General features: G+C 31.6%; 3 protein-coding genes across 5 annotated transcripts; 2 read left to right on the forward strand and 1 right to left on the reverse strand.

The window, feature by feature from the left end:
* Positions 1-241: 241 nt before the first annotated feature.
* Positions 242-29,043, reverse strand: LOC129920285 (cytochrome P450 4d1). Of its 3 annotated transcripts, none has more exons than XM_056001611.1 (5): positions 28,578-29,043; positions 28,334-28,519; positions 1,904-1,973; positions 851-1,401; positions 242-780 (listed from the first exon to the last, which is right to left on the reverse strand). In XM_056001611.1, the coding sequence occupies exons 1-5, from the start codon at positions 28,933-28,935 to the stop codon at positions 428-430; spliced, it is 1,518 nt and encodes a 505-aa protein (XP_055857586.1). In that variant the 5' UTR covers positions 28,936-29,043; the 3' UTR covers positions 242-427. The 3 variants fall into 3 exon arrangements, with proteins under 3 accessions (XP_055857586.1, XP_055857584.1, XP_055857587.1); XM_056001609.1 differs by lacking the exons at positions 28,334-28,519; positions 28,578-29,043 and adding exons at positions 11,200-11,385; positions 11,454-11,956; XM_056001612.1 differs by lacking the exons at positions 28,334-28,519; positions 28,578-29,043 and adding exons at positions 3,498-3,683; positions 3,740-4,112.
* On the forward strand, positions 17,755-18,591 carry LOC129920290 (uncharacterized). The gene has a single exon (XM_056001628.1). The coding sequence runs from the start codon at positions 17,969-17,971 to the stop codon at positions 18,542-18,544; it is 576 nt and encodes a 191-aa protein (XP_055857603.1). The 5' UTR covers positions 17,755-17,968; the 3' UTR covers positions 18,545-18,591.
* A 9,987-nt stretch (positions 29,044-39,030) lies between the features above and the next one.
* LOC129918227 (putative nuclease HARBI1) lies at positions 39,031-42,037 on the forward strand. Its single transcript, XM_055998632.1, has 3 exons — positions 39,031-40,583; positions 40,641-41,367; positions 42,027-42,037. Exons 1-3 carry the CDS (start codon positions 40,110-40,112, stop codon positions 42,035-42,037), a joined length of 1,212 nt encoding a protein of 403 aa, XP_055854607.1. The 5' UTR covers positions 39,031-40,109.
* The last annotated feature ends 30,052 nt before the right edge of the window (positions 42,038-72,089 follow it).

Below are 72,089 nucleotides of genomic sequence, written 5' to 3' on the forward strand. Positions count from 1 at the left end.
TTGAGCAAACGAACTGTATAGATGAAATAAAAAATTCAATAATTTTGTACTTGAACTCATAAACTTACATTAACTTATCCGAAAATTAAAAAAATAATAAATATCACATACAAAAAATGTTGTATGCATTTGAATTTTGAATAAACCACTTTTGGCTCCAAGATTTCTCAAAAGTCGGTTCGTTGTCTTTAAATGGTCTGCCAAGTAATTCACCTGAAAGTTCTTATTTTATTGAAAAATCTTTCTTCTATTTTGTTTAGTTAATTTATTAGATTTTCTGTTTAATATATACAAATGTATCCCAGCCTTAATTTAATGTCTAGGGACTTTATGACGTTTAATACTCAAATGGCAATCCGTAGCCCCAAGTATTTCATTTCCCTAGACATAGCCCCTAAATTAATACAACATTAACAAGAATCATTATTCAAATATAAATCCTTGGCTTTAATTTAAACATTAATGGATCACGAGTTCGTAGTATCAATTCTCCAACCAACAATGGTTCTCCTGAAGAACTTTTCACATATTCAATTTCAAAATTTCTCAAGACGTTAGTAACGACACTCTTAATTTCCAACATGGCAAACTTTTGGCCAATACAATTTCTTGGTCCTGCGGAGAATGGAATGTAAGCATAGGGATTCATTTTCTCCGCATTTGTTACAACATCAAAGCGTTCCGGGATGAATTCATTTGCATTTGGGAAAATTTCTTCTGTGCGACCCAAATGAAGTGGTGAAATACCAATATTGGCACCAGCCGGAACAATTTTCCCATCTAAGTAGATAAAATAACAAGTTATTACACATGCAAACAATATTTTGTAAAGGCGCAAACAGATACTTACTGATTTCGCATTCTTTTGTTACTCTTCGACCTAGCAAAGGTACAGAAGGAAATAGCCTCAGTGTTTCTTTTATGCACAACTCTGTGTAATGAAGATTGTTAAGATTTTCAAATGTGACAGGTTTATTTTTATCTTTTCCAAATATTTCCACAATTTCTTGGAAACATTTATTTTGAGCCTCTGGGTATCGAGCGATGTTATAAAATAAAAATGTTATTGCCGATGAAGTTGTATCGTGCCCTTCGAACATAAAAGTATCAACTTCTTCACGAATGTCAAGATTTGAAAGAGGTTTTCCATCAATTTCCGATTGCAAGAGAATATCGAGGAAGGCCATTTTACGTTTAGCACCCACATCATTGGCCTCTTTTTGAATTTTCTTCTCCTTTTCTCTAAGAATTTCTTCACGGCGTTGAATTATGATTTTTTCCGTGAAGCCGTGAAGAATTTTTAAAGCTTTCTTTTCTTCACGAGCAAGTTTTGTAAACCAGTAGGTTAAATCAAAACGGTAGAATATGTCAAACATTCGCTTATGCAGGACTGTTGAAATTCTGAAAAAAAAGATATAGAAGAAGTCTTAGTTTTCAGGAATTCAGAAACGGTTTTATTGAAGAGTTTCACGCGAACAAAATTTTCACCCAAAATGTTGTTCGGCCGAAATTAAAAAAAAAAGCAATGCCAGTAAAACAAGAGCTGCTGATTAATACGAGAAGAAAAGTGATATAAATTTTTCTGTGTAGAGTTTTGTTCGATCCCCAACGGCTGCCAATTTTTTGTTTTTTTTTTGTTTTAATAAATTGAAGATTTTTTCAAAGTTGAAACAACTTTGATTTAAAGATGTTTTATAACGGCAAACCACTTTAAACTAAAGATGTTCTACTTTGATTTTAAAATTTTCGTCTTCAACGCAAAATCATTCCGAAAAATAGTTGAATCAACGTGGTTTTCGTTGCTTTTAAGTTGTTTTTTCCCTCACTGTGAGTGAGTTATAAGTTCCCAAGCAACAAAAAAACAATGTTGATTGGTTTTGCTATTATCAGTAAAAATTCTTACGTTTTAACAGCCTTCACGTATTCCGAGTCGGTGTTTGTTTGAGCATTTACTGATACGCCCATTGCACTTTCTGGAAAAAAATACAAAATTAATTTCAGTAAAAAATGTATTTCTAAAATTTAATGTATGTATAATTTTGAATTTATGTTTAAAAAATGATTTTTTAATATTTGATTTTTTAGTTTTTGATCTGCATTGTTTAAATATTTTTTTTATTTTTGTTTATAATGTACGTAAGTCTTTGAAATATTACATTACATTACATTACATTACATTACATTACATTACATTACATATTAATCTAATCAGAAGATAAATCTTCCGGACTAGACACACTGCAGCTTCGGAAACTTAGTCCATTTGGCTGATACAGCACAAGACATTAATACAACAAAGAAAGACAAAGAAAGAAAGAACAACAGAAACACATATAACACATAACTACGTGGCACAGAGGGGAGACGATTTCTGCGGATTAGCTGCGGGTGAACTTCGGTTCAAGCATTGATGTGGCTATTTTTACATATGTGGACCTTGCACCGATGCTAAACCGGAACCTTACCACCGATTTCAGAAGATGAAAGTTGCTGAACCATGGATTAAATATTTGTATACAACTGGCCCTTAGAAAAAACTTCTGAGCCGACCGTTGGGCTCAACCACACGATGTCTGGCTCTGAAGTCATCTACGCATTCCCCTGTACCATGGCCACCTGCATTTGAAATATAAAATACTTCCTAACTGAACAATGTTAAAACTAATATAATAATTTGGGTCCGTCGGCTTTTTTGGTAAAAACTACGAAATAACGTGTTTAGAAAAAGAACATCTTTTCACCGTTATCTCAGGATTTTGAATATAAAATTAATTAAAATTCTATACCATTATAGTATATTTAATAACCTATCTACAGTTTAAATTTCATTTATCCATCTATTAAAACAAAAAGTTGTAATCAATTGGTTTTTCCAGTCGCTTTTTCGTTTCATCTTGTTTCAAATCACTACGATACTAAAGAAGTTTTCACTTCAAAAAATACGCACGTCAAACTCTCAGTTTCTGCTTAATTCACTTTAAAAAAATTTAGAAATTATATTCACCACAGAACTCTCAGTTTCTACACAGAGAAAAATATGACCCGCTAAAAACTAACAGATTGCCATATTGTTTTACCGTCCATACATTTCATAAGTAAATCTTATTAAAATCAACGATTAATAAGGTTTTTTTAAGGAGATTTCTTATTATTTTTATAGAGAAAATCTTATTAAAATTTGACTGAAAAGTTGATTTTTTTTGCAACTTAGCACTAGAACAAAAATCGCGATCAATATTTTCATGGCAGGTTGGTTCAGGTGGTAAGGTGGGCGACTAATGATTTGAAGTCTCCAGTTCGATTCCCAGTCTGGTCATCGTTTTTTTTATTTTTTTGCAGATTTTAAAACAATAAGGAAAACCCGATTGTTTTAATAAGGTTTCCTTCTTGGATGAAATCCATAGAGAAATCTTATTGTTTTTGTTCTATTTTATGTGGTCTATTTTTCTCTGTGTACTACTTCATTCACTTTAAAAAATTTTAGAAATTATATTTACCACAGATAATATCCAAAGTGCAGAGGGTCACAAAAATATATAAATCAAATGATTCCTTATCCATTTTTGATCTCAAATTTTCCACCAATTTGCTGCTGCCTTTGTTAAAAACTTCAATGTATTGTTCTAGTATTTTAAAATGAAAAGCTGGTGTGATAATCTTTCGTCGTTTAAACCATTTTGATCCTTAAGAAAATATTGAATAGAATTTTTGATTTACTAAAATGGAAGAATAAACAAACCTCGACTAATAAGTAAGCCCTCGTTTAGCCATGGCTCCATAGTTTTGTATTCTAAAGCTTTGTCATTAAATCTTGTTGTTCCCAACAAAACTTCTACATCTTTTAAATCACTTGTAAGTATATTTAATTCTGGACCCAACCATATTTTGAAAGTTTTGCCGTACGTTTTTATTAATTCTTCTATGATAATAAGATATTGATAAGGTGATTTGCCTATCAAACGATAGGCAAATCCAATAATTGGGTAAGTGGGTGGACCTTTAAATGCTTTCGCAAGATAAAGGGTTCGAGCATACTTTGAGTATAGAAAAGCACAAAAAATAACGGAGAACGAAATTAGAAATACCACCACGAGCATTTTAAACAAACTGTTTGTTAAAAACAAAATATGTTTTGGTAAAGATATTTTTTCACCTATCGCTCCGTTGGGGTTTTTAGTGGATATCTAATCTGGCATACTATATTCCATGATGTTGTAATCTTGAATTATAATGATTGACAAGTTGAAGGCCACAATGTGATAAAGTATTATCGATTTAAGTTTTCATTTCAAAATGTATTTTGTTTCTAGTCCTGAGTGCGCCGATTCTGTAACTTTTTCACTTAATTGTTGAAATGTTATAAAATCAGTGTCATTCAATAAATATAGTAAATTTTTGTTAAAATTCAGAATTTTAGAATTTAGAAATAAGAATTTAAAACCCAGTAAGAATAGGCGAAATAAGTCGAGGAAATAGATTTTTGGTATTCAGGTTGAAATTGTGGTGTTTTACAATCTGTAAGTTTCCTTGCTCGATTAAGTTTTGTTTCCTCACTCACCGTTTAGAAATTTTCACTTCGATTTCTGTTATTTAATATTTTTAAATTAGTTTGACCCTTATTTAGTTTTTGGTTTACTTTACACTACAACAGATTTCGCCTTATGTGCGTTGTCTTGATTTTTATTTGTTTCGTATTTTCATAATAAGTCCAATGAGTTATTCCGCTAAAATTCATTTCGCTTTTTGTTGACTTTGGCATCAGGTTATTTCGTCTTCAGTTTATGAATTGTTTTGGAATTTGAAGACTTTTGATTAATGGAAAGCAAATCGTCAAAATTTAAAAAGACTGCTATTTTAAAGTCTTAACAAAAATAGTATTCAATGCATTTTTTAAGCTTATTTTTCACAATTGTTGACTTTGAAATCGATTATTTCGAAAACAACTGATTAAAATAACTTGATTTAAGTGTAGGTACCTACAATTCTAGCTTTTGAAAAAGGTATCATTGATAACGTAACGTTGTTTTTAAATATTTTTTTTAATAGTTTTTTAGAATATTGCCCCTCCCGCCTAAAGGGGGGTTATAGACCCTCCCTCTCAAACAAAAAATTATTGTATTGAATACCTCCAAAAAAACCGTTTTTAATTCTCGCGCCTGAGTAATCGTACTCGAGCCTTGCGTTCATATGAATTTTTCACAAAAAAAAAACACGTCAAAAAAGAAGCTAATCCGATTTCGGTAAAAACGGATTGTTTTTATTATTGCTGAGGACTTCAGGTCAACCTTAAACTTGTTCAGGATCACTGTGTGCACTTCAGTTCTAAGGTGTTTTTGATTTGCTCAAAAACTAGAAGACATTTATAAAATATAGATTTTTTCCTCTCACGTCTCATGTCTCACGATAAGTCAACTGATGAGTCCAAGTGAGCTCCACCGGGACGAAACGCCAATTTTCGTATGGATTTTTTCCGTTGGTTTTTTTTATAAGAGAAAAAGAATCTTATTAACATTACAAAATATTAATAACCCAATTAAAATTTAACATTTCGAGTGGTTATCTGGTAATATAATGCATTTTGTACTATACAAGAGCAAATATGTGTGAGCCAGTATGCACCTTATTCTTACCTTTATGCCAAAATTTTGAAACATCAATTCATACATTATCTAAAAAAAAAACATTATTTACTTTAAATGCAATTGTTCATTTATTCCCTTGTTTACCGGCATATTCAGCAGCTGCTTCTCAATTTGCGAAAAACAATATGGTTTTTTTATTAAACAAAAATAAACAAATTCCATTAATGTTTCTGTTCGATTAAAAAAAATCGATAAGTCTTATCATTATTATAAATAGCAAATCTCGAATTCAAACAAAATTTAACAACTGTAAAAAGTACAACATGATTATCAACAACATGATTATCTCATAACAAAATCTCATGGTCAAATCAATTTTAAATAACATTGCAATAATATGTTTTCAGCAAATTATGTACAAAGTACACAAAATGTATAAATCAATTTATCGGCCAATGACCTTTGGTAAACATTTAACTTCGCTTTTTATCTATTTTACAAGATCAACTAGTCTAGTCACACTCTCACAAAATTAAAAATTGTAAAAAAGAGAGAAAAGTGAGAAACAAAAGTAAAGCTAAAATCAACAAAAAATATTTGAGACTTTGTCAATCAACTTACATACGATCTTTGACTTGTCGTTCCTTGTTTTTTGATAGCATAATTTAATCATTTCAAGTTAAGATAAGCTCACGAAGGCCGGTCTTAGCTGAATTAGCGCCCTGTTCCTTGTACAAGTTTAACTATATTAGCGTTCCTCTTTTAAAGTTTACCAAAGGATTTTACATTGCGTTCTATTTTAAGAAGGTAAGTAACATAAATATGACAAAGTTTTCAAAAAACGTTAATTTTTGAAAGAAAAAAAATGCATGCCATTTTTGGAATTTTTTTTTTTTGGTTTATCTTAAATTTTAACATGTTAATTATAAAATGCCCAAATAAACTCAAGAGAATTCGATTTTGCTCATGTGAAAAAAATCATTTGCAGCTACAAAAACAAAAGTTATCTCAAAAGTTAGATTCCTCACAACAGAAAAACTATTTGTAGAATAAATCTGAAAATTTCCAGATTTATTTCAGATACCTATGTACATATATGTAGGTGTACATCAATAACCTTAAAAATTAAGCCTCATTTTAATCTTATCGTCTATATTTATAAAACAGCGGTAAAGGTTAAAAAAAAACCTAACTAGGTCTATTTTGATGGCTTTTCTAAATTGATCTCAAATATAAGAAAACAACATTTTTTTATTTTCCCTATGATCCAGATCAGATCATTAGGGGAAGTGGGGGTAAGACTAAGACAGCCCCTTTAGTGTTTAGCTGCCTTAAAAACAATAAAACACATCATTTAATAAAATAAATCTTTGTTCATTAAGTTTATTGTTTTTTTGCAGGAACTAACATTATTATAATAAAAATAAAAAATTATGAACAAAAGATAATACGTTTTGAAAAAACATCTAACAAACAACGGTCTTGCCCCCACATGGGGGAAACACTGCCCTATTAAATTCTGTTGAACCTGTTTCTTTCTGTAAAAATGGATTTTTTTTCCAATAATCAGACACGTATGATATATCTTAATAGGTTCCCACCTTTTTTTGTTATAAAAAAAGAAGAAGTTAAGATATTTAACTATTCCACTTTCAAAAGTAAAAATTATTTTTCACGTAAAATTTAACGATTTCATGAAAAAACACAAAATTTACCGTAACTTTTTGTGGTTTCAACCAAACTTGCTCATACTTACAGACATGATTTATCATACCAGAAGCCACTTATTTTATATTACAAGTGTTGTCAATTTTAATGTTTTTCATACAACATAGTACAAAAATGGTCTTGCCCCCACTTCCCCTATATTTATTTGCGTTACAATAACAAAACGAAATCCAGCTTTTGTTGCAAAAGTAATAAAAACAATGATCTGATCTGGATCACGAGGATAATAAACCACAACTATTATTAAATAAAATGCACGACTGGGTCGCACGAACTTGCTCTCAGAGTTCAAGTTGCTTAAGTTTTTAAGACTTTTTATATAGAAACCTGGGAAATGTAGGTACCTATATAAAAAAAAAAAAACAAATAAAAAAAAAATTCATTTTTCAAAAAAATTAAAACAATATATGAAATCAAATCGCCCAACAAAACAAGTACGCAGTTTTATTTGATATATCAAGGTGCATTTTTAGAAAAAAATTTCAAAATAGTTAGAACCGTTTTTTTTTTTTAAACTAATTTCTTATAAATAATTTTTTGAAAAAAAGTTCTAAAATAAAATTGGTATGCCATTTTGTAGAAATCACTAATCAACATCTAAAACCAAAATTTCAAATTTTTTTTAAAAATCCAAAAATTATTTTTTTTTTAAATTTTATTTTTGGCTTATATTTAAATGCTTTTGTATAAAAAATTTCGTTGAAATACAATAAGCAGTTCTGCAGAAAATCCGATTTGAAAAAAGCGGTCCTATGGCAGGTACCGTTAATAATGATTTTCAAAAAATGTTTTTTCTTCTAAAGACAGACTTTGTTTAAAAACTAACATTTGAAAAAATTATTGAAGTGTCAAAGAAAAAGAAACTTGAAGCTTATAGTAATTTCGATTGGCAGTCCGGAATCGTTCTGAAAGCGTTTTATTCGCACAAAACTGACAGTTTTGTATGAATAAAATTTTTTCAGAATGATTCCGGACGCTTCCGGACTGCCAATCGAAAACGCCATTAATTTTTAATAAATGTTTTTTTTTTTGTATTTAAACTAATTTTTTTATATTTGTTTAAATGCTTACTTCAGTTGCTATGGTAAACACTTAAATTCGTGTGTTCTTTGAAGAGTTTCAAAAGTGGAGTTAAAAATGCTCCTTTGAAGCACGGATGTACGAGCATTTGTTAATTTGTACATACCCTATTATAGATCCGTCCCTGAGTTCATAATCTTTTCTCTAATGCTTATCCGTATAATTGACTTGTCATTATTAGAAATCTTGTGATAACCATTTTGATATTAATTGAGATTGCATGCATTTCATAAACGCCCACAAAATATTCCACTTTATATTTTTAATTAATGGTTTATTAAAAAGCTGGATTTGGTGACGATGTTTGTTAGTCTAGGTATTACCTCAATTACTAACCGATTTTTATTAAAAACTATTTGAGGATTATACATAATAAGTGATTACCTAAAGGGGTTGTTTATTTAACAACGAAAAAATAAACATTTCACATATTTAAGCCACAAACACAATGGCCTCTACAGCTAATTAAAATTTGTTGTAAGTTTCGAATTCGAGACAATAAACAAAATTAAAATTCTAAATAAGATCTCTGCATCAGCTAACATTTTAAATCGTAACTAAGTATGTCATAATGAGTCAAATTTTCTCAAGTGGGCCACCTAAAAACGACTTCTCGAATTTGATAGTTTTTTTTGCATATATTGGAAGATTTATATGTTAAAAATAATATTCCAAAGTTTTTTTGAAAAATTTCAATTTTGTTAAAAGTTATAAACAAATGAAATTTTTCAGGTCTTTTTGTTAAAATGGCTATATCTCGGTAATGAAATGATAAAAATAAATAAAACTTGGTACACATATTGCCAATTGTACACACAACAATTTACTTAAAAAAAATTTTCAAAAAAAATAAATTATTTATAAATAATTGATTTTGTTATAAACAATTGCATTTTTTACTAACTTCTGGAGTATGTAGGAAAACTATTTTTCTTATATTCGATTTGAAATTTTATAAGCTTTCATTATCTGAAAGAAAATTTTAGTGCAATTCATAAGAAAAAAAGGTATGCATGTTTAAACTTTGCCGCATATTTATTTTTAATAGCACTGGTCAACATAATTGAACTTTTTTTTTGCCACAAGAACCAAAATATACTTTTTTAGAGGTTTTTGGGGTGCTGAACTCGAATCCGAAGTCAGAAAAATTTGACTGGCCTCCGTTTTTGAAATATTACCGTTATAAAAAGCAAAAAAGCGTAATTTTGGCTGTTTTCGAGGTTATGTTTTTATGTATGATAATTCATTACAAACAAATTTGTTCACCGTGTCTATGAGAACATATTTTATTCTTCCAAAAACTGTTTAAATCTTTTCAATATCTCTTTTATTGGCCGAGATATCTTAAGTTTCAGTCAATAAGCCAAAGACAAACTTAACTTAATCTTAAGTTTAAGTTAATGGTCACAAAATATTTGCCAAAAGATCCAAAATATACTTTTCTGAAGGTTTAAAGACTGGTAAACTCGAATCCGAAGTCAGAAATATTCTATTAGCCTTCGTTTTTTTGTAATATATTCGTAGCTGTTATAAAAAAAAGCTTTTTTTGCATTTGATAAGGTAATATTTCAAGAACGGAGGCTCATAGATTTTTTTGGACCTCGTATTCAAATTCAGGACCCCAAAAATCTCTAGGAAAGTATATCTTAGTTCTTGTGGCAAAAAAAAAAGATAAATTTTGCTGACCAGTGCTTGTTTTGAGCTAAAGACTTACTTAATTAAAAATATCTCGGCAAATAAAAGATTTAAACAGTTTCTGGAAGAATAAAAATATGTTCTCATAGACACGGTAAACAAATTTGTTTGTAATGAATTATCATACATAAAAACATAACCTCGAAAACAGCCAAAATTACGCTTTTTTGCTTTTTATAACGGTAATATTTCAAAAACGGAGGCCAATCAAATTTTTCTGACTTCGGATTCGAGTTCAGCACCCCAAAAACCTCTAAAAAAGTATATTTTGGTTCTTGTGGTAAAAAAAAAGTTCAATTATGTTGACCAGTGCTATTAAAAATAAATATGCGGCAAAGTTTAAACATGCATAACTTTTTTTCTTATGAATTGCACCAAAATTTTCTTTCAGATAATGAAAGCTTATAAAATTTCAAATCGAATATAAGAAAAATAGTTTTCCTACATACTCCAGAAGTTAGTAAAAAATGCAATTGTTTATAACAAAATCAATTATTTATAAATAATTTATTTTTTTTGAAAAAATTTTTTAAGTAAATTGTTGTGTGTACAATTGGCAATATGTGTACCAAGTTTTATTTATTTTTATCATTTCATTACCGAGATATAGCCATTTTAACAAAAAGACCTGAAAAATTTCATTTGTTTATAACTTTTAACAAAATTGAAATTTTTCAAAAAAACTTTGGAATATTATTTTTAACATATAAATCTTCCAATATATGCAAAAAAAACTATCAAATTCGAGAAGTCGGTTTTAGGTGGCCCACTTGAGAAAATTTGACTCAATAGCAAAAGGGATATACGATACAACACAATATAAAATAAAAGACAGAAAAACCCGATCGATCTGATCTTTACGATGAGTACGTAACACCTTGGTCACTTTGGAATGTACAATTAGGCCTGAGTTTATTCAATGGCCAATCTCTATCAACATAAAAATTGAGAAATCTGTCGAAACCATACAATTAAAAATTTTTCGTTTTAAATGGCGAATTTAAATACCCACATAAAATTGAGAGTGCATAAATTCTAATTTAGCTTTTTTTGAGTCCGAAACACGTCGGATATTGTATAATACATATATTACATTTACAATTTCATGACCTACCAGAAATAACATCCATCGTGTATCTATTGACTGCCTGATACAATTCAAAAGATTCCAGCCTCATTAGATTTTTCAATACATCGCACAAAATTCTGCTTTGTCTTTCAAAAACTTCAAAATAATCTTCAAGAATAGTAAAGTGAAACGCTGGAGTAATTGCCTTTCTACGCGAGTACCACTTTTTTCCTGAAAAATAAAAATATTCTTTCTTTTATTCACAACCGAAATTTCACTACACATTCAAAAATAATCACCTTCGCTAACAAGTAGTCCTTCATTCAACCAAGGCTTCATTAAGTCATAAAGTAAAGACTTATTTATAAATTTACTGCCACTCATAATAACTTTTAAATCCTCAGTGTCATGAAAAAAGATGTTCAAATCTTTACCGATCCACACGCGATAGGTTGAACCATATTTCTTCAAAAACTCACCAAGGAGTCTAAGATTGTCCTCCACGGGAGTGTTAATAAAATAATGTGCGTTGCCAAGTAATGGCAAAGTCGGTGGCCCCGGAAAACGATTGCCAAACTTATTTAATTTGGAATATTTAAATTGAAAAATAATATACCCGAAAAAAATAATTCCAAGAGGGAAAATAATAAATAACATTTTCGCGATATGATGTGTTTAGTTCTGACAAACGATAACAAATGATAACCCAATGAATGCAATCAAAGTGGCTAGAATGCAAGCGAAATGTTGTTTTCCTTGGACTCCGGTCGTCTGTGACTTTCTTACATGGAGTTGAACATTTTACTATCTCAATCGCAATTTTAAGCAACAATGTTTATTATTCATTCACGAGGTTTGCCGGTATAAAGTTGCAATATAATAAAGTGCATGTATAATTGTATTGGAACATTAATCATTTATAGAAGGTACAAGTTTTGTATTCTTAAAAAAAAAAAAAAATAAGTAGGTACATACTCTTAAATGGCAAATCAGCATAAAATCATCGTTTTTGTTTATTCCACTGGAGGATTGTTAAAGTTAAGTCAATAAAATAAGTAAAATATAAAGACAACCTATAAAATCTAAAGGGTGTTCATATTTGTTCCATAACAGTTTCTTAACTACTTATCATTATTTGACAAATTAGATAACGTAAGAAGCATCTTGCCAAAGATCATATATCTAGTATATGATCTTTGATCTTGCTTTTCCCCTTGTTATAAGCTGTATACAGTTTAATTTATTAAATTTGGCGCCCTCTAGAGCCAAATATCCTTTATCATTTGGTTATAACCGCAAAAATAATTTAAATAAAAAGAAAGTTCAAAAACAAAACCCTGACTAAGCTCTTAAAAGTACGAAACTAGAAAATCTTCTAATCTGATATTAATATTATGCATATTATATTGTAATTTGATATTCATCGTTATATATCCCTTTGAACCTAACGAAACAATACATTCTAATAGCCTGTTTCAAATGCAAATGCAATAATTTCCATACCTATACAATTTTCGATAATTTGCAACACATTTCCACGAAATGAGTTTGAAAAATGATTTAACCGAAACGAAGAGACAATGAGGAATTGGGTTACTAGGACATTGGATATACATACATACGTACACACGTATTAGCTCATTTCGTGCAAATTAGGTCATTTTATTTCATTTTCAAATTTAAAATTTGTATGGGTTTCTTATTCATTTGTTCTAGTCGAAATAAGCTGTCTATCGGAGGAAAATCGCATAACAATTTCAGATAAGAATATATCACAACAAAAACATTACTGTTAAAAAAAAACAGCCAAGTTCTCCTATGTTAAAATTATGCAAGCACAAAAAGTACTGAAATGTAAAAGTGCACCATGTTCTAAAGCTTGGTTTTAAATTTGTATCAATTAAATTTTGACTGTTTACTTTACAATTTCTCTTTTATTTCCCGATTTTTAAAGCTATTTGAAAAATTGCCAAGTTAAAGCCAAGCTTTAGAACATGGTGCACTTTTACATTTCAGTACCTACTTTTTGTGCTTGCATAATTTTAACATAGGAGAACTTGGCTGTTTTTTTTAACAGTAATGTTTTTGTTATGAATTCACTACTTTTTGCAAGGTATTATTTTAGCACATTTCTCAAGTTTTCGTTATTTTTAAAGCAGTTAGGTGATAGTAGTAGGTACCAGTCTTTTTTATTTTTCGAATATGCAAGGATGGGGACCACGCCCTCTGCTTAGAGAATGTCTATTTTTTTTTATATTTATTTTGCATAAGATTCTACCAAGCCATAAAATTCTATCAGAAGTTTGATAAAAAATTAATGCAAAAATGGACGGTGCCCCCTACATAAATTCTCGAATTTTAAATTTTTTTCTTTGTATAACTTACCAGCTCTACCATTCTACCAAGTTTCAAGATTCTGCGACAATCAGAAGTGCTCTAAAATATTTGATGAAAATTCAGCCCCTGGCTAAAATTCTCAATTTTTAAGTTTTTTCTTTTGTATAAACTACCAGCTCTACCATTCTACCAAGTTTCAAGATTCTGCGGTAATCAGAAGTGCTCTAAAATATTTGATGAAAATTCAGCGAAAATTAGCGGTTACTACGCCCCCTGAATTGAAAATATCAAATTTTCGATTTTTTCCTTTGTATACACCACAAGGCCCATCATCGTGCCAAATTTTAGGTTTCTGCAATAGCGGGAAGTTCTCCATATATTTGACGATCTGTCAATGAGTCAATAAATCAGTGAGTCAGTTACGGTTTTTGAGATTTTTGAAGCCCTATATCTCAGAAACTACTCATCGTAAGTAGCTGAAATTTTGTGAGGAGTTTGGTTTTTACCAGCTTAACAAATGATATGGAAGTTAGAGGGGGGGTCCAAAATGGCCTGAGTTGTTTCCTGTAAATAAGGGTGTAGTGCCAAAGTTGCTAGGGAACTTGGCTGGGCACTACCATACCGGCCCTTTTATTCTTGTTTCGTACTTTTTTTTAATGAATTTAGAAGAAGTATGGTTTTAGTTTTTCATCGTATTATTTAAATCTCGAAAAAAAGTGCTATGACTTTTAAAACGACTAAGTTGTGGGTGCACTGCTTCTAAGTCGGTTCTATAAGTTTAGAAGCTAGATGTACGTTTTATTACCATTTATTTTTTCTGTTTTGGTATGGAACTTGTTTCTTTACTCGTAATTAAAAAAAAAAACATTTTCCCAATAGTAAATAATTCTCTAAAAAAAGTTATACATAAGTTCAATACATCAAAATTTTGTTTTTTTTGCGAGATATATTGAAAAAACCAAAAAGGTGGCTTTTGCACCCCTATCATCAATTCCTACCCTCTCATTTAATATAACTCCGCTTAGGGTGGTCCAAAAAAATTGTATTCGATATTTGGTCACCCGCTAAATTTGTTCGACTTATCTATAACATTAGCGTTGTGTAATTTCAATTCGCTATCTTAAGTGGAAGAGGGTGCTGAAAACAGTTCAATGTTTACTTGTTTAGGTTTTGTAAGTAATCTTGATTTTTTTTTCATTTTTTTTTAAATAAAATATTTTATTTACTTTATTTAGTTTTATTTGTCTTTTTAAAACATATTAAATAATTTTTTTTCGAAACAAATGTGAGAAATACTTAATAATAGTAATTAATAGGCCCAAAGTACAAATAAAAAATATATGCCCCAACTGTTGACGTAATTTAATTGGAAGAAGCTCCATTATTTCGATTATTTTTTCAGAGTAAGTACCTACAACAAAAACAACTTTCAAGCAATATCGATCAGCACCCCCTTCCCCTTCTATATAGATAGGAGGCTGAAAATTCAACAGTATGATACCAATAGGATGTGGATGTGAAACCTAACCACTTTTTGAAAATTTTATTTTTCCCGAAAAATCGTGGACAACCTTAATCCGCTGTTTTTTTAATCTTTTATATCCTATTCCTGCATAAAAACGCTTGAACGTCTTAGTTCTTTATTGCTATGTTTTTTAAGACATAATCAATAAAATATACCTAGAGAAAGATATTATTTCTTATTATTATTTATTGGAACTTGGAAGTAGGTAGGAACATATAAAAACTCAAAAAATAGTTTGAAAAAAATCGATAACGTTATATTTTTATCTTAAGAACTTTATTAATTTTTTTCCAGAACTTTATAAATAACTGAATCAAAAGCTAAAAGTTTTAACAAGTAAAAAAGGTATTTTGAGTTGCAAAAAGCAAATAGAGTCAGTTGAGGTAAGTGCGCGCACTTTTCACTTTAAGGCGAAATTGTGAAGATTCTGTAAGAGATATTAGCATAATGTTTTTTAGATTTGATACATCTATACTTTGGGAACAAGAAAACACAAAAAAAAGTTTTTTAGTTTAAATATTTCATATGATTAAAAACAAAAACCAAATGAAGTCAAAGTGCTCACTCTTGCCCCAAAGTCAGGGTAAGATCGCGCAAAATCTTGGGTAAGAGCACGCACATAATTTTAATAGGAATCTTGACAGTTTACGGCAACTAAAAACTAAATGTTATACTTAGTTAAACAAAATTTTATTTCAAAACTTTCAAGTTTTCACTAAAATGAATGAAAATGTAAAATGTTAATGAAAAAACAAATTAAGTTCAAATACAAAAACTTAAACTTTATTTATAAAACAAAACAAACAAAAAAATATTTCGAATTAAATTAGAAGATTACGGACTTTCTTTTTTGGAATTCATGAATAAAAGCCTTCGTTTTTCAAAATTTCGTGTTTCAAATGTTTCTGTCCTGTTGAAAAAAGAAAAGTTCAATATGGCGAGAAGTGCGCGTTCTTAACCACAAATGGAGATGGACTGCACGATTTTACCCACAAAGGTACTTTTTTTGCTATTTACCAAATTTATAATAAAATACAACAAAATCTAACAAATTTTGAACTTTAATCAAATATACATATGCACAATTCCAAAATATGTACTACTCTCGGTATATAATGCTCCCACGCTGACGCTACACACTTTTCCCGCACAACTTTTTTTTTTTGTTTTTTCAACCCGCTTTTAAAATAAAATGGAGCTAAGCACACAATCGCGAAGGTCATCACTTATTGACGTCTTACTAAGCGCTGATTTACTCATTTTTCGTTTTAGTTTTTTTTGGACACAACTTGAGAAATAAGCACTGGGCGCTCTTACCCACTGAGCGATCTACTTTGACGGAACGGACGCAACGGATTCTATGGGTTGGGCCCTTGACTCTACGTGCGATTCATGTATTTTATTTCGTATTCTCTATATTTTATTGTTATTTCAAGTAAATTTGTTTTACCTTGTTTCACTTCGAATTTTTTTTTTATAAATTCATTTTCATAAGCTGCTTGATCAGTTTGTTTGAAAACCTACATGTGCATTCGATATTTTTATGACTGCATTAAGTAGTTAGTAGCTACTCTTACCGGTATGACTAAATCGATAGTAGCTAAGGCTATTAAACCAATAAAACTACCTACAATGAATGAACACAAGCAAATTGAATGACCAGTGAATAGAGACAATCAAATTTGAACAAATTGTTCAACAAAATTAATAAATCAAATAATATTATTTAACCTTTATAGGGTCCTCGGGTCATTTTTGACCCATTTTGGCAAAAAAATCAAGTTTTCTCGAAAACTAAATTTTTTAGACATATAATATTTCATGACTTTTCCTAAAGTTGTGAGCTTAATATAATCAGGAAATAATTTTGTTAAAATATTTTTTATTTTGCTACGTACAGATATTTTTACGTTCGCGGACCTCGGGTCATAATTGACCATACCGTAAACCGAACGTCAGCTGTATTGTTATTTATTTTCAGATTACTCAGTTTTTGTTGTGTGGCTGCATTATTTTACTTACGGTGCTTTTATAAAAAAAATATTGACAGCTTGTGGCTAGCACATGCTTTTATTTGCAAGTTTGAAGTAGTTGGACTGTTTGAAAATGAGTGATAGTGAAAGTGATTTTTCTTTGAGATTTTCGGATGATGAAGAATCGTGTTCTGAGTTCGAAGATCATGTTGAGGAATCTAATTCATCTGATAACAGTTTTAGTGAGGGTGAGGATGCATCTGTTCCTGCCGAAACAATGATGTCAAAAAATGGCCTAATAACTTTTTCGAAAAAACCCCTTGAGAATAGTGCTGGAAGAGTCTCGAGGGAAAACGTTATAAACTTGATGCCAGGGTTGACACGTTATTCGTCCTCAAGAATCACTGCAGAAGAAATCTCCAGCTTTGAATTATTTTTCCCCCCTCCTTTAGTACGTACTATATTATCGTACACAAACATTGAGGGTAAACGCGTATTTGATGAAGAATGGGCTGATATTGAACTATTTGCTTTCATTGGAATTCTTTTATTGGCTGGTGTTTTTCGATCCAATAATGAAAGCTCTGAAAGTTTATGGGACTCACAAAAAGGAAGGCCAATATTTGCAGCAACTATGTCACTGAAGACTTTCAAGAAAATATCTAGAGTTATCAGGTTTGACAACAGAGATACTCGAAGTGAACGGCGTTTGTTAGACAAATTTGCTCCTATACGTGAATTGTGGAATCAGTGATTTGAGATTTTACCGAAGCTTTACAACCCATCCGAAAATGTAACAATAGATGAACAGCTGGTAGCATTCAGAGGAAGATGTCCTTTCCGACAGTACATACCATCAAAGCCCGCGAAGTATGGAATCAAGTTTTGGGTACTTTGTGATTCTGCAACAAGCTATGCTTGGAATATTCAACCTTATACTGGTAAGGAAATCGGAAATACACCTGAAAGAAATCAAGGTATGCGTGTAGTCCTTGCTTTGGTTGTAGGGCTAAAGGGGCATAATCTTACGACTGATAACTTTTTCACATCTTATCAACTGGGACAAAAACTACTAGAGAAACAGATCACACTAGTTGGAACTATACGCAAAAACAAGCCCGAATTACCACCAGCAACAGTCAATATAAAAGGAAGACCAGTTTTGTCATCAAGTTTTGCTTTTACTAGGAATACTACTATTGTGTCTTATATCCCGAAGAAAAATAAATCTGTGAATCTTCTAAGTACATTTCATCATGACTCGAAAGTGAGTGATCGTGCAGATAAAAAGCCAGCAATAATTCTAGACTACAATAAATGTAAAGGCGGTGTAGATACATTGGACAAAGCAGTTAGTTGCTACACTTGCAAAAGAAAGACTAAGCGATGGCCTCAAGTGGTGTTCAGCAATATGGTCAATATAACTCAGCCGGAAAGCAGTACAGGAAGGAAAACAACCAAAAGGAGCCGATGTCAATTATGTCAAAAAACAGATAATAAAACAGGTTTAGTTTGCGACATTTGTAATAAATTTATATGTAAAGCAGCATTCTAAAACCATCACTTTGTGTTCAAACTGTAATAACTAATAATAATTTTTTCTTCCATCATACAATATGTATATATGTATATAGATTTATAATAGTATAAATAGGATAAAAATGTACAAGAAACTTGTTTGTAGATGCAATAAAATCCCGTATATATATTAAAAAAAGTTTGATTTTCATTAAAAACATCTAAAATATTAAATTATAAACCAAAGCAGTAATTACTAATTAAATATTTATCATTCACTCTGAAATAGCAGTAATGGGTCAAATTTGACCCGAAGCCCTCTTACGTTAGTAAGTTTGAGGACCTTATGAAGGTTAAAAAAAAATTTAAAAAAAAAATCGAATTATTTTTTTTTTTCAAATTTTTACTTATTTTTTTACTTAGGTATAGATTTAGTGATGGAACTAATTTTTTTTTCAAAATTATAGGTAGATATTTTTGTTTTCTAGATGCAATACTCTTGTTAATTTCTAGTCAAAAACAGAAAACCGGACTCAAAACTGTCTTGTCCACGGAAAATAAAAAAAAAAACAAAACCACTTATTCTAAAACAAAGCTTTTTTAGGGTTTTTATGTGGCTGGGCTAGTAGGTAATTTATATAAAACTAGCTAACCCCCACTCGCTTCGCTGAGTGCACATTAAAAAAAAATAGAACCTGTTTCAAAATAAATTAAAACCGAAAAAAACTGGTTTATTGTAATGAACATTAACAAATTTATTGTAATTTAAGCAGTTATTGGACATTGTTAATGGAATAATGGCACTTGATTCTGAAGGCCGAATTACACTTCAAAACAATTCATAAGTGTATTTCCAAGTATTAAAACAAATTACAAAAATCATGCTTGGCTGAGTGAACGTGCAATAATGGCTGGTACAAATAAAAATGTGTCTGAAATCAATGCAATAATTTTAAACGATACACTGAGCCAAAAAACAACGTAAAATCAATCTAAACCACTTTGAATCAATGGAAAATCACTACATTTTTAGCCTAAAGTGGAAAATGATTGAATCAAAGTAGCACACTTTAAATCAAAGTTGTTCACACATTAAATCAAAGTTGTTCACACATTAAATCAAAGTTGTTCATACATTAAAAAAAATAAAAAAATAAAACTGGCATCCGCTGGGGATCGAACCTGCTATACCTGCGTTGACAAGCTTGTGCTTTACCACTGTGCCATCTCACTTATAAAAATTGATGTGACAAACTGTAAGTTAAGCACAGGACGATTTTTTAGAAAATTAATGAATATATTTTTCACCATTGATTCAATGTAGAACGGATTAAAAATTACTATGCGTTTTTTCTCTGGGTGTATAAATGCACAATTTTTTGCCTACAAATCGGTTGACCCTATCACAAAAATGAATGCAATGTATCAAATTGAATTCATTGGGTATACCAGGACTGCCTTAACATCATTTAGCTCGGAAAGAAGTAGCGCCCATTATTATGCTTCGGAACATACAGCCACCTAAACTTTGCAATGTACAAAACTTGTCTTGAAGAAGTTAATGGCAAATCTAATTGAAGCTACCATTTTTTGTGAAAAACTCAAAGGCGAAGATGTGTTGATTCGTCAAGGTCCAATGATTCTGTCAGATTACCCATTTGAATTCAAGCGTCTTCAATTTTCTGTAACATTGGCATTTACCTACTATAACCATAAATAAGGCACAAGGTCTATCTTTAAAAATATGTGGTATTAATTTAGAGAATCCTGTTTTTTCTCATGGTCAACCTTATGTTGACTGTTTGCGGGTAAGAAAACCATCTGCTCTATTTACATATATAAAAGATGGAAAAACAAAAAGTGGTGTGTATCAAAAAGCCTTGCCATATTTTTATTTTTGGCTTATATTAAAATTATATAAATGCTTTTTTAGAAAAATTTTCGTCTAAGAGCCAATTTTTCAATCCTCTAATAAACAGTCAGTTAACTGTTCGACGAATAAAGTTATTAGGCTCATAAACAATCAGATAAAAACATTGAATTTTTCAATCAAGAATAATTTATTCTACAGAATAACAAAAAAAAATTGTCAAATTCAAAAATATTTAAAATTAAACGTCATTTTTATTCATGATTGTTTTTGTTTTCTTGTGTTCCACTGTATTTTTTTCAAAATTCTTTCAAAACAGCTTTGACAACTGACACAATATTTTTGTTGAGATTATTCCTTAGAATAATTTTTATTCGTCACTGAAAGAAGCAGATAGTTTTATTCATAGGAATAAGGTATATCTGCTTGTTGAAAAATTGATTTTTTCTCTATCCTTAGGAATAACTACTAACTGACTGTTTAACTGACTATTGAAAAATTGGCCCTAAATCAAATAAGATTAAAAAAAAACGGTTCTATGGCAGGTACCGTTAATAATGATTTTCAAAATAAAATTTTTTTTTGAAAAATAGACCTTTTTGTAAAACTTTTATTTGATTTTTTTTAACAAAATCGTTGGAGCCGTTTTCGAGATATTTCAATTTTACTAAAATCGGTATATGACAAGTACCGTTTTTTTGGTCAAAAAAAATTAATTCCCAAAACCCTCTGGAGAGTCGCCAAATAACGCTACATACCAAGTTTTACATAAATCGGTTCATCCGTTTAGGCTGTAGCTTCGTTTACAGACAGACAGACGGACTTCCGGGACCCACTTCTTTGGCATTCTCTATCATCGTAATGTCAGGGGGAAAAATGTTATCTCAACTTTTTTTGTAGGAATGCAAAACTTGATATATAGTACCTATATCGCAAGTAAAAATAAAATTGTTTGGTGCATGCTGGTGAATTTTTAAAGTTTTTGTCGAAATGTCTTAAATTTTTTTTGTCCTATTTACCTGCGCGTGAATTCCATAGGAAACGTCTTTTGGAGCTTTTCCCTTTTTGTACGTTATTTTGTATCAGAAAGTATGAATTCTTTGACTTTTTTAAGACTATAAACAATAATATTTATTATTTTGAAAGCCTGTCTTAATATATTTTTTTTACAAATTAAGCTTAGTTAAACTTTTTTATAAGCTAGAGTGTTTCTTCACTCGTACAAATTGACAGCTATGTGAAGATGGGAGAAAAGGTATTATTTTTTTTTGATACAAACCATCTACATATTAATACCTTTCAAACAAAACAAAAATTACCAAAATCGGACCAGCCAAACGCGAGTTTATCGGCCACACACACTTAACGAACTCTCTTTTATATATAAGACTAGCTAACCCCCACCCGCTTCGCTGAGTGTACTTTTTAAAAAAATAGAACCTGTTTCAAAATACATTTAAACCGAAAAAAACTGGTTTATTGTAATGAACATTAACCAATTTATTGTAATTTATCCAGTTATTGGACATTGTTAATGGAATAGCGGCACTTGATTCGGAAGACCGAATTACACTTCAAAACAATTTTTTCAATGTAAATTCAAAAAATTAATTGATTCAGTGTTTTTCCAAGTATAAAGACAAATTACAAAAATCATACTTGGCTGAGTGAACGTGCAATAATGGCTGTTACAAATAAAAATGTTTCTGAAATCAATGCAACAATTTTAAACTATATAAATGCACAATGTTTTGCCTACAAATCGGTTGACCCTATCACAAATGAAAGCAATGTATCAAATTACCAAACGGAGTTTTTGAATTCATTGGATATACCAGGACTATAATGTATCAAAAAGCCTTGCCATATTATTAAGTCTAAGCAAAAAAATATAATTTTTTGGTTCATGCTGCTGAATTTTTAAAGTTTTTGTCGAAATGTCTTTAATTTTTTTTGGCTGAGTGAACGTGCAATAATGGCTGTTACAAATAAAAATGTTTCTGAAATCAATGCAACAATTTTAAACTATATAAATGCACAATGTTTTGCCTACAAATCGGTTGACCCTATCACAAATGAAAGCAATGTATCAAATTACCAAACGGAGTTTTTGAATTCATTGGATATACCAGGACTATAATGTATCAAAAAGCCTTGCCATATTATTAGGTCCAAGCAAAAAAATATAATTTTTTGGTTCATGCTGCTGAATTTTTAAAGTTTTTGTCGAAATGTCTTTAATTTTTTTTATCCCATTTACCTGCGCTTATCATGTAGATACGGATTGCCTTAAAAAAAGTCAAAGAATTCATACTTTTTGATACAAAATAACGTACATAAGGGGATAAGCTCCAAAAGAAGTTTCCTATGGAATTCATGCCGGGAGAATTATCAGACCGGTCCAATACTTGAATTTGTATATCGAGGAATAACGTGACATTCTTAACTTTATGGCAAGGACCCAGTCTTGCATAGATATAGATGCTTCGAGTCTAGAGCCTATTCTGAAATCGTAAAATCAAAACGTTCCCAAGCTCCTTTTGTTTTGGTCTGGAGCTATGGCGTTTTCCTTTCCCTGAAATAGCAGCACAGCCAATAATGATCAGAGGATGTTTTTTTATTTGATTAACGTACTTGTCGGGTCTTATACGAAAAAAAACTACTCCAAATCTAAGAAAATTACGTACTATCCAGACGATCAGAGCTTCTATGTTTATGCGAAATGCGATCCTTGCCATTAAAGTTAAGCATGTCACGTTATTCCTCGGTACAAAAAAATTAAGTATTGGACCGGTCTGGTAATTATCCGGGCGTGAATTCAAATTCCATAGGAAACGTCTTTTAGAGCTTATCTCCTATTGTACGTTATTTTGTATCAAAAAGTATGAATTCTTTGACTTTTTTTAAGTCAATCCGTATCTACATGATAAGTTCAAGTAAATGGGACAAATAAAATTCAAGATATTTCGACAAAAACTTTAAAAATTCAGCAACATGAACCAAAAAATTGTATTTTTTCGCTTGGCCCTAATAATATGGCAAGGTACTGTAGGTGTTTCATTAACCTGCATATTTAAAGGCAATTTAAGAACCGAGTGTGCTGTACGGCCACCATCTAATAACATGGCTGCAATTTCCAGAGCCAATGCTATTTTATTTTCAGATCGTAGTTATGCTTAAAGTAATGATATCAAAAATGTTTTTCCCGTACCATCGGGTGCATCTAAGAAATACAAACCACAACTCTGATTGATGAAACCTTGCATAATAGTGTCATACTACGGGAATTGGTTTGCACAAATATTCTTAATTCAACGCAATTGTATTGCCTTCCGCGTAGTATTTCTTGATCAAGAACATCTTGCTCTTCACAATTTGGAGCAACCAATCCTAATTGTGCTAATGCTTTATTCGCAATCATCAAACAAAACACGTGTCCTAAATAAAGATCACAACTTGATTATACATTTTTTCATTTGTGTAATCCAAATGTGGATTTAATGTCACACGGCGCATTCGGTGTATCTACTCCTAATCACATCTAATCCTAATCTAAAGCTCGAGTGGATTTGAAGGATAAGATGTGATTATATTTACTGAGAACAATATGATGTGGCGAATACAAAACAGATGCACCAGGAGGCGTTGAGTCCCAATGAGTGTCTGCTTCAAGCAAATTCAAACGTTGACAGGCATCACAGACTATAAACGATAATTATTATTTTGAAAGCCTGTCTTAATATATTTTTTTACAAATAAAGCTTAGTTAAACTTTTTAAAAAGCAAGAGTGTTTTTTCACTCGTACAAATTGACAGCTATGTGAAAGTGGGAGAAAAGGTATTATTTTTTTTTATACAAACCATCTACATATTAATACCTTTCAAACAAACAAAAAATTACCAAAATCGGACCAGCCAAACGCGAGTTTATCGGCCACACACACTTAACGAACTCATTTTTATACATAAGATATTTACCTTTTTGATTAGTTTTGTTCAGACTTTTGTAAGAATACAACAAAAAAGTTACTCAGTGTTGGATTGACTCTGAATTAATCCTTTTTTATTTTTATGCCTGAGAAGACAATAACACCGCTATTTTTCATTAATGAAAAATCAACTATAATGTGCAAGGTGCAACAGTAATTGGCAGAACCTCATCAAGCGTGGAAGAGTGTGTCAATGAAAATACCACACGTGTCTCTCCGCTTGAAAGAAAATCAAAACTTTGGGATTTTTTTTTAATTCAGAAAAAACAAGACTGACTATTATTATGCTGATGTTAATGGCTGTTTTATGATGCATATATGCTCATTTTCGTATATAGACAATGAAGAAGAATAGAGTCAAAAACTTTTTTTAAGTTGCAATAGTAAAAAAGCACCAATTCAATATTTTTTAAACTTTCTTTCTGCATATTTGGATAATATCAGAAGTAAAATAAGGTAAATTCAAAATAAATTTGTTTGCTCCTTTTTAAGCTTTTGCCTACTAGACACGAACATACAAACTTATACTCACACAGACAATTTTCTAAAAAAGTGGGTCTCGCAATTCCGTCCGTGCGTCTAGACGCGTCTGTACGTCTGTGCGTCTGTGCGGTTGTGCGTCCATCTGTACACATTTCCACAGCCTAAACGGGTGGACGGATTTTCTTCAAATTTGGTACAGATGATTTTTATGAAATTCTGAAAGTTGGTTTTTTTTTTGTTTTTTTATGTCTCTATTAGAAAGTGTACCTCCCATACAAATTTTTCAATTCAAACCAAATAACTCGAAAACGGTTCTAACGATTTTGATTAAACTTTGCAGACGTAATATTCGAAGTAAAGAACAAAACTGCATTTTTAGTTTTTCTCAAAAAAGTCAAAGAAGTGTACCTCCCAAACAAATTTTTCAAATTATACCAAATAACTCGAAAATGGCTCTAACGATTTTGATTAAACTTTACAAACGTAATATTCAAAGCAATTGCAATAAAACTGCATTTTTATTTATTTTTTTTTTTTTCAAAAAAAAGTCAAATAAAAACACTTTTTTCCATTTAACAAAATTTTGCCCTAAATGTCGGCTCTTCCCCAACATCAACAAAATTCTTCAATTTTATATAGAGGCAGCCCTTAAAATCTACAAGTAAACTAATATAAAAGTGTTTTAAACTGCAAGAGCAAGTACGTGCATTTTATTTATTTAAGCTTTGTTCATTTTCGAATATTTTGGAGTACAAATTTTGAGTTTCAAATCTTATATTACACCTCAAGCCTAGTATGCTGATGAAGTGAAATGAAAATTCTCAAACAAAAATAGAATAACGCAAATAAAACTTTTCGAAACAAGATGCTTTCTTGTAGGGGTTCAATTGTTCTAGAAAAAAGGTACTTGGTATTAAATCGATTGCTTTATCCGTTTAGAAGACATTCGTATCCAAACCCTAATGCCCACTAATTTCAATAGTTTTTGACGTGATTACGTCTTATAAATCGATGAACCATGGCAGCCAGCACAAAAAAGTGACGCCATTTTCTAACGTTACACTCTCGCACTTTCGGAGTGCGGCAAAAAATTTCAATTAAAAATTAAAAATAAACTATTTGAGATACAAAAATATTCTATAGCTTATTTGAAAGATAATAACCTAAAGCTTAATCCAAATGAAGGATTTTTAAAAATTCCGTAAACAGGGGTAAAACGGAAAGATGAAATTTGTGCTAAAATCTAAACGCGAAGTCGTACATAATTGATTTTTTTTTTGTTATAGATAGATGAGATTAATTTAAGAACAACTACATTTAAGAAAAAATTCTAAAAAATTTTGAAACTAAGCTATATAACGTTTTGTTTGAACGTTGTACACGTGTTGGGGCTATGACAAAATGATGATTTTGGGTAAAGGAAATTTTTTTTGGCAATTCTAAAGATGCCAGGTGAAAGATGAGAGAAAAAAAAATTAGGCGTCTGATACGGATTTTTTTCCAACACTCTGCGTTTCGAAATATGAATTTTTGAAAAACACCTTGGTTTTTGGGGTATTTTTGGGTAATTTTTGATTTTTAGCTTTTTTTTTGGAGCGTTCAAAACTTATAGGACATGTAGGTTTTGGCCTTATGCATACATGTGCAAAAATCGTTTAGTGAGTTTTGACTGAATAACGGAAGAAACAAGTTTTTAAAAAACACGTTTTTTGACCGTTTTTAACCGATTTTCATCGTTTTTTATTTTTATCGTTTTTTCTTTAATAGATACAGGAATAAAGTATATGAAGTAATGTTAGACCATGACTACGACTATATGTATGCTAAGTTTCAATCATTTTCGTAAACACAATTTTGAGATAACGGTAAAATAAAATTTTAGAATTCAACAGGTTATAACTTTTGACCAAGAGCAGATAGAAATTTTATTAAAGCGTTATTATGAGCATCCTGATACAATTACCTTTCATTTGGTATATCACACATAACGGTAGACTAACTACAAGCTACACAATGTTAAATCAAGAAACTTGCGAAAAACCTCAAAACACCAGTGGAGATATGTTGCCCCCCGAACAGCCACCAGTGTGGGAAGTACCGTAATCTCAGTCATGAAATTCGACATGGTTGACTCTAAAAAATTCTAACTTCTCTTGTAGGCATCTTTGAAATGAAATTGATACGTCATATGAAAAGTGAAATAATAAGCTTTCACATGGTATATATTTTTTATAGGTTGTCAAACAAAAAATTGATTCCATAGCCTGAGAACATAAAAATAAATGTTTTTTTTTTGCTTTTTACTTGCGATATAGGTACTATCTCAAGTTATGCATTCGTACAAAAAAAAAAGTTGAGATAACATTTTTCCATGACATTACGATGGTAGACAATGCCAAAAAAGAGGAGATTTTAAATTTAATGAAGTGTGAATAAATTGGGCTTAAGATTAATAAAACGTTAAAACCGGTTGCAAAGTTTAAGTCAGAAATGAAGAAAATAGTTCCATGACAGGTACTTAACAGTATCGGTTCAAAAATATATTTTTTATTATAAACGTATGTACAACGTTATCCGCAGATGACACAAAAGTTTCAAATAAAACCGTTATTGCCATTTTTGAGAAAAGTAAGTTTTTTTTATCAATTTGGTTTATGGTAAGTACCGTTGGAAAAATTGGACCAGTCTGGCAAATTGAGCAATATAGCTAAACCAAAAACATATATTTTATTTCTCTTGGGCCTAATAATATGGTACTGTAACTCTAGCAGTTTTGAGTATTTTCACTTGAATTTTGTCAAAAATCTTTAAAACATACGTACGGATTTTTTGATTTGATAATTAAGCCATTTTTGGCGGCTACCAGTTCCAGTAGACTGAGCCTGAGACTGAGTAAAAAACATGCATTTTTAAACACTATCTGTTTTTGGTCTAATAAAAATTATTACAAAAAAAATATTTCATTCATAAAGTATAAATCAGTTTTTTTTTTAAAACATTTTTATGAAGAAATTAACTAAATATAAATACAATGGGTATTGAAAAAAATGTTGCAAACAAAATGACAAAATGCGTTCAAAAATCCTACTTAAAATTTAGCTAGAGCTCGAATTTTGAAAGCCATAAAAAAGCACCAACAAAATGTTACGCAAAAAAAACCCAAAAACAGGTCGATTAGCTAATAATCAACCATCATTTAAAATCACTTCTTAGTTCATTTAAATTAAATTTTTTTCATTTTTATATGCAAATTGCGGTATTAGATTTAGTGTTTCGATCTATAACTAAGAAGTAAGAAAAATGTAGTTAGGGCCTTTACGAGAATATGGGGCAGTATAGCAGCTACAGTAACCTTAATAAAAATAAATTTTGTATTTGCTCAAGGAAACTCCAGGATAGACCACCATTATTTATGCATAGTTTTTCACTTTCACTTTTGAATGACTTTGATTTTTTGCTTAAATTGCTGATTCGGAGAACCTACCAGAAATAACATCCATCGTATATCTATTGACTGCCTGATACAACTCAAAAGATTCCAAATCCATCAGCTTGTTCAACACATCACACAACACTCGACTTTGTTTTTCAAAAACATTCAAGTATTCTTCAAGAATAGTAAAATGAAACGCTGGAGTAATTGTTTTTCTCCGCGAATACCACTTTTTGCCTGTAATAAATAAATATATAAACAAATTGTATTCGGTCAAAAATCTTCACAATATCACCTTTACTAATAAGTAGTCCTTCATTCAACCAAGGCTTCATTAAATCATAAGTTGAAGCTTTATTTAAAAACGTACTGCCACTCATAATAGTTTTCAAATCCTCCGTGTCATGAAAAAATATATTCAATTCTTGGCCGATCCACACGCGGTAAGTATTACCATATTTCCTGATAAACTCTCCAAGGATTCTCATATTATCTTCTACCGGAATATTTATAAAATGCTGTGCATTACCAAGTATTGGCCAATTCGGTGGCCCCGAAATACGATTGCCAGCCTTATTAAGCTTAGCATATTTAATTTGATAAAATATAAACCCGAAAAAAAGAATTCCAAGGGGAAAAAATAAAAACATCATTCTTGCGATATGAACTATCTAGTTCTGACAATTGATAACCCAATGTGATCTACTTTACTAAATGACTGAAAGCAAACAAAAATCGAAACGCGGTTTTCCTTGGAGTTCTCGCATCTGTGACTCACTCACATGGAGTTTTGCTATCTCAATTGAAGCTTCTTGTTTATTATTTATTCCAGTAGTATACCGTTTTATACTTCCAATATATATTACAAATGCATGTCGTCCCATGAAGGTACAAGTTTTGCATTCGTAAAATAATATAGACATTTTCATTTTAATTTTGATGTATTGTAGATTAAACAAATTGATACCCTACCTATTTTAAGAATGTTTAATTGCCAACCAGCTAAATGATTCATACTGCATTTCAAATAACTGGATAATTTTTTTTTTTTTTAATTTAAATAATTCTTTTAAACATTCATAACTACATTAGGACAGGTACGTGCGACCGACCGGTGTGGTGGATTTTATTTAAATTGTATTTAAATTTTATTTGGAATTCAGACGATGTTTCGTGTATAAGAAGATTAACACAACACAAATAGTAAAAAACAAAAGCATGTTCTTAATAGCCACTTAATGATGGTCTTGATTTAATTACAGGTACAGTCAAAGCATGTTTTTAATGACTTATTTGGTATGTAGTTATAGAGTAACTTACATTTTTCGATATATGATTTTGCTGTTGTTACCTGAAACCGAATAAAAACAATTTTCTGAAGTAAAGGGACTTGGTCGCAGGTTTTTCTTATAACCCCGAGCAGGGCACAGAGTGGGACCTGAGCGAATAGGGCTCGCTCTAAACTGAGCACAACCTGAGCGCCCTGAACAGTTTATGAAATACAATTGAGCACGGAACTGTCATTATATCGATACCTTCCCGTAAGAATGTATTAAGCGACATTTTTTTCGAAAATGACTTCTTGATGTGGAAATATACTATAAGTTGAGCGCCACGTTTTGGTACCATTTTGGTTGTTCTATCATGTAGGATAAAAAGGAAACTAGAGAGAAAACAAAATTGTGCAGCCCATACATTTCCTCACAGAATAATTTTGTTTTTTGCGTTTCCTGAACAATTTTAAAAATTTCGCTTAATACATTCTTACGGGAAGGTATCGATATAATTTTTTTTTTAATAAGTTGTCAAAAATGTCAACTTTGCACGGGTCGTTTGAACACGACACTACTCGAAATGTCTTGCACTCCATATAGTACAGGAAAGTTAGTAAAAAAACAGGCATTTTGTGGAACGAAATACAGGACGGCTGAATTTTTCAAATCTGAAAGAGGGGTATTAGAAAAGCTTAAGTCCTGGTTTTCGGGAAAACGCGAATCACTCTATATCTCCAAAACTATGGGTCCTATACAAATGGTTATCAGACCAAAGTTATTGGAAATTTAATTATCTTTTTCTTTGTAGTACATTATTTTTCTGAGCGGGCAATAGTTTTGAGGTTATGTTGTTTTAATTTATTTTTTTTCGGTTTTTTAAAGATTTTATCATTCCCGGTATCAGTTACATAGTTTTTTAAACAGTAAAAGTTATAGACCATCAAATTTCTAATAATTTGGTATATTTTTGAAAGTCATGCGATGTATAAGTCGAAAGTTATTGATCTGAAAACGAAATACAGGACGGCTGATTTTTTCAAATCTCAAAGAAGGGTATTAAAAAACCTTAAGTCCTGGTTTTCGGAACGCCAACCACCTGACGAAATCCACCATTTTAAAAAACGTGAATTGGTCTATATCTACTACACTATTGGCTTGAGCGAATAAGTTACTTAACCAAAGTTGTAGGTAATATAAATATCTTTCCTTGTGCATTCACTGTTTTTCAGCGAGGACAACACATTTGAGGTTTTGTTGTTTTGTTGTTTTATTTTTTTATTTTTTCGTTTTTTTTTTAATTTTTCTCAGTCTCTATGATAGAAATATAAAAGTTGGACGTTTGACTTAAAACAAAATATGTGTACCACAATATCTTATATATATAATTCTCCTGTGCGTTTGTTTGTGAGCCTACTCCTTCTAAACGACTGGACAGATTTTTCTGAAATTTGGTGGGTGTGATAAGGTCCATCATAGACAGGTTTTGTTTCATAATTGGACCCGGTAGGTGGCGCTGTTGTCGAGTTGTAGGAAAATTGCATATTCTGAACGAACGACTGGACAGATTTTTGTGAAATTTTGTGTATGTGATAAAGTCCATCCGAGACAGGATTGTTTTATAATTGGACCCGGTAGGTGGCGCTGATGTCGAGTTATAGAAAAATTTCATATTTTGAACGAACGACTGAACAGATTTTTTGTGAAATTTTTTTATGTGATAAGGTCCGTCCGAGACAGGTTTTTTTTTTATAATTGGACCCGGTAGGTGGCGCTGTTGTCGAGTTTTAGAAAAATTGCATATTTTGACCAGACTGGAGAGATTTTTGTGAAATTTTGTGTGTGTGGTATGGACCCAGTAGGTGTCGCTGTTGTCAAGTTATAGTTAAATTCCATATTTGAAGTCCGAATGACAGTAGATATAGATTTTTATGAAATTGTGTGTGTGTGTGTGTGATAAGGTTCGTTCGAGACAGGTTTTGTTTTATAGTTGGACCTGGTATGTTGTCAAGTTATAAGCAAATTCAATATTTGGGGTTCAAAATCGCTCATATTCAAGGGTAATAAAAACAAACATGAATTAACTCTTTAAAATGTTAGTCCCGCAAAGAAAATTGTTTACCATCAGTATATCTCAATTAAATTTATGACTGCATCTTAAAATTTGTTTAAGTTGTTTCAACTACCATTAATACAATTTCCGCATAAAAATCAAATGATTTATTTTTTTTAAAGAAATATTTCGACGTATGTATGAATAGAATTAAGACGAAATCTTTTCATTTTTAATCGTTTTTTTTTAAGATTTTATCCTATTGCTATTGTTTCGGTTACTGGCTCCAACATTACTCACACGGTAACGGTTTAGAAACGAACAAATACAAACTTCAATGAAACCAAAATATGTAAGAGAGAGAATACTATTTTTAAAGTGGATTAAAAATGAGCGTTGAAAGTGGATGCTACATTCCGCAAATAAAAATTTTGGAAGTTAAAACGAAAGTCAACAAAACAAAAACAATGGTTGTTTGTATAGTCGGTTTACGGACGATAATTTTACGTGATAACGTCATAAGAAAACAGGTTGTTTAAACAAAAAAAAAGTAAAAAGATCGTTCTTGGTGTTGGAATTCCAGGCCTCTGGTGCAAAACACAAATCATTAACAGTTTCACAAAAGAAAGGGAGAATGAGTCATATTTTTTTATAATGGCAGGCGGGATTCATCGACTTAGGCACTTTTTGCAAAAAAAAAATAAGAAGTGAAACCAGAGCCAGTTTTTGTATATTTGTGAATTATATAACCTTTATTGGTTGAATAAATTCCGATAAAAATTTGTAATAGCTGTCAAACAAATGATTTGCTTTGTTTAATATTTTAAACAGTTTTACATATGTATGTACCTATGTGTAATGGGAAAAGGTTAACACATTACAAAATCAAAAATTGGAAATAAAACTTGGAAAAGGGGGAACGAAGTCCGCCGGGTCAGCTAGTCTTATATATATAATTCTCCTGTGCGTTTGTTTGTGACCCTACTCCTTCTAAACGACTTGATAGATTTTTCTGAAATTTGGTGGGGGTGATAAGGTCCATCCGAGACAGGTTTTGTTTTATAATTGGACCCAGTAGGTGGCGCTGTTGTCAAGTTATATGCAAATTCCGTATTTGGGGTCGAATGACTGAACAGATTTTTGTGAAATTTTGTGTGTGCGATAAGGTCCATCCGAGACAGGTTTTGTGTTATAATTGGACCCGGTAGGTGGCGCTGTTGTCAATTTATATGCAAATTCCGTATTTGGGGTCGAATGACTGAACAGATTTTTGTGAAATTTTGTGTATGCGATAAGGTCTATCCGAGACAGGTTTTGTGTTATAATTGGACCCGGTAGGTGGCGCTGTTGTCAAGTTATGTATATGCAAATTCCGTATTTGGGGTCGAAAGACTGAATAGATTTTTGTGAAATTTTGTGTGTGCGATAAGGTCCATCTGAGACAGGTATTGTGTTATAATTGGACCCGGTAGGTGGCGCTGTTGTCAATTTATATGCAAATTCCGTATTTGGGGTCGAATGACTGAACAGATTTTTGTGAAATTTTGTGTATGCGATAAGGTCTATCCGAGACAGGTTTTGTGTTATAATTGGACCCGGTAGGTGGCGCTGTTGTCAAGTTATGTATATGCAAATTCCGTATTTTGGGTCGAAAGACTGAATAGATTTTTGTGAAATTTTGTGTGTGCGATAAGGTCCATCTGAGACAGGTATTGTGTTATAATTGGACCCGGTAGGTGGCGCTGTTGTCAAGTTTAATTCAAAATCCGTATTTGGGGTCGAATGACTGGATATTTTTTGTGAAATTTTGTGTGTGTGATAAGGTTTGCCCCAGACAGGTTTTGTGTTATAATTGGACCCTGTAGGTTGCGCTGTAGTCAATTTATTTGTGCTCTACATATCAACCGAACCGAGTTAACCGGAAAAAGAGAGAGATTGCTCTTAAAGTTCCTTATCTTTGGTTTTAAAAGTCATATAATCTTCAAAAGTATACCAAATTAATAGAAATTTAATGTTCTACAACTTTAATGGTTCTTATGTTTCATCATAGAGACTGAGAAAAGTTAAAAAAATAACGAAAAAATAGAAAATAAAACAACATAACTTCAAAAGCGTTGTCCTCGCTAAAAAAGAGTGCAAAATATTTATATTACCTACCTACAACTTTGGTTAAGGGGTAATAACACCTTGTAAACCACGAAATTGAGAGTCATTTTCATCAGCGTATAAAACAAAGAAGAAATATTATTTTCTTTTGGTGTTTGTTTAGTTTAATTAAGTAGGGTAAAGTCGGGGGATATGGCACCCATTTTCGTTTTTCGTTATTACTTGAGAAATAAAGAAGACATCTATTTCAAACAAAAGCGGATTTATTTTAAAACTATTTTTTAAATACAAAATAGGTAGATAAGTGCAATTCAAAGATAATTTCTTGTTATTTTTTGCAAAAATAAAAAACATTAAAAAAAACATGATTGAAAAAATGGAGGGTGATATGGCACCCTATTTCTTTTTGATATTTTTTTGTGACACTTGTTGCATGTGTTTTAAAAGACGTACATGAATCATGAGACCAAAAGTGACATTATGATTACTCCCTTATTCCGCACTTTTCAGCCAATCTGAAAACTATTTATCAAACTTTTAGGCTCTGGTCATTTAAGAAGCCTTTTCAATGTAGTGAAGTGTGAAGGGAATCGCAAAATGCTTAGGTCCTGCTTTTTTTTTTTGACATTCAGCAGCTCCAACGGCTGCTGTGATCTGTGTTTTAGTCCACTTGGCCTGGTTTGCTGAAGTTTTTTGTAAATACAATTGTCAGTTGAAAAATAAATAGGTTCAAAAGTAGATGCGGGGGAAATGGCACCGGTGCCATATATCCCGATGTTTTTGGGTGCCATATCCCCCATTTGACTACACTTCTGTTTTTTTCCAATGACACGAATAATCACGTTTGCTTAGTTATGGTAATGAGCAAACACAAGAATATAACCGTTACCGTTCTTTTTGTGTTAAAATGAACCCTCTGCGTCAAATACTTTTGGAACCACACGTACAACAATTTTACACAAAAAAACTTTTCGCCCAAATTGAACTCACTTTTTTGTTTGTCCATTTTTTAAATTTTAGTGGCAACGGTTACTGCGGATCCGAATGCATCCACTGATAGCTTACATCAGACTGAATTCTTTTCTGCTCTTTTTGCTTTGAAAAGAAGTCACTAAGTGGGAGATATTGAAAGGGTGCCATATCACCCGTGGTGCCATATCACCCGACTTTACCCTATATTAATAGGTAACAGAATAGGCTAATGTTAAATTTTTTAATGATGTGAAATTTTTTAAGTGGCGGTGTAGTTCAGGATGATAGTAAAATCCTGTGCTCCCATCGGGCGATCAACTAACTCCTACAGTTTTTAACCGATTGGGCTGAAATTTTGTGTGGAGCTTAAAAATACTATTCTCTAGTGAAGTACGTAGGATTTTTTTTAAATATTAAAATTTAACGATTTTATAGTCTTTTTTTCAACGAATTTTGTTTTTGGAATGAAATAATTTTTTCAAACTAATGCCATTTCTTTAAAAACTAATATTTCAAAAAAATCGTACTTCACTAGAGAATAGTATTTTTAAGCTCCACACAAAATTTCAGCCCAATCGGTTAAAAACTGTAGGAGTTAGTTGGTCGCCCGATGGGAGCACAGGATTTTACTATCATCCTGAACTACACCGCCATTTAAAAAATTTCACATCATTAAAAAATTTAACATTAGCCTATTCTGTTACCTATTAATATACTTAATTAAACTAAACAAACACCAAAAGAAAATAATATTTCTTCTTTGTTTTATACGTCGATGAAAATGACGCTCGATTTCATGGTTTACAAGGTGTTATTACCCCTTAAGTAACCAATACACGTTTTTCAAAATGGCAGATTTCGCCAGGTGGTTGGCGTCCCGAAAACCAAGACTTAAGCTTTTCTAATACCGTTCTTTCATTTGTAAAAATCAGCCGTCCTGTATTTTGTTCCACAAAATGCCTGTTTTTTTTACTAATTTTCCTGCACTTCGATTATAGTTTTCATATCAATAACTTTCAACTTATACATCGCATGACTTTCAAAAATATACCAAATTATTGGGAATTTGATGGTCTGTAACTTTTTCTTTTTAAAAAATCATGTAGCTGATACCGGGAACAATAAAATCTTTGAAAAACCGAAAAAAATAAATTAAAACAACATAACCTCAAAACTATTGCCCGCTCAGAAAAATAATGTACTACAAAGAAAAAGATAATTAAATTTCCAATAACTTTGGTCAGATAACCATTTCTATAGGACCCATAGTTTTGGAGATATAGAGTGATTCGCGTTTTCCAAAACGGCGGATTTCGCCACGGGGTGGCGTCCCGAAAACCAGGACTTAAGCTTTTCTAATACCCCTCTTTCAGATTTGAAAAATTCAGCCGTCCTGTATTTCGTTCCACGAAAAAGTCTATCTTTCCTGTACTAATATGTTTTGATGCAGAAATGTTCCTTGGGGTCGCAAAAAATTTTTGCATTCCTTTAAGTTTTTTGGTAAGTTTATGGGTAAGAAAATTTTTGACTAACCAAAAAACTTAGGAATGCAAAAATTTTTTGCGATTTGCCATGAAACCCAAACGAACATAAGATTTTTTTCATAGAGAGTATTCACCAAACATGTTGAATTGATTTTAGGATTTCTGGGAGAAGAAAAGCGATATCGAAATGATTTAAACGGATTTTAAAAGAAGAAACTCAGTTCTTTAAGAAACCGCTACAAATGTTATTATAAAAAATTATCACGCAAGATGACATAACCTCAAAAACTGTTAAAAAAGGGTATTTTTGATTTTCTAACGGTAATATCTCAAAAACTTGATGTGATGGAATTTTTTGACTTCGGATTCGAGTTCAGCATACGAAAAACCATTAGAAAAGTATACCCTGACTTCTATAAAAAAAACTTTTTGATTAGTGAAATCGAATTGGGCAGAAAAAATGAACGGACTTAGATTCGAATATCTGAAGATCTAAAAATGCCACTAATTTGATTGAAATGCCGTTAAAAAGAGGCATATTTCTTCTAAAAATAGAGCCATTATTTGAGTTTCTACCATTATTATTAACAGAGTTATTAACAAAAACGTGTGAAAAAGTACGTAAAAGTACGTTTTTTCATAACTTATTAAGCTCATAAAAAACGAATAGCTCGATAGAAAATTTTAAAAAAGCTTTTTTCTTACTATTTAGACCCCAAGGAACATTTCTGCATCAAAACATATGGAGTGCAAGACACTTCGAGTAGTGTCGCGTTCAAACGACCCGTGTTTGTTTATAAAATTGGTTTCTTTCAAGAGTTTTTCCATCTTAAAATTATTTTTATCTCATTCTATAAAAATGAAGTTAACCGCGCTCGCTCGATCTGCTCAGTTAATATCGAGCTCAACGAGCGAGCTGAGCTAAAAAAAATATAATTTTTTCTCAGGGCTCTTGGTTAAAAAAGTAATGGGGTTTTTAATTGGCAATCTAGAAGCAAAAAAAGCAATCTGAATGCGTTCAATTGGGCAAAACTGACAGTTCTGATTCTGAAAAAAGAGAATTTCTCTTCTGGTTTTAAAAACAGAATCAGAAGCAGAATCACTCACACATTCATAGATTTAAAAGTCAGATAACATACTTGACCAATGTCATATTTTTTGTTAGACATTTGTTTGGAAATTATACCAGCAGTGAAGTGATTTCTTGAAATTGAAATCACAACAAAAACATTACTGTTAAAAGAGGAGCCAAGTTCTCCTATGTTTAAATTATGCTGGCACAAAAAGTACTGAGATGTAAAAGTGTACCAAGTTCTAAAGTTTGGGTTCAAATTCGTATCAATAAAATTTTGATTGTTTACTTGACAATTTTTCTTTTAAATATCGATTTTTAAAGTTATTTCAAAAAATTGCCAAGTAAACAATCAAAATTTTGTTGATACGAATTTGAACCCAAACTTTAGAACTTGGTACACTTTTACATCTAAGTACTTTTTGTGCCAGCATAATTTCAACATAGGAGAACTTGGCTCCTTTTTTAACAGTAATGTTTTTGTTGTGATTTCACTACTTTTTGCAAGGTATGGCTGTAGAATTGAAAATCTCTATATTTGATGAAAATTCAGTGAAAATGGGAGGTTGCCAGGCCCCCTGTCTGAAATTCTCAAACTTTAATTTTTTTCCTTTGTATAAACTACCATCTCTACCATTCTACCAAATTTCAAGATACTCCGATAATCAGAAGGGCTCTAAAATATTTAATGAAAATTCAGCGGAAATGGGCGGTTGCCACGCCCCCTGGCTAAAATTCTAAAATTTTAAATTTTTTCCTTTGTAAAGACTACCAGCTCTACCATTCTACCAAATTTCAAGATTCTACGATAATCAGAAGTGCTCTATAATATTTGATGAAAATTCAGTGAAAATGGGCGGTTGCCACGCCCCCTGGCTAAAATTCTCAAATTTTAAATTTTTTCCTTTGTATAGACTACCAGCTCTACCATTCTACCAAATTTCAAGATTCTACGATAATCAGAAGTGCTCTATAATAATTGATGAAAATTCGGCGAAAATGGGTGGTTACCACGCCCCCTGAATTGAAAATCTCAAATTTTCGATTTTTTCCTTTCTATACACCACAAGTCCTATCACCATGTAAAATTTCAAGTTTCTACTATAGCGGGAAGGTCTCCATAATTTTGATGATCTGTCAGTGAGTCAGTGAGTCAGTTACGGTTTTCGCGATTTTTGAAGTCCTTTATCTCAGAAACTACTCATCGTAAGAAGCTGAAATTCTGTGAGGAATTTGGGTTAGGCCAGCTCAACAAATGTAGCGAGTTTGAAATTTCTGGCATCTTTGGTGTGGAAGTTAGAGGGGGGTCGAAAATGGCGTGAGTTGTTTCCTGTAAATAAGGGTGTAGTGCCAAAGTTGCTAGAGAACTTGGCTGGGCACTACCGTGCCCCTTGATACAAAATTATAGAAAATATAATCAAAATGGAAAATAATATTGGGCACGTTCAGGAAATATTAGGGACTAGATATTTAGGCAACGTCATTTTCCGAACGGAAATTTGAGGAAATTGACTAAATTAGTTTGGATATGATGCTATTGTCAAATTTCAAAATTTATTTAAGTATTTTACCGATCGCATGGGAAAGACACCAAAGTTCACTTAACTTTAATGAATAAATAATATTAATTATAACCGATAATGCACTTTTTACTCGTTTTCCAAACAAATAAATTTAATTTTGCTAAATTAATTCTTTAATTCAAAACAATCTGCTGTCATGTTGACAAAAAAAACTTTCCTAAATTTTTAGGGAAAATTTTCTTGCATAACTTTCCAATTAGCTTTCCAATAAAATTACCTAAATTGGAAAGATTTTTTTTGACAGCTGACCAATCAGAGACCGAGAAATTACCTACCTAAATATTTAGTTCCTAACATTTCTGAACCTGCCCATTGAAAATGAAATTTGGCGTGAATAGAAATATATGTGACACATATCAAACTCAACCAATACATTCACACCAAACTTCAGATTCTTCGGAATAAAAAAAAAAAAACTGTTCAAATGGGATTCCGATTCGAAGAACAATTCCGGATTGCCAATTAAAAACGCCATAACACAGTTCTTTTTTTGACAGCTCAGTTCCCCGCTCGGGGCTAAAAAAGAAAAACGCCTATTGATCACACATCAGTCACACAAAAAAATAAAATGCACTTTAGCAACTTGTATTAAGTTGCTAAAAAATTTGAAAATTTGGTAAGTTTATAATGAAAAAAACTAATTGAAACAACATCCAATTGGTTCTTCAAAGAAATAAAAACATCAATATGTGGGTACCTACCTTAAATGAAATCGAGCTCCATTAACAAATATGCAAATTTATTTCCTTATAAAGTAGTAGTAGTCTTTATTAATTCTAAAACCAAAATTTCAAAGAATTCAATATCCAGTTTTTTTTTAATACGAAAGCAATTTTTGTTTTTTGCTTATATTAAAATTATGGTTATGGTTATTATTTCAGTAAATGGGGCATTCCGTGAAAAAAGGTTACTTTTTATAATTAGGAAAAAGAGTAATAGATGGGATTTATTGCAATGAAAAACTTATTTAGAGGCAGATAACTCTTTGTCAAGAGTTAACAAGTGTTTGCTTTGCCGTCGATTTTGACAACTGCCAAAAGTTCAACCATACGAAATCTGTGTAACCTCCCACAATGACTACTTACGCTTTTTTTGACAAACGTTAGTAAACGTAAGACGGTGTTCACATTGGCCTCAGTCAACCGACTCATTTTGACGTAAGGCCACACCGTCGTGCTCAGACACAAAAGTAATGTGAACACTCAACATTCATTTTGACGTTTGTAGTTGATATGACAATATTTACAATTCAAAATATTTTTGTTTTCGATTAAGGTTTATTAAAGATGAGTTCAAATTCAAGTGATGATAATGAAGCTAATGTTTTGGCATACATAAGTGCAGTAAATACCACCGCCTTATGTATCCTTGAAAAAAAAAAACAAAAAAAAAAAAAAACCAGAAGTGAGTGGGTGAAGCTGTGGAAGCTTAGGCGGAAGGAAAAAGGCGCTTTCCATTTGCTCCACCAAGAGCTGAGGCTGGAAGATAAGGACTCGTTCAGACGTTATTTGCGAATGAACGAGGACTGCTTCTTGGAGCTCTTAGAAATGGTGAAAACCAGCATTGAGAGGCAGGACACACAAATGCGGCCAGCAATTTCGGCCAATGAAAGTTTATCGTGTGTGCTACGTTTCCTGGCCACAGGGGAATCATACAGAAGTTTGGAGTTCCAATCAAGAATTTCGTTGGCATTCCTCTCTGAAAGAGTCCCAGAGATCTGTAAGGCGTTATATGAAAATTTGCGGGGAACCTATTTGCAAGTAAGGAATTGTAATTAAATTTGAATTGTGTAATAATAATTAAATATTCTTCTCTAGTTTCCCGAAGGTGAGCAATGGAATAAAATTGCCAATCAATTTGAAGCTCGGTGGCACTTTCCGCTTTGTATAGGTGCCTTGGATGGAAAGCACGTCGCTTTCAGAGCATCAAAAACGGATGGTTCTCTGTACTACAATTATAAAGGCTTCAACAGTGTCGTTTTGTTGGCCATGTGCGATGCAGAATACAAATTTTTATTTGTGGATATCGGCTGCAATGGACGTATCAGCGACGGAGGTGTCCTGAGTCGCAGTGACCTTGCAAGAATCCTTTTGCAAGCCGATAGGTTTTTACCAAGGGATAAAGTTATCGGCAATAATAGACTTTTGCCGTATGTCATTGTTGGGGATGATGCGTTTCCATTGGAAAAACACCTCATGAAACCCTTCCCATATCATACCAACAGTGAATCGGAAAAAAATTTCAATTTTCGTCTAAGCCATGCCAGACAAACGATTGAACATGCCTTTGGGATTTTATCAAACCGGTTCAGAGTGTTGCAATCAAATATACATTTGAGACCTCCAAAAGTTATAAAAATCATACAAGCCTGCTGTGTGTTGCATAATTTTTTAATAACGAAAAGTGTGAATTATGTAACAGAGATTAACGTCCGATCATCAGAAACTCCTGCAAATGTTGAAAACGATGATGGACATAGGACAAGCAATCCTAGAAGACACAGCAACGAAGCTGGAGAAGTTCGAAACATTTTTTCCGAGTACAGTAAAACCCGGATAAGTGCCTCTCGCTTAAGTGCCTAACCCGCATAAGTACCTTTGTTTTCTTAGAACCAAAATTTTAAGCATTTTTTCACATAAAATTGATCTTTTAAGTACCTTTCGCTTAACTACCTTCCCCGCTTAATTGCCTGGCTTTTCAAATTTTATAATTGAATTTACTTGCAAAAAATTCTTTTAAGTACACATTTGAAACAAATTTGAACTGTAAGAAAAACTTCGTTTCCTAAACCGCTTTAAAATTCTAAAATTCTACCATAGGTAGAAATTAGTTAGTTAGCTATTTTAAACATTCAAAGTAATTTTGTTTTGTGAAGATTATGTTTTTAGTTTTTTTTATTATTAAATAAATATAGAGATAACTGCCTATGAGCACTTAAGCGGGTTCTTGTAAGTACCTTACCCGCTTTAGTGCCCATCAAAATGGGGCATTAAAGGTGAGGTACTTATCCGGGTTTTACTGTACTTTAATAACGAGGGAAAGCTTTTTTATGTATAATAATAATAATAATAATAATAATAATAATAATAATAATAATAATAATAATAATAATAAAAAAAAACTTCAAAATTTATTGGCAGTTGAATTTTATTTTGGTACATATGATTATGATTAATGTTTTCATTGATTTTTATTTCATATAGAAAGTTGTTAGGAACTTTTGATTCTTAGATTGTTGGTGGTTGAGTGTTTATAAAAAGAGTCATGGGCTTGGAAGCTTGAGGTGTATACGTTTTTGGTACATTTGCCTGTTTTTGTGAATTAGAAAGTTGTGTTGTGTTAAGAGTTTGGTGTTTGTTTTCTTATGTTAGTTGGTATGGAATGTATTTTTCTTTTTTGAATATTTGAGCTATAGTTTTTAATATTGGAGTTAGTGACTCTGTTTACATGTTTAGTCTGGTTTTGTGCACTCAAAAGTAGTGTTGAGGTAGAATTTGCTGTTTCTGTAGTCGGTAAATAAGTATCTTTAAAATTGCAGTTCAGTGTTTCGTATCTGGATTGTGAACTTGAATGTGAAGGAGTTTCTGTTTCTGTTTGTGAATTTGGATGATGGAATGTACTTTTTGGATTATATGTAACATGTTCAGAAGGCTGTTGTTGTGAACTCAAGATTAGTGTTGTGGTAGTTTTTATTGTTTCTGTTGTTATATTAGTCGGTAAATAAGTATCTTCAAAATTTAAGTCCAGTACTTCAAAATTGGATTGTGTATCTGTATATGATAAAGGAGTAGGTGTGTGTGTATTTGAATGAATGTACGTCGGGGTGGATTGTATATTCTTTGTTTTTTGAGTATTAAAGTTTGGTGATGAGAATGTGGTGTGTTTATCTTGTGTTTGTGTGTCTGATATCAGTGTTGAAAATGTATTTTTTGTGTTTCGCAAGGTGGATTTTTCCTGGACTTCCCGAACTATGTTGATTATTTTCCATTTGGAATCCATGAAAAGATCCTCCGGAATGTCTTCGAGTTCCTGCTCCACGAATTTACCTAAATTGTAGGCTTTCGACCGCTTAATTTGTTTTTTGTTACGCATATGGTTAACCATTTCCTCGGCAACCTGCAACGACCTCGTAATGTGGACTTCTAAGCCAGTTTTCTTTTTCTTTTCCTTGCATTCCTTTAAAAAAAATTACGTATTTTAATATGTATTGTTTGCTTTTTTTAATTTAAGAAAATTGATCTTACCTGCTCAGGTTCATTTTCCAGTGTGTCATCTCCCAGACTTTCTTCGTGATTGAATGGATTTTTCTAAAAGATACAAAATGCAATATTATACATCATATAGAATCTATATCGCAAATAAAAATTACCTGTGTAATATTTGAAACTGAAGATGTTGACTTTAGGAATTGGTCCAAGAAGTTAAGCTCATCGTAGCACCAGAGCTTTGGCGTGTATACATCTTGGACTCCTGCCCCACTTTTTTTTGATTTATATACCGCATTACTTTCACGAGTGTACTGGTTTCTAAGAGTTTTTATTTTGGTTTTAATGTCTTCTAATGTTGATTCAGGTCGATATATTTTGAGCTCCTCCGTGATGCTCTTGAATGCATCAACCTTTTTTATGCGGTTTAGTGCATCTTCGCACTGCGAATTGTACAAAACGGGGTGCTGTTCGTATAACATAATTAAATGTGTCGTTTGAATTCTATTCCAATTACTCATCTTAATTGTTTTTTTCAATAAATCAAACACGAGTTTGCAACTTTTCTTCAAAATATTTATTTATAACGGTAGTATATTCGTTGACATAACACAAAGGAAAATGTAAAAAAAAAAAAAAATATTTGTTTTCTCGCTCCAACCTTAAGGCAAGATTGGGAAACTTCAAATGTCAAAATAACAAATGTCAAAAAGAGTTCAAACATTTTTAAATCTGTTTAAAATTTCTGCCTCACTTCGCCATCTCTTTCTCGCCATAAAGTGGGAGTGAGAAAAAACACAAAGACGTCAAAATGAGTCGGTTGACTGAGGCCAATGTGAACACCGTCTAAGAAAGCGAGCAAAATTTCAACCAGACTGAACTTTTGCTCGCTTTCTGACATTTATCAAACATAGTTACAGTCACCCACATAATTATTGCGCCAAATGTGAATAAAAAAAAAATTAATTATTGCAAAACTAGGTGTGTTTTTTAATTTCTCTTTATAGATGTTGCACATAAAAACGACATCGAGATATTTTAAATCAAAACAATTTACTTTTTAAAAACAAAAATAATTTAATGATGTTGTAGACTGAGTTTTACGGGTAAAAAACAATTTATTTTGATTGCTTTTGTTTTTATAACTATAGGATTAATGAATAAACAAATTTCTATGCATTCTTTAAACACATTAATATCCTTTTTCATTTTCCCACAATTAAATCAAGATAAAGACTTGGCCCAATAATTTTGTGAGTGACTGTTTTTTTTATTTGACAGCAGATTTTATGTTTCAATCAGCTGTTCGAAGTCAAAGTGACAGAAGCGCGCTTTGACCCTTCAAGCAAGAAAACGGAGTTCAGAAAAGACACTCCGACCTCCGACCGAGAAAGACGGGGTTGCACTCACACACTTGCAACTTTTTGTGTATGAACACAAAGTCGAAGGAGAAGCGTGGTGAAAAAGAGTGAAAAGGAAAAAAGAACGTAGGAAAGACAAGGGCAAAAAAAAAACAGCGTCATTTTGTTATTCCATTTGTGAAGTGTCTCTTGTCGTGTCTTGTATAGTTAATTGTTTTTAAAATATATTAAATCATAATACAAAAATATGTAAAATTTACTATGAAAAATGAAATATGAAAAATGTGTTTGCAAGTCGCCATTTTCAATGTGCAACCGGGAAGTGGAAGTTTGAAAAATGAAAAAAAAATATATTTTTACGTGAGACGCCATCATTAGCGAAATGAAAGAATTCTGCACAACACCAACAACCAGCAGCAACAACAAATGAATTAAAAGACTTAGGCCCAATTTATTCACACTCCATTAAATTTAAAGTCGCCATTTAAAATGGGAAATTTTAAAATTCGTATGTGATTTGACAGATTTTAAATTTTTAATGGCAACTTTAAATATAATGGAGAGTGAATAAATTGGACCTTAGTGTATTTTAAGTTTATATTGTATTTATTCTGATTAAAATAAAAGTTTGTTTGTCAAAATAAAAAAATTCAACGAAAAAAAAAATATATATTGTTCTTTTTTTGGTCGCAAATGCGTCATTTCTTTTTGTTTGTTCCTTTTTCTGGTAGGTTTTCGGTGCTCCGACTCGGGTACGACTTCGGCTCCATTTTCTTGGAGTGGAGATTTTCACCACACCAATACATATCCAATCGGCTTCGCGGTGATTATAATTTCCATACTAATTTGAGCCGCCTTCGAACCCGTTTCTGAGCCGAAGTCGGACTCAGCTCCGTCTGAGGCGGAGCGGATTCGGACCGAGGTCGGACTTGTTTGCTTGAAGGGGAGGATTTCTCAACGTAACGCGATGACGCGTCTGGCAAAGAGTGATTGTGTTTCTGCTTTAACTCCTAAATATACAGGGTGTCCCACAGTCACCGCCCCAAATGAAAACCATGGATTCTTGAGGTCATTTTAAGTTGAAAAACTTAATAGGTAATTTTCTCGTTATCGTCCCGTTTTCGAGTTACCACGGTTTTTATGATTTTTGTTCTCTTGTCCTTTAACTGGCCGTATCTTTGCCAAACTACGTGTGATTTGAAAGATTTTTCTTACAACCAATCAAGAATTTATTACAGTTTAAGTTTGTGTCAAAACTTTTTTTTCTGCGGACAACCGTTTCTCCACAATTTTGCATTAAACAGAATTTTCTTCGTTTTTTAAGTTGTTTTTTACACTTTCGTATCATTTAAGTCAAAAAAACACGTTAATGAGTATTAATTTTTTGTGCTTTTTATTAAAGCCCAGTTTATTTTCATAAAAAAAAAATAAGTTTTATTTCATAAAATAGGCTACTGAAAGTAATTTAAAAAAAATAAACAAACTGAGTGAATTAAAAAAAAAATAATTTTTAAATAAAAAATTAATTTAAATGAATTAAAAATATTTTCTGAGCTATTGTGGTTAAGAAAAGAACAAATAGATAAAGCTCAGAAAAAGTTTTAATTCATTTAAATTAATTTTTTATTTAAAAATTATTTTTTTTTTAATTCACTCAGTTTGTTTATTTTTTTTTTAATTACTTCCAGTAGCCTTTTTTATGAAGTAAAACTTATTTTTTTTATGAAAATAAACTGGGCTTTAATAAAAAGCACAAAAAATGAATACTCATTAACGTGTTTTTTTGACTTAAATGATATGAAAGTGTAAAAAACAACTTAAAAAACGAAGAAAATTGTAATTGATGCAAAATTGTGGAGAAACGGTTGTCCGCAGAAAAAAAAGTTTTGAGACAAACTTAAACTGTAATAAATTCTTGATTGGTTGTAAAAAAAATCTTTCAAATCAAACGTAATTTGGCAAAGATACGGCCAGTTAAAGGACAAGAGAACAAAAATCATAAAAACCGTGGTAACTCGAAAACGGGACGATAACGAGAAAATTAGCTCTTAAGTTTGTCGACTTAAAATGACCTCAGGAATCCATGGTTTTCATTTGGGGCGGTGACTGTGGGACACCCTGTATATTCACCCAGGCAAACTTTTCATCAAGTTTTAAGTAAAAATAAACGCTTAAACTTGGTTGATTTAATGTCGTTTACGTTACGCAACATATGTATCTAATTTATGGTAACTATATTTGTTAAACTGAGACTTGTGGACGCTTGATTACAATGAAGCGCTATAAATCTATTTCAAACACAAAAAAAAACATGCAAAAATTTCATCTACGTTACAATGGAAAGCTCAAAATACTTTTTTGTTTGGTTGTAACAGCCTTGGATGCCTTGGAGCTTGGAGATACTTTGATATGCATTTTTTTATAATACCCACGCCTCTTTCCCCCCCCCCCCCTAGATACCGCACGCGCTGGGGTCCATTTTCACCGAGTACGAAGTCATTTGCACACTTTTTAGTGTTTTTTGAAGGTAAAAACAAATTAAAAAGAACTAAATAAGTAAAGAGAATGGTGATACGAATATCAAAGGAAGGTCAAAGATTGGGACTGCTTAGTACAAGCATTTATTATATCTATGCAAAATAAAAAAAATCTAAAATGAACAAAAAAATAAATTTAATATTTCATGTTTAGTTTCCAGAAAGTGTCAAAATTTTAAAACAAAAATGTTTTAATAGTCAAGAGTTTTGAGAAAAAAAATAATTCAATATACATATGTACATAAAATTAGGTATAAAGACATTAAATGAGAAAAAAAAATCAGTAAACATCAAACACAAATACAAAAAAAGTTTATGAGCGTGGTACCTACACTGGTTTTTAGTATTTTTTTTTTCAGACTAGTTTTATTAATATTAAAATCAAACAGATTAGTATTCAAATTTACAATCTTACACATGCGAGTTAAGGGCACATGCATACCATAATTAGTACGGTGTTGGGGTAATTTTATTTAATCTGGGCTACGAAAGTTATAAGCACCTCTCGGGTAGTTAAAATAAATAGAATTAAGCAGATCAGGCCCAACAATTACACCCGTTATAAGTTGATGAATAAATACAAGGTCGTTATTAACTCTCCTTTGAGACAAGGTTTGGATCTGCAGTAGGTTGATTCGATGCTCATAGGAAGGAAGGTTAAAAGGGTCCGTCCATGGTAAGCCTTTTAACCCTTTCGAACCCAAGCTATGATAAACAATATTAAAAAATGTTTTTTCGGTATTATCGTGTCAAAAACATCACAACTAAGAAATATGAATAGCAAAAAGTTATTTTCCAAAATAATAAATAGCAAAACTAATGTGTTTTTCTCATGTTACATGTAAGTAACATGCACTGCCTATTACCACCAAAAAAAGTCGAAGAACTGAGAAAATAACTTTTTATGAGACTATAATGTATGCTACTTCTTCTAAGCAAAGAAACAAAACACTTTATGCATTAACATTTTTCATATCTTTTTTTCAAAATTATGACCATATATAAAAAAATTTTTTTTGGAAAAAAAAAAAATGTGAATTTCAGTCCCTTTCTCGATAAAAAAAATTAAAGGTATGCTGTTTGACTAACTTTTTGTAATAATCCAGTAACTAAGCATTATTATCTTTCAATTAAGCAATCGTAACCTAAAAAATTTTTTAATTTAATATTTTTTACGAATTTTTAAAAAAATGTTACATGAGAGTAACGCTGGGTCCGAAAGGCAAAACGAATAAAATTACGTTGGACTGATTCTATTCTTTCTATATGGATGCTGTGGGACACCCGATTTGGCAATGAAGGATTTTGAGAAGGTCCCTCTGAATTTCACCTGATATGACCTATTTTTAAGGTAAGAAGAAATCCAAGTGATAAAACTTATAGGAAAACCAAACATTTTTAATTTAAACTTTACGATGTCATGAGAAAGTTGATCAAAAGCCTTAGAATAGTCTGTATAAATGCAGTCGAGTTGCTGTCCACTTTCTAAAGCGAAGAAGAAACCATGTTGTTGATTACAAATAATATTTCTACATAGTAGAACGTTAAACTATCACAAATAACTTGCTCAAAAAGCTTTGGAATACATGAAAGTTTAGATATTGGCCTATAGTTAGTTATATGGGCTTTATCTCCCTTTTTAAAAACAGGAGTAATATATGCGCTTTTCCATAATGTTTGGAAATATACCCGATTTAAGAGATAATACGAAAATGTGTTGAAGAGGGAGAGCTAAAACGGATCTACAGTTTTTCAAAATATCGGAGGGATTCCATCAGGTCCCAGAGAACAATCATCATGAAGAAGTGAAAGGCAGTGTGAGATCTTATCGAGCTTAACTGGAATACTGTTAAATGTAACTTGGGGGTAATCACGTACATAATGGAAGTAATCTATATCTATATCGATGGGGGTATCAATAAAAGACTAAAGTTATTTGCAAACGCGTCAGAGATCTCAATAGTACTTTTTAAGATATTATTGTTATAATTAAAGTTGACTGGATAGCCGTCAGACTTCTTTTTTGAATTGACGAATTTCCATCGACTCAAGATATTCTGCATATACATTATTGGAGAGAGTCTTAAACCCATCAAAAAGAGAGATGTATAAATCATGATTTTCGGGGGACATATTTTTCAAATAATTAAGTTTTGATATAAAAATTAACTCTTTCCAAATACCGATTACATACACCTTTACAAAGCTCATTATTTTTCCGCTCAAGCTCGTATGATAATTTTTTTTTTAATAAGTACTATAAATATAGAAAAAGGCTTTTATCACAACGTCCCACTATACGGGATTTTTAAAATATTAGAAAAAACATGCATTTGAAGTTATTAGTGGTTTTTTATACTGCAATAGCAAAATTTAATATAAATGTATAGTATATGTTTCTTGGCGAAATAATATTCTTAACTCTTAAGCCACTTCCACATTATGTTGATCTGTGATAATCAACACGCTTGATCAACAAAGTGGAGCAAATGTGGACGTGTTGATCAATAGCGCTGTTCAACTTTTGTTGACCCGGACGCCACCCGAATGAAATCGGTAAGATCAAAGAATGTTGCCGATGTTCCAGCTTTTTGACATTGAAATGGCAGTTGAATTTGAATGACGTTTCACTAACATTCAACATGAAAAATTACACGTCCACACTTAAATGAGAAGCAATTAATTTAAAAATCAGTGTTGATCGACATAATATGGACGCGGCTTTAAGATTTGTACCAAATTGCAAGTAGGAATATTCAAACGCACTTGAGCTATGCTGCGTGGAGTTTTTTTTTTTTGTGTAAAATAAGTCCTAAAAAAACACTTTTTTCCTAATCTTTAAGAAATGATAAAACAATAGATAAAACCAATATTGAAAATTAAAAAAAAAATTGTTTTTTTTTTAAATTTCTTTTATGTGGGATGAATCAATGACGAGAAAATCAGAAAGCAAGAATATGGTTTTTTAACAGGTACCGTTAATAATAGCTCAACATTTTTTATTGGTATCTTCGATTAATATTTTCTTCAGGAATACTTAACTTTCCCCATAGTACCTACATCCACTCATATATCTAAAGTCACAAGCAAAAAAGCATCAAATTATCGCCTCTACAGATGGGAGGGTTGAGTGTTCCATTTCTTACTATGAAGACTCAAAACCACAGTTGTTTTTGGGTTGGGGTCATAGTTCTGTATGTGCCAAAAATCGGTTTCCAAAATTCTGTATTCCATTTTGTATTCGAAAAATTTTAGTTCCAAAATGGTAAAAGAATTTTGTTTTAATTATAAAAGTGCGCACGAATATTGAAATCCAGAAATCTTAAAAGAATCTTACAGAATTAAAAAAAAAAATTCTAAATTTGGAAAATCAGAAAAATGAGATATCTACCGATATTTTTTTATCATATGCAAAAACATAGCCACACATATCTTTGGAATATAGAATAATGACCCGTTCTCGTTGTTTTCTATAGGTGCGATGTGAAAAGCCTTTTCACATCTTTTTTAAACATTTTTCAAGACCAAGTTACCAAATTCTCAGAGGCCACAAGATGGTTTTCCATCATTTTCATTTTAAACCTTAGCTCAGTTCCACTTAACATAGCCCAACTAACGCTCAGCTCAAATAAACAGTTCATTTCAACTAACAGCTTACATCAAATTTCACAAACCAAATCAGTTGACACATAAAACAATTATTATTTCTTATTTGCTTCAAACTCTTTAATAAGTATAATATTTAATAAGTATATTAAAATTTGTTCATTTATGTACCTACAAACAGTTATTCACATTTATTTATTGGTTATTTTGTAAATAACTGACTACCAGCTAATTAACAATCATATTAAACGATTGTATAATGAGTGATATAGGTAATCTAATCATTACTTAGTCATAAGGAAAAAAGCAGAAATCATTAACACCTTGATGAAGTAGATAAATATATAGACTAAATAATAACATCATGATTGGCTTGCACGAATCGCCTTCATAAGGTAATAATGACCCAAGGCACTTAATTTTGATACAAACGTATGATACTGTATGTGTATAATATCAAACATGCAACCATAATTGAAACAAGCTTTTCTTAATGCACGGAATTTCTTAATTATAAAATTTGTAAGTTGTCATAAAACAGTTTGCCATAAAACTTAAACAAAATATGCGATTTGGGAGAAAATGATGTACCTTCCTATCAAGGGGCACGGTAGTGCCCAGCCAAGTTCTCTAGCAACTTTGGCACTACACCCTTATTTACAGGAAACAACTCAAGCCATTTTCGACCCCCCTCTAACTTCCAGACCAAAGATGCCAGAATATTCAAACTCGCTACATTTGTTGAGCTGGCCTAACCCAAATTCCTCACAAAATTTCCGCTTCTTACGATAAGTAGTTTCTGAGATACAGGACTTCAAAAATCGCGAAAACCGTAACTGACTCACTGACAGACCATCGAAATTATGGAGAACTTCCCGCTATCGTAGAAACTTGAAATTTTACATAGTGATAGGACTTGTGGTGTATACAAAGGAAAAAATCGAAAATTCGAGATTTTCAATTCAGGGGGCGTGGTAACCGCCCATTTTCGCCGAATTTTCATCAATTATTATAGAGCACTTCTGACTATCGTAGAATCTTGAAATTTGGTAGAATGGTAGAGCTGGTAGGTTATACAAAGAAAAAAATTTAAAATCTGATAATTTCGGCCAGGGGGCATGGTAACCGCCCATTTTCGCCGAATTTTCATCAAATATTATAGAGCACTTCTGACTATCGTAGAATCTTGAAATTTGGTGGAAAAAATTTTATATTTGATAATTTTAGCCAGGGGGCGTGGTAACCGCCCATTTTCACTAAATTTTATCAAATTTTTTAGAGCACTTCTGATTATCGTAGAATCTTTGAACTTGGTAGAATGGTAAAGCTAGTAAGTTATACCAAATAAAAAATCTAAAATTTGGGAATTTTGGATAGGGGGCGTGGCAACCGCCCATTTCTGCAGAATTTTCATCAAATATTATAGAGCATTTCTAACTGCCGTAGAACCTTAAAATTTGGTAGAATGGTAGACCTGGTAGTTTAAACAAAAGAAAAAATTTTAAATTTGAGAGTTTTAGACAAGGGGCGTGGTAACCGCCCATTTTCTCTGAGTGTTCATCAATTATAGAGATTTTAAGTTCTACAGCAAAACCTTGCAAAAAGTAGTGAAATCACAACAAAAACATTACTGTTAAAAAAAGAGCCAAGTTCTCCTATGTTGAAGTTATGCTGGCACAAAAAGTAGTGAAATGTAAAAGTGTACCAAGTTCTAAAGCTTGGCTTTAAATTTGTATAGATAAAATGTTGATTGTTCTCTTGACAATTTTTCTTTAAATTACCAATTTTTATAGCTATTTGAAAAATTGCCAAGTAAACAATCAACATTTTACTTGTACAAATTTAAAGCCAAGCTTTAGAACTTGGTACACTTTTACATTTCACTACTTTTTGTGCCAGCATAACTTCAACATAGGAGAACTTGGCTCTTTTTTTAACAGTAATGTTTTTGTTATGATTAATTACACTGGTTAACAAGGGTTCTTTTGCCGGAACCAAAATATACTTTTCTGAAGGTTTTCGGTGTGCTGAACTCGAATCCGAAGTCAAAAAAATTCTAGCAGCTCGCGTTTTTGAAATATTACCGTTAGAAAATGCAAAAAAACGTTTTTTTGACTACTTCGGACGTTTTTCTTTTTCATGTAAGAAAATTTTTTAAAATTAAAATTGTAACGGTTTCTAAAAGACCTGTTTTTCTTCCTGTTTTTCTTCTTTCAAAATCTGTTTAAATCTTTCCGATATCTTTCGTATAGGTCGAGATATCTTAAGATGAAGTAAGTGTGTTTTGCTCAAAAATCATAGAGGATGTAATAACTTTATACCAGGGTTTCTGGGATACGAATATGATGTCCGATTATTGTTGGTCTCTTATACGTCATTTTCCAAAGTCAGCACACCAGAGGAGAGCCTTAAAACTAATGGTTAATTTATTTTTTTAAATAAAGTTTTTCTAAGTAAATACATGTTTTTTTCTGTTTTATATCTACTTTGCTGAAACTAAGAAACTAGAGCTGATGTAAGTCTTTTACTTACATTTTTGAAAAGGGTATTAAATATGTAGTCAGCAACAGCTAAATTTTTTTCGACAACACATGTGCTGCTTGGCTTACCAATGTATTATAAAGTTACTAGCTGACCCGGCGGACTTCGTTCCGCCATTTCTTGTATTTATTTCTAATTTTAGACTCTGTAATTAGTTAATTTTCAAAGTAAAAAGATTATCAAAACTTGAAAAGTTCATAAAATGAGTTTATAAATGTTAACTTTTAAACTTTTAGCAAAAGTGGCCTATGCAAAAAACTCATGCATGCGCATGATTAAAACCTATATTTCCTATAAATTTGAGATTTTTTGCAGACTTTTAAAAATTCCAAAAAAATAAAAGACTACTCAAAAATGTCCCTAAAAATTAGGTTGTTTTTCAAAAAATTTTATTTCAAAATACAGGGCCTATAAAAAAAATCCGTTTTAGACCCCTCATTTTTTTTTTTAAATATCTTTCTCATGGTGTAACTCAAATTTCTGTGCAAAATTTTGCGTACCTCTAATTAGTCTTTTGTCGAAGGTCTATGACTGCAAAAAAATCTTCACAACTTGGTTTTGAAATTTTTTTGAATTTTTTCAATACCTTTTTTAACTATTGAATAAATTTGTCTATCATTTAAAAAAAGTCAACTCTTTACGACTTACCGTTTAGAAAATAGCCTCTTTTTTCAATGTCGTGTCACCCCTATTTACCCTATAAAATCTTGAATTTGTTTTGCCTTAAACCTTCTCCTCTTATGCCTCTTTGATTTCAAAAAAAAAAAATAAGAAAATGAGTCAGTCTGTGTGGCCGGTTAGCGAACGTACACAAAACCAAACTTTAATATATACAATAGATAACAAATGGATTCATGACAGTAAAAAATGTAATTTTTTGTGTTTTTTTGCTGTGGATTGCAATATTTTAAATTTTTCATACATTTTTTGAATCCATAGGTACGTACATATTTCTTGAAAAAAAGCGAAAACGATCAATTTTCATCAAAAAAAGGAAAAAAACTTATAATTTTTTTTTCACACGCTATTGAATCAATTTTTTTCAATGACAACATATAAAAAATTTTATATCATGAGAAAGCTCCACTTTAAGCTTGGCTTTAAATTTGTATAGATAAAATGTTGATTGTTCTCTTGACAATTTTTCTTTAAATTACCAATTTTTATAGCTATTTGAAAAATTGCCAAGTAAACAATCAACATTTTACTTGTACAAATTTAAAGCCAAGCTTTAGAACTTGGTACACTTTTACATTTCACTACTTTTTGTGCCAGCATAACTTCAACATAGGAGAACTTGGCTCTTTTTTTAACAGTAATGTTTTTGTTATGATTAATTACACTGGTTAACAAGGGTTCTTTTGCCGGAACCAAAATATACTTTTCTGAAGGTTTTCGGTGTGCTGAACTCGAATCCGAAGTCAAAAAAATTCTAGCAGCTCGCGTTTTTGAAATATTACCGTTAGAAAATGCAAAAAAACGTTTTTTTGACTACTTCGGACGTTTTTCTTTTTCATGTAAGAAAATTTTTTAAAATTAAAATTGTAACGGTTTCTAAAAGACCTGTTTTTCTTCCTGTTTTTCTTCTTTCAAAATCTGGTTAAATCTTTCCGATATCTTTCGTATAGGTCGAGATATCTTAAGATGAAGTAAGTGTGTTTTGCTCAAAAATCATAGAGGATGTAATAACTTTATACCAGGGTTTCTGGGATACGAATATGATGTCCGATTATTGTTGGTCTCTTATACGTCATTTTCCAAAGTCAGCACACCAGAGGAGAGCCTTAAAACGAAGTTTTTTTGGAAACTAATGGTTAATTTATTTTTTTAAATAAAGTTTTTCTAAGTAAATACATGTTTTTTTCTGTTTTATATCTACTTTGCTGAAACTAAGAAACTAGAGCTGATGTAAGTCTTTTACTTACATTTTTGAAAAGGGTATTAAATATGTAGTCAGCAACAGCTAAATTTTTTTCGACAACACATGTGCTGCTTGGCTTACCAATGTATTATAAAGTTACTAGCTGACCCGGCGGACTTCGTTCCGCCATTTCTTGTATTTATTTCTAATTTTAGACTCTGTAATTAGTTAATTTTCAAAGTAAAAAGATTATCAAAACTTGAAAAGTTCATAAAATGAGTTTATAAATGTTAACTTTTAAACTTTTAGCAAAAGTGGCCTATGCAAAAAACTCATGCATGCGCATGATTAAAACCTATATTTCCTATAAATTTGAGATTTTTTGCAGACTTTTAAAAATTCCAAAAAAATAAAAGACTACTCAAAAATGTCCCTAAAAATTAGGTTGTTTTTCAAAAAATTTTATTTCAAAATACAGGGCCTATAAAAAAAATCCGTTTTAGACCCCTCATTTTTTTTTTTAAATATCTTTCTCATGGTGTAACTCAAATTTCTGTGCAAAATTTTGCGTACCTCTAATTAGTCTTTTGTCGAAGGTCTATGACTGCAAAAAAATCTTCACAACTTGGTTTTGAAATTTTTTTGAATTTTTTCAATACCTTTTTTAACTATTGAATAAATTTGTCTATCATTTAAAAAAAAGTCAACTCTTTACGACTTACCGTTTAGAAAATAGCCTCTTTTTTCAATGTCGTGTCACCCCTATTTACCCTATAAAATCTTGAATTTGTTTTGCCTTAAACCTTCTCCTCTTATGCCTCTTTGATTTCAAAAAAAAAATAAGAAAATGAGTCAGTCTGTGTGGCCGGTTAGCGAACGTACACAAAACCAAACTTTAATATATACAATAGATAACAAATGGATTCATGACAGTAAAAAATGTAATTTTTTGTGTTTTTTTGCTGTGGATTGCAATATTTTAAATTTTTCATACATTTTTTGAATCCATAGGTACGTACATATTTCTTGAAAAAAAGCGAAAACGATCAATTTTCATCAAAAAAAGGAAAAAAACTTATAATTTTTTTTTCACACGCTATTGAATCAATTTTTTTCAATGACAACATATAAAAAATTTTATATCATGAGAAAGCTTATTATTTCACCTTTCTCATGACGGTTCAATCTTATTTCTGAGATGACTACAAAAGAAGTTAGAATTTTTTAAAGCCAACCACGTCGAAATAACACACTGAGATTACGGTACTTCCCTCACTGCAACGCACTGGTGACTCCTCATGGGCAACAGATGCCCACAGGTATTTTGAGGTATTTCTGAAGTTTTTTAATGTACCATTGTAAGGCTTGTAGTTAATGTAGCGTTATGTGTGATATATCAAATGAAAGGTAATATTATCAGGATGCTCAATAAAGATAAATCAAATTTTTGTAAGCTCCAGATCAAAAGATGTAACGTGTTGAAAAATAGAGTTTTATTTTACCGATATTTCAAATTTGTCATTACAAAATTAATTGAAACTTTGTACAAATATAGTCTTGCCTATTATCTATCTACACTGTAAATTTCATTCATTTATCTATTGAAGAAAAAAAGATAAAAATAAAAAACTGTTAAAAACGGCCAAAAAACTTGGGACAAAAAAAAATTGTTTTTCCCGTTATTCGGTCAAAAATCGATTTAAAAATTCAAAAGTTTGTACATGCATGCGCATGATTAAAACCTATATTTCCTATAAATTTGAGATTTTTTGCAGACTTTTAAAAATTCCAAAAAAATAAAAGACTACTCAAAAATGTCCCTAAAAATTAGGTTGTTTTTCAAAAATTTTTATTTCAAAATACAGGGCCTATGAAAAAAATCCGTTTTAGACCCCTAATTTTTTTTTTAAATATCTTTCTCATGATGTAACTCAAATTTCTGTGCAAAATTTTGCGTACCTCTAATCAGTCTTTTGTCGAAGGTCTATGACTGCAAAAAAATCTTCACAACTTGGTTTTGAAATTTTTTTGAATTTTTTCAATACCTTTTTAAACTATTGAATAAATTTGTCTATCATTTAAAAAAAAAGTCAACTCTTTACGACTTACCGTTTAGAAAATAGCCTCTTTTTTCAATGTCGTGTTACCCCTATTTACCCTATAAAATCTTGAATTTTGTTTGCCTTAAACCTTCTCCTCTTATGTCTCTTTGATTTCAAAAAAAAAAATAAGAAAATGAGTCAGTCTGTGTGGCCGGTTAGCGAACGTACACAAAACCAAACTTTAATATATATAATAGATTACATCCTCTATGATTTTTGAGCAAAACACACTTAGTTCATCTTAAGATATCTATACTTATACGAAAGATATCGGAAAGATTTAAACAGATTTTGAAAGAAGAAAAACAGGTCTTCTAGAAACCGTTACAATTTTAATTTTAAAAAATTTTCTTACATGAAAAAAAAAACGTCCGAAGTAGTCAAAAAAACGTTTTTTTCCATTTTCTAACGGTAATATTTCAAAAACGCGAGCTGCTAGAATTCTTTTGACTTCGGATTCGAGTTTAGCACACCTTCAGAAAAGTATATTTTGGTTCCGGCAACAAAAAAAAAATTTAATTTTGTAAACCAGTGTTATTAATATTGCCACTAGTTTCTAAATCTTATTTAAGAGGATTGTAAGATCTTATAATACCCGTGTTTAATTGGTACTCAGTATTTTACTGAGTAAACATTTATATGCTACTAGCTGACCCGGCGGACTTCGTTCCCCCTTTTCCAAGTTTTATTTCCAATTTTTGATTTTGTAATGTGTTAACCTTTTCCCATTACACATAGGTACATACATATGTAAAACTGTTTAAAATATTAAACAAAGCAAATCATTTGTTTGACAGCTATTACAAATTTTTATCGGAATTTATTCAACCAATAAAGGTTATATAATTCACAAATATACAAAAACTGGCTCTGGTTTCACTTCTTATTTTTTTTTTGCAAAAAGTGCCTAAATCGATGAATCCCGCCTGCCATTATAGAAAAATATGACTCATTCTCCCTTTCTTTTGTGAAACTGTTAATGATTTGTGTTTTGCACCAGAGGCCTGGAATTCCAACACCAAGAACGATCTTTTTACTTTTTTTTTGTTTAAACAACCTGTTTTCTTATGACGTTATCACGTAAAATTATCGTCCGTAAACCGACTATACAAACAACCATTGTTTTTGTTTTGTTGACTTTCGTTTTAACTTCCAAAATTTTTATTTGCGGAATTTAGCATCCACTTTCAACGCTCATTTTTAATCCACTTTAAAAATAGTATTCTCTCTCTTACATATTTTGGTTTCATTGAAGTTTGTATTTGTTCGTTTCTAAACCGTTACCGTGTGAGTAATGTTGGAGCCAGTAACCGAAACAATAGCAATAGGATAAAATCTTAAAAAAAACGATTAAAAATGAAAAGATTTCGTCTTAATTCTATTCATACATACGTCGAAATATTTCTTTAAAAAAAATAAATCATTTGATTTTTATGCGGAAATTGTATTAATGGTAGTTGAAACAACTTAAACAAATTTTAAGATGCAGTCATAAATTTAATTGAGATATACTGATGGTAAACAATTTTCTTTGCGGGACTAACATTTTAAAGAGTTAATTCATGTTTGTTTTTATTACCCTTGAATATGAGCGATTTTGAACCCCAAATATTGAATTTGCTTATAACTTGACAACATACCAGGTCCAACTATAAAACAAAACCTGTCTCGAACGAACCTTATCACACACACACACACACACACACACAAAATTTCATAAAAATCTATATCTACTGTAATTCGGACTTCAAATATGGAATTTAACTATAACTTGACAACAGCGACACCTACTGGGTCCATACCACACACACAAAATTTCACAAAAATCTCTCCAGTCTGGTCAAAATATGCAATTTTTCTAAAACTCGACAACAGCGCCACCTACCGAGTCCAGTTATAAAAAAAAACCTGTCTCGGACGGACCTTATCACATAAACAAAATTTCACAAAAAATCTGTTCAGTCGTTCGTTCAAAATATGAAATTTTTCTATAACTCGACATCAGCGCCACCTACCGGGTCCAATTATGAAACAAAACCTGTCTCGGATGGACCTTATCACATCCACCAAATTTCAGAAAAATCTCTCCAGGGGGCCAATTCTGGTTCTGTGAATAAGTGAAACGAAAAGCTTTTCACTTGTTCACTCATTTTATTCTCGTTCTGTGAAAAAATGAAAACAAACATCAAAAATATTCATATAAATATATATTTTTTTCACTAAATTATTTGTGATATCATAGGATGAGAATCGTTTTTCGTTTCAAATGAATCGAAAAAGTGAAAAGAGTGTTTGAAAGCTAAAATGAAAAAGTTTTTTTTTTCGATTCACGTTTTCACAGAACCAAATTGGCCCCCAGTCTGGTCAAAATATGAAATTTTCCTAACTCGACAACAGCGCCACCTACCGGGTCCAATTATAAAAAAACCTGTCTTGGACGGACCTTATCACATAAACAAAATTTCACAAAAATCTGTTCAGTCGTTCGTTCAAAATATGAAATTATCCTAAAACTCGACAACAGCGCCACCTACCGGGTCCAATTTTGAAACAAAACCCGTCTCGGATAGACTTTATCACATACACAACATTTCATAAAAATCTGCCCAGTCTTTCGTTCAAAATATGCAATTTTCCTAAAATTCGACAACAGCGCCACCTACCGGGTCCAATTATAAAAAAAAACTGTCTCGGACGGACCTTATCACATAAACAAAATTTCACAAAAATCTGTTCAGTCGTTCGTTCAAAATATGAAATTATCCTAAAACTCGACAACAGCACCACCTACCGGGTCCAATTATAGAAAAAAACTTGTCTCGGACGTACCTTATCACATAAACAAAATTTCACAAAAATCTGTCCAGTCGTTCGTTCAAAATATACAATTTTCCTAAAACTCGACAACAGCGCCACCTACCGGGTCCAATTATAAAACAATCCTGTCTCGGATGGACTTTATCACATACACAAAATTTCACAAAAATCTGTCCAGTCGTTCGTTCAGAATATGCAATTTTCCTACAACTCGACAACAGCGCCACCTACCGGGTCCAATTATGAAACAAAACCTGTCTCTGATGGACCTTATCACACCCACCAAATTTCAGAAAAATCTGTCCAGTCGTTTAGAAGGAGTAGGCTCACAAACAAACGCACAGGAGAATTATATATATAAGATAAACATCAAAAACGGATTACTTTTATTCGTTTTTTATAATCCTATATTGTTTAGGGGTAAAAAATGTATAAGTCTATAAAAAAATTTCTCTGTAAACCAACAAATAAAAAACTTTTGTTTATCATTAGCAATCATTTGTTGTTGTTTACCGTGTAAAATTTTATTGAGCTAAGTACTGAGTTACCAATAAAACACGCATAAATATTATAAGATCTGACAGTAAAAAATTAACTTGGTTTTCTTGATCAAAATTCTTTTTTCGTTTTGCGTTTCAGTTTTTAGTCGGTTGGTGAGTTTATTTTTCATTAAAGCCTAGTACGCTGTTCGCGCTAAATTTTTGCCGAGATAAAATTCCCATACAAGTTATCGATAATTTGTATGGGATCCATTTTAGCTCAGATAAAATTTTTCGATAATTTGTATGGAAGCTAAAATTTAGCGCGAGCTGCGTACCAGGCTTAAAGAAAGCTTTGAAAATACTCTCTCAGCGCAGGCGCTGCTATGTGGCAAAGTTAATATGTTTGCAACGAATTCATACAAATCAGAAAATAGGTATTCATTCAGACTATTTTTAATACTACCCACCAGCGTTGCCGCGAAGAAAAAAGCAGAGAGGGCCATTTCGAATTTTTTTGAGGGCCATTTGACAAAATTGTGGACCAAATATTTTACTAACAAAATTTTCCTAAAAACATAAAAATGCAATTTATTAAAAATTTTATTTATTCTTTTTTATTTGTTTAAAGCATTAATAGCCGATTTCATAAACATTTAACAGGCTTTTAAAATTTTAAATGACGTTTTTGTATGGGACACAAAAAACGATAAATATTTAAAAGGCCTTTATTGGCCATACATTTGTTAAATCTTATTAGTTTACAAAATAAATTAAAAAAAAACACAGATGAACATTTTAAACTTTTACTTCACAGACATCTTTTAGCTTTGAGCCACTTATAAAAAATAAATAAATACAACTGACGTGAGAAAAATCAAATTACTAAACGAGATAAATAAATTAATTCAGTATACATAAGTACCTATTTATGTGTGGTGAATACACATTGTAGTTGCGATGCATAGCGATGATATATATTTAATTTTGTAAAGCCTTTTAATTTTTACTAAGCACCATATGAAGATGAATCTAATAAAACTTGGATTCCGGGCAAAGGGCCAAAATATAAGATTAGGGGCCAAATGGCCCGATCGGGCACTTTGTGGCAACGCTGCTACCCACTTTAAACCAAAACATTTCGATTTCGAGAATTGATTTAGATGGTATTAGTATCGTATTCTCGGTAGCACAGGCTGAAAAAAGGTAGCATTGTGCCACTAAAGTGGCATAGCGGTAACGCTGCGTCGAAGTTTTCAACTGACAGCCCGATAAAATACACTCGTTCTTATGAAAACCGACCCATAGGTACATCATTGTATATATATTTCCATAGTACTATCATGAAGTGAAACGATCTTAGGAACTCTAGTGGTGACTTGAAAAAGCAGAATTTGTATGAAAAAAACACACTGAGCGCCACCTCAACAAAGTGGCGACATGAACTAATACTAAATTCGACTTCATGAAATCATGATAGTACTATAGAAATATATATACAATGAGGTACATGACGGACTCGACGGATGCGTTTTATGCGTCCGTCGGTTCTCATTGACGACTAGACCATGTAGGCATGTACCCTGGCGGAAAGAAGTTGAATTGAAACTACTTATACACATCAAGTATCAGAAATTGTGGAAAAAAATATGGAAATTGATTAGTGCTGTAATAAAATTATTTATAAAAAGTAAAAACAACAGTTTAACCCCTTGTAACCCAACATCGTAAATTTTAAAATTAATAATGTCAATCGAAAGGGCTTTAGCTATAATAAAACACGTAGGTATTTTTTAAAAATTCAATAAATTCATTATTTGCTTAGTTATTTCGAAATTTGCGCAGTAAAAAAAAAAGTTTAAATAATTTATTTTTGTATATAAATGCAAAAATTCAAACAAAAAGCTATCTAATATTTATTTTTAAGCGCATTCCTAAAATCCAAAAATAAAACCCTGTTGGTTTATGCACGAAAAATATTTTTTCTGAATTTCGTAGTTTTTATATAAATTTGCTTGTTTTCCAAAAAAGCCGAACTTTCAACATTAACTGCCAATTAAAAACTATTGGTGCTATTTATTAGAAATATGGCGCATTATTTCGATAAAGCAATTCTTAAAGATTGTATAAGAAGCTTTAAAAGAATAAAAATATGTTTTTTACAGCTTTTGGGCTATCTTTTTCGGTTTGTTACAGAAATGTCACATGGGGCTACAAGGGGTTAATAAAAGTAAAAACTTGTTTTCATAAAAAGAAATGGTCAAACTATATTAAATATATAAAGGCAAGACTAAATTGTGGGGCCCCTTCGATATTTGGAGACGGATTGCTTTTTGACAGCTAACTTCAAATTCCAAGTTGTGTTCGATTTTTTCTCGCTGAATGTGCAGTAAGGAAGTTCTGATGCAAAAAATTGTTAACTATTATCGTTGTTCTTTTTTTTAAATAAAATAAAATACGCTACTAGATTTCATATAAGTACTTGCTCTTCAGTTAAAAAGAATTTTTAATAACAGATTACACTGGTCAATAAGGTTTTTGCCACAAGAACCAAAATATAGTTTTCTATAGGTTTTTAATGTCCTGAACTCGAATCTGAAGTCCGAAAATTTTTATTGGCCTCCGTTTTTGAAATATTACCGTTAGGTTAGAAAATGCCAAAAAACGTCATTTTGGCTGTTTTCGAGGTTATGTTTTTATGTGGGGTAATTCATTATGAATATATCACAACAAAAACATTACTGTTAAAAAAAGAGCCAAGTTCTCCTATGTTGAAATTATGCTAGCACAAAAAGTACTGAAATGTAAAAGTGTACAAAGTTCTAAAGCTTGGCTTTAAATTTGTATAAATAAAATTTTTGTTGTTCCCTTGGCAATTTAACTTTAAATTATAGATAAAGTCTGGCATATTTGGTGTGGAAGTTAGAGGGGGGTCGAAAATGGCCTGAGTTGTTTCCTGTAAATAAGGGTGTAGTGCCAAAGTTGCTAGAGAACTTGGCTGGGCACTACCGTGCCCCTTGATTTGTAGTGGTGGCTATAAGAAGTAAGAACTGGTTTTATTCTTCCAAAAAATGTTTAAATCTTCCCGATATCTCTTTTACTGCCCGAGTAGCAGCCTTTGACTCAGAAACAGCACTGGCCAACCAAATTTAACCTTTTTTTTCCACAAGAAGCAAAATATTTTTTTCTAGAGGTTTTTGGGTTGCTGAACTCGAATCCGCAATCAGGAAAATTCTATTAGCCTCCGTTCTTGAAATATTACCGTTATAAAATGCAAAAAGAAGGGTTTTTTTATAACGGTTATTTTTCAAGAACGGAGGCTAATAGAATTTTTTTGATTGCGGATTCAAGTTGAGCAACCCAAAAACCTCTAGAAAAGTGTATTTTATATTTTGGTTCTTGTGGCAAAAAAAGTTCAATTTTGTTGACCATTGTATCAGTTGTAGCGTAGGTATGACTTTGGCATTGTAAAATTGAACTCTACAACAGAATTTATGTAGATATTTAATGCTAAAAAGGATTAATACGGGATTAATCAAAATACTGTATCAAATTCATTGTATCCTCATACAACTTTGAATTTTTTTTAAAAATAACAAAAGAAAGATTTATGTTTCATAAATTAATTTATCAACAAGTCCAGTCACGTTAAAACAAATGAAAATAAAATGCACTGCTGGGTCCCATGAACTTGCTCTTGGATTTCAAGATATGAAAAAAAAAAATAATAAAAGGTAATTTTTTTTTGTCAAATACCATTACGAGGGCGCGGGCGTCAGGGGCGTGTTTAAGCGCAGTTAAAATGTCTGTCATGGGTGTTTTTGTAATCTGGAAGATGACCCGACAAACAATTTTGGATCTATAAAGCTTTACAGATGCAATTGTTGCTTCTGTAAAGCATTATAGAAGCAAAATTGTTAGTAGGGGAGGGCGTCTAGATCCAACCAATTTTAGTGGTTATTCTCACTAAATAAATTTTCAGAAAAATTGTACTTTTGATGCACTTTTTCTCTACAAAAGCACCGATACATGCAGGCAGACGATCGTTTTCGTCATCATCATTTTTTAACACCATGACTGGGACTTATTCTAAAATTATTATGAATCGGTTAGCTCTAACGCAAAAAATCTGCTCCCAGCTCCTACAACCTAGACTATTCGTGCGACCTAGTCGTGCATTTTATTTGTATTAAAAATGTAAAAAAAGAAGTAGTTTTAGGTTTTTTTTTTTGTATTTCTCAAAAACGACAAGACATTTTTGAATTCGGTTTTCTGTTTTCGTTTCAAATAAGAGCATTGAATTTTGAAAACTAAATTGGAACTTAAATTTGTCATGCTTTGCAAAATTCTCACGAAAACACGGTTAATAACACGTTTGATTGATACAATGTGGACGAGTTTTTTGATTGAATAATCTTCAAACTTATCGGAATAAAAATTACAAAATATCACTTACCGCATATAACATCAAGTGCTGTCAATGAAAATAGAGGATATAATTCAACTTTATTGTTTACTTGGAGTTGCTCGATGGCTTTAACTAGTCGCCTGCTATGTTTATCAAATATATGAACAAATTGCTCCAATGTTCTAAAATAAAACGCTGGATTGATGATCTTTCGACGAAGAATCCATTTTCGATCTGTTAAAAATAAATAGAAAATAAATAAACCGCTATCAAATTACACTGGGTAGAGGTCTATTATATAGGTACATACTCTCACTTATCAGCAAACCCTGATTCAACCAAGGTCTCAAATAGTCATATTGAGTAGATTTATTATTAAAGCGGGAATCTCTTAAAATCGCTTCGATGTCTTTTATACTTGAAAAGAACAAATTGAGTTCGGAACCCAACCAAATCCGATAACAGTCACCATATTTCACAACAAACGAATAGAGTATATCTGCGTATTCGTGAGGTTTTTTGCCTTGATAGACAAAAGCATTTCCAAAAATTGGTAATGCAGGTGGGCCGGGGAACTTCGAAGCCAATTTGTATCTTCTTAAAAGTATTTTGGCAGTAGGGAAGAAGAAAACGATAGATGCAATTGCCAAGATAACTAGAAGTTCGAATACCATTTTCGTTGCGATTACAATATAATACTAATAAAAAGAATTGATTGAGTTTAAAAAATAGCTTTGGGCATTGGTAAGAGGTAATAATATACTTTTCCATTCATTGGTCTTAACAAATTATTATTAACATGACATTCGAAGTATTGTGAAGCTTGCGTGTTTGCACGCAAAATCGATCAAAGCAAGTACGTTCATATTTTTAGCAGAACAATATCTAGGAAACATACCTACAGCTGCTTTCTATTTTCTATTTTTTGTTTGAACTAAAAGGAACGAACTAGTTCAGTAGCATCTTCTTCTTCCTTTTTCTCGGCGCTCGCTGTTATGATCTCGATGTCGAGGGGATCATCATAACTATCCCACGTAACTGCTTCACACTAGTGATCCGCCTGTGGGGTTCGCCGGGTTGACCTCAGAAATCGGCGGCAAGCCTCCCGGTTTTGTATTGTTCCATTTCTAAGGCCAACTGAATGCTGGTGGTTTTGCATTTGCTTGTACCAGGAGTTTTTAGGCCTACCTTTCTTTCTATTTCGTGTTGGAACGTTGTATGATATTGCTTTTTTGACGGGGTTCTCAGGATCTCTCCTTTGAACATGGCAATACCAACTGAGTCGGTCGTGTTCAATTTTTTGGGAGATGGTGTTTTTAACATGAAGGCTTCCTCGGATCTTCGTACTTCTAAATTCTATCAAGCTTTGTTACTCCTGCTGTCATACGAAGCATCTTCATCTCAGCTGCCGTTAACTTACTCTCATACTTTTTGTACATTGTCCAACATTGTGAACCGTATGTGAGTGCTGGAAGCACAACTGCGGTGTAGAGTCTTCCTTTCAGCTTAGGGGGCATTTTTCGATCACAGAAGATGGCAGAATTTTCCCGCCACTTCATCCACCCTACGCTTACGCGATGATTGATATCGTCATCACAAGTACCTTCGTTATTTATCATAGACCCCAGATATTTAAACTTTTCACACTTGGGAAGCACTACACCATTCAAACAAATGTCAGGAATAGGCCTGTGTGGATCAGAAAATGGGCAGCATAGGTATTCTGTCTTTTTGGCGCTTATGCGGTACCCACTACCTTCTAGAACATCCACCCATACATCAAGTGCTCGTTGCAGGGATATCGGGTCTTCACTTATGATGGCTCCATCGTCAGCAAAGTAGCATGATTTACAATAAAACGATCGGTCAATAAAATGAACAATAGGTGTCTTTTTTATTACGACCGGGCTAAACCGGACAGAAAAAACGCGGTCGGGGCTAAGCAATTTACATGGAACAATACCTTTGCCCCTCGGGCTTAGTTGTTTAGCCCGGAGATTTTTCTGGGCTTAACTCTTTGAACAATTTTAAATCAAAAAACACACCTAATATTGCATAACTCATGGTTTTCTTAAGGGTAGATGTACCAAAACCAACCTTACAGAATTTGTTTCGAAGGAAATGCATTTTGCAAACCCTGGAAATGAAGTTGAAGTCATCTATACCTACGGTGACCATATTTCTGGGAGCGAAATTCGGGACAAAAAGAAATTAATAAAAATCTTATATTAAACTTTATATATTAAAATAACGAGAGATATAAATTATGTATTTCTCATTTAAATAGTTTGAGCAGTTTTTTACAACAAAAGTTTTTTTTATAAGTATATAGGTACATTCCTACGTACCTAGGTGATGTATGTAGGTTTATACAAAATTGTTATGCTGTCCTAAAGAAATTATGAACTGATAAATAAGAAACTCTTTGTCTCGTTTTGAAAATATTGATTAAAAAAAAAACATGAAATTTTTAAAATGAGTTTCCTTAATTTTTCCTGAAATTGATATCGAGGTTTCTTTAACATGGGTACATATTCGATGAAATCATTTAAGTCGTTTACGAGGAATTTAGAAATTAAGAATACGTTTCTCATAGGAACCGTTAGTAACTGTTAAAAAAATATTTTGTTATCAAAATTGTGAGAGCTGTTTTTTAACATATCCATTTCGTTTTACTTTTAAATGACTTTTAATTTGGGAAATCTTAAATTATTGTTTAATTTTTAACATGTCTCAAAACATTTTGAATTTTAGAAAAAAAAATTGCTGGTTTACTAAACTTAATAATTGGCTTTGAACAGAAAAATTCGAAAAACTTTTATATCCAAACACTGTCACTGCTTTCTTCTTTTCGGTACAATGTATTTAAAATTTAAAAATCAAAAATAAGAGATTGTTCAAATACGGGACAGTTATGCTGTCCGGAAGGTACAAGTATCCCAGTTTTTTTTTAATCTGTCCCGTAAAGGGGCTCATCACGAGTCGATTTTAGCCGCACGATATGTCGTTCGCCTATAATAGGATAGTCGAAAAGCTTCGCCGCACGGCAAAAATCGACTCATGAAAAGTCCCCATTACGGGACAAATTAAAAAAAAAACTGGGATACTTGTACCTCCCGGTTTTTTTTTTTGTTAATAAGAACCCGGGACAAGCTGTAGAAATACGGAACTGTCCCTGGTAAACCGGGACGGATGGTCACCGTATCTATACCAAAACTACAGACTAGGTACATACATAGATAATAACTCATAAAATAATATATCTGAATCTTAAAGTCCCTGGGTTTCCACCATTTTTCATAAGCTGAATGAGCACATACCTTGAATATGACAAAGTTCAGTTTCGTAACTCTGTATCCAAACCTATTTTTTTTTTTATTATTCCCACGCCTCTTTCCCCCTCAGATATCGCACGCGCTGGGGTCCATTTTCACCGAGTACGAAGTCATTTGCGGATGATTATCGTATCGGCACTTTTTAGTATTTTTTGAAGGTAAAAACAAATTAAAAAGAATTAAATAAGTAAAGAAAATGGTGATGCGAATATCAAAACAAGGTCAAAGATTGGGACTGCTTAGTACAAGCATTTATTATATCTATGCAAAACAAATAAAAAAAATCTAAAATGAACAAAAAAATAATATTTCATGTTTAATTTTCAGAAAATTTTAAAATAAAAATGTTTTAATAGTCAATAGTGTCGAGAAGAAAATAATTCAATATACATACATACATAAAATTAGGTATAAAGACATTAAAGCCTTGGTTAAATGACGGACTACTTGTTAGCAAAGGTGATAGTGTGTAAACTGATAGTTTCGGATTTAAATAATTTTTGTATTGTATCTTTTACAGGGAAAAAGTGGTACGCACGCAGAAAAATAATAACACCAGCTTTTCACTACACTAATCTTGAAAAGTATTTTCATATTTTTGAAAAATAAAGAATCGATAACAGAGGCTCCCACAATCTCCCATAATTTAAAATTCAAATCGTAAGATTCATTTTTAAATAATTTTTGTTTAATTAAGTAAAACTATAAAAAAATAAAATGCACGACTGGGTCGCACGAACTTGCTCTTAGAGTTAAAGTTGCTTAAATTTTTAAGACTTTTTATATAGAAATTTGGAAAATGTAGGTACCTACTAATAGGTACAAAACAAAAAAAATACAAAAAAAATTAAATTCGTTTAAAAAAAAAATAAAATTCGTTTTTAAAAAAAATAAAATAAAATCTGAAATCAAATTGCCCTCCAAAACAAGTATGCAGTTTTAATTGATATATTAAGATGCATTTTTAGAAAAAAAATTTTCAAAATCGTTAGAGCCGTTTTTTAAAAAACTAATTTTTTATAAATATTTTTTTGGAAAAACAAGTTTTAAAATAAAATTGGTATGCCATTCTGTAGAAATCACTAATCAACATCTAAAACCAAAATTTCAAAAAAATTAAATGTCCCTTTTTCGAAAATTAGATATTTTTCGAAATTTTATTTTTTGCTTATATTAAAATTTTATAAATGCTTCTTCACAAATAGTTTCGTTGAAATCGAAAAAGCAGTTTCAGAGATAATCGGATTAAAAAAAAAAAAACGGTTTTATGGCAGGTACCGTTAATAATGATTTTGAAAAAAAAAATTTTTTCATTAGAAGATAGACCTTGTTTTAAAACTTACATTTGAATTTTTTAAACAAAATCATTGGAGCCGTTTTTGAGAAATTTCAACTTTACTAATTCGGTATATGACAAGTATCGTTATTTTTGGTCCAAAAAAATTAATTCAAAAAACCCCTCTGGAGTGTCTCCAAAAAATGCTACATACCAAGTTTGACATCAATCGGTCCATCCGTTTAGGCTGTAGCTCCTTATACAGACAGTGAGACAGACAGACGGACTTCCGGGACCCTCTTTTTTGGCATCCTCTACCATCGTAATGTCATGGAAAAATGTTATCTCAACTTTTTTTTTGTACGAATGCATAACTTGATATAAGTACTCTGTGGGATAGTGAATATTATAGATTTGAATTTATTTGTCACATTTCAATTTCTTTACATCCAGATGTATTTTTAAACTAGTGAATAAAATGGCCTTTAGAAAACATACAATTTTAATTGCATCCTGATGGCCTTGTGTGCAATTTTGTGTATGTGTATTTTTATAAATACGGATCGAATGGATGGACGGAGGACAGCCACATAAACAAAAAATACCAAGACTGGAAACTTTCGTACGTCTTTCCCCCCAAAACCCTTTTGTGTACAGAGTTGTCTGTGAATATATGTGAAAGCTACCACGTTTGTAAATGACGTTAACACGCACACATTTATAGATTCACGACATTCACCACACATCGGACACGAACACAACGATAGGTTCACGACATTCACCACACCTCGCAGCTTGTAGGCAAACGTCCCAAATAACATTTTGTGGTTAGAAAGCGGAAAATAAACCGGATATTTACTCTGGTTATTTAACGGATAAGTTACTAAACTCGTTAAATAAACGTATTTAAGACGTTCCAGAAACATCTCCACAACCGAAATTGGTCAGTTATTTTTTAACTTCGTCTAAATCGGGTTTTTAAAAAACCCACTTTTTTCTTCAAATAGGTACTGGGTTTTTAAAAACCTAATTTTTACGGTTATTAAATAACTGTTTATTTTTAGTTAAAGAAGAACTTGAAATAAACCATTTACGGCTATTTTATAACCGTTTACAAACCGTTATTATACAGTTTAAAAAAACCTGTACTGAGTTATTTGACGGTTTTTTTTTATAACCGTTTTACTACGGTTATTATAAAACCTGTAATTAACGTTATTACAGGTTTTTTTGAAACCTGTAATATAACAAGTTCTTTTAAAACCTGTATTAAACGTTAATTTACGGTTTTTTTTTATAACCTCTTACCTATAGGTTTTTATAAAACCTCTAATAAACGTTATTTGACGGTTTTTTTATAACCGTTTTCTTCCAGTTTTTTAAAAACCTGTAATAAACGTTGTACAGGTTTTTATAAAACCTATAACAAACGTTATTTGACGGTTTTTTTTATAACCGCTTACCTATAGGTTTCTATAAAACCTGTAAATAACTTCGTACACGTTCTTATAAAACCTGTAATAAACGTTACTTCACAGCTTTTTTATAACCGGTTATTTACAGATTTAAAAAAACCTATAAAATGTTTGCTTACCAACATGCTGCAAACCATAAGATTCTTCCCAGCTGAAAATTTAATATTTGAAATAAGAACGCTGAAATTTAAGTTTAGTGAAACATTATTTAATGAAGTAAAACTAAAACTAAAACTTAAAGTAAAAGTAAAACTAAAACTAAAAATAAAAAATAGCTTAACTTAATTATGTTGTGGATTGCCCGTCAGAGGCAGAGGAGCTGGTGTTGGAACTGGTATTTCTGTAAAGAGAAAAATGTTAACTTAAATGTTGATTATAATTATATTTTTTAACTTACGTGGACGGTTTTCCCATTCGAAATGGGGCTTGCTTCAAAAAGCCTTTAAAAAATGAAGCACCCTCGGCTTCACTATAAGTGGGGTACCTTGATCGGACCGCTTCCAATATAGTTTTATATAGGAACTTGTATTGGCTGAAACTTTTTTTGGCATTAGTCCCCAGCCAAGAATGTTCTGCCAGTAGTGGATCTGTAAAAATGCCCTTGCAAATAGTGCGGATCGTTTTCATTCCGTTGACCCCCCCATATGAGCTCAACTTACGGACCTGAAAGAAAACAAAAATATATTTAAAAATAATGTGCTTTAAAGTGTGTTAAGTTTCGCATCTTTGAGTGCAATATGACACAGACTCCTAAACTTTTAAATTTTCTGAATTAAAGCTGAATACCTCTCTGAAGAAAGGAGACGACAAGTGTGACATAATTATTTATTATTTGTCAAAATCATTTGTTGAAATAAATGTACATAGAGGAAGGAATACCTAGAGAGCCGACTCGTACCCCCCTTGCCTAAAACACCCGCAAATTTAATTTCAGATAATTGGTATACATCTCTCTTATTTTTCTCTTGTTTTCCTATCTGTGAATACGTGTGAAAGCTATAATGTCCCTTCACCAGTAGATGTCCTCACAAATTTTGAATTTAAACATGATTTTGGTTTGTACATGAACTTAAATAGCTCAAATAGCTCACTCCAGACACCCACCTTTCAATAAATATGTACAGAAATAAAAAAAAAAGGTTCGTGTTTTGAATTTATTATATTATTTTTTTATGAATTTATTTCCTACTGAGCACTTAAATTGTTTTTAATTGTTTTGAGCTCAACTCCACAGTTGAATGTGTTGGTGTCATTTAAATTGCA

This window comes from Episyrphus balteatus, chromosome 4, assembly GCF_945859705.1.
Source record: "Episyrphus balteatus chromosome 4, idEpiBalt1.1, whole genome shotgun sequence".
Taxonomy (NCBI): Eukaryota; Metazoa; Arthropoda; class Insecta; order Diptera; family Syrphidae; genus Episyrphus; species Episyrphus balteatus.

What these genes read in the sequence shown, in the direction of transcription:
- LOC129920290 (XM_056001628.1), top strand. Translation starts at nt 17,969, where the DNA reads ATGCGTGTAGTCCTTGCTTTGGTTGTAGGGCTAAAGGGGCATAATCTT.
- LOC129920285 (XM_056001611.1), bottom strand. Translation starts at nt 28,935, where the DNA reads ATGATGTTTTTATTTTTTCCCCTTGGAATTCTTTTTTTCGGGTTTATA. An exon ending in TACGATGGATGTTATTTCTG is followed by an intron (nt 1,974 to 28,333) that starts GTAGGTTCTCCG and finishes ATTTTTTTCCAG; the next exon opens with AAAGTGCAATGGGCGTATCA. An exon ending in AACAAAAGAATGCGAAATCA is followed by an intron (nt 781 to 850) that starts GTAAGTATCTGT and finishes TTATCTACTTAG; the next exon opens with ATGGGAAAATTGTTCCGGCT.
- LOC129918227 (XM_055998632.1), top strand. Translation starts at nt 40,110, where the DNA reads ATGAGTTCAAATTCAAGTGATGATAATGAAGCTAATGTTTTGGCATAC. An exon ending in TGCGGGGAACCTATTTGCAA is followed by an intron (nt 40,584 to 40,640) that starts GTAAGGAATTGT and finishes ATTCTTCTCTAG; the next exon opens with TTTCCCGAAGGTGAGCAATG.